The sequence below is a fragment of the Danio rerio genome, chromosome 17, assembly GCF_049306965.1.
Source record: "Danio rerio strain Tuebingen ecotype United States chromosome 17, GRCz12tu, whole genome shotgun sequence".
Classification (NCBI taxonomy): domain Eukaryota; kingdom Metazoa; phylum Chordata; class Actinopteri; order Cypriniformes; family Danionidae; genus Danio; species Danio rerio.
The window spans coordinates 16826555-16898643 of record NC_133192.1 but is presented as its reverse complement, the minus strand read 5'-3'; the positions used below and the strand labels follow the sequence as shown (position 1 = coordinate 16898643).

Below are 72089 nucleotides of genomic sequence, written 5' to 3'. Positions count from 1 at the left end.
AATAATTGATTGATTTTTATCACTGCTATGATGGCAGTACATACTATTTTACTTGATATTTTTCAAGATACTAGTATTCAGTTTAAAGTAACAATTAAAGGCGTTTAATTAGGTTAACAGTGCAAGTTAGGGTAATTAGGAAAGTCATTGTATAACAGTTTTTTTGTTCTGTAGACAGTTTGACAAAAAAGGGGGCTAATAATATTGACCTTAAAATGTTTTTAAAAAAAAAATAAAAACTGCTTTTATTCTAGCATATATAAATCAAATAGGACTTTCTCCAGAAGAAGAGAATTATAGGAAATACTGTGAAAAATGTCTTGCTCTGTTAAACATCATTTGGGAAATATTTAAAGAAAAAACTGCTTCACTCTGATTGAATGTTTTAAATTTTAAAGAATAGATTGCCATTTCATACAATAACTCAAACTGACTTGTAGTTCACCTTCCTGACTTTGTCTGCTTCCCACCCAAAGGCCAGAGTATGCCATCTCCACCAACTTACAGGATTCTACGACCCCTCCTGCTCGGTATCTTTCTGCTGGGATGCTTCGTGACTCTGTTTTTAATGTACATTAAACCATCAACAAGCTGGTTGTCCGGCCCCGTCGAGTCCGAAACCTCCACAGCCCGAGCGAAGAGCCTACTCTCCAATAGGAGCGACCAGAACCAGACCACCATCCTGGTATGGCTTTGGCCTTTTGGCGAAACCTACGACCTGAACGTCTGTAGCTCGCTATTCAGCATCGATGGCTGCTTCGTCACCGCCGACCGAAACCTTTACAACAAATCGGATGCTGTGGTCATCCATCACAGGGACATCACCAGCGACCTATCTAACATGCCGCCGGCGTATCGGCCCACGCTGCAAAGGTGGATCTGGATGAACTTTGAGTCGCCGTCACATTCGTCACAATTACCCGGAATTGAAAATTTGTTCAATTTGACTCTAAACTATCGGCAGGATGCTGATATAGAAGTGCCTTATGGATCGATCGTCGCAGCCCAAGGCGAGGAGGATTTTGTGCCACCAAGCAAAACCAAGCTCATCTGTTGGATCGTCAGCAACTGGAATCCGGATCACGTCCGAGTCAAATACTACAACGAATTGTACAAGCACATTGAGGTCCATGCATACGGACAGGCTTTTGGCGAGTACATCTCTGACCAGGACTACTTCCCGACAATCGCGAGCTGTAAGTTCTACCTGGCGTTTGAAAACTCCATTCACAAGGATTATATCACTGAAAAACTGTACAACCCACTTTCAGTCGGAACCGTGCCAGTGGTTCTCGGGCCACCAAGGGAGAACTATCAAAACTTTGTTCAGGGTAATGCGTTCATTCATGTGGATGATTTCCCGTCTCCAAAAGAGCTGGCTGATTACCTGCTGTTCCTGGACAAAAACGAGGAGCTCTACCTGAAGTACTTTGAGTGGCGCAAACACTTTAAGGTGAAAAAGGCATACTTTTGGGCCGAGCACACGTGTTTGGCCTGCGATTACGTCCGAAGGCACAATGAGTACAAGGCTATTAACAATCTTGATAAGTGGTACTGGGGTTAATCTGCACCTGATCCATTGGACCAGCTCATAATGAAAGTTGCTTGAAGAGGGTCTGTTGCAAGCACTTACAGACTTTTATTTTTGTAAAACAGCCCAAAGTAGATGTACAAATACTTTGTTGTTCGGTTTCATGCATTTAGGAATATGGATGTGAATCATGCATTTTTAAGGTTTACTAAGTACATTTTTATTTATTACAAAGAAAAAAAAGAATTGACCAAAATGCATTTAAAGGGGCAGTGCGCTTAAAAAACTAATTTATTCACCTTTCTGACTTCTGTGGAGCACAAAAGAAGATATTCATGTAAGCAAATCCTGCATTTTATTGTTGAAGAAGTGATAAATGTACTAAAATGCCGGGTTGTTGCAACCCAATGTTGGGTAAAATATGGATAAACCTAATCGTTGGGTTAAAATTGTAATTTAAATGTAATTCAATTTTTTTTTGACTTTGTCCATATTTCACCCAATTTTGGGTAATGGCAACTTTTATTTTTAGAGTGTGTTTATTTGAAAGGCTGAATCTAAAAAAAACTTCTTGCTTTAAATGCTTTTAAATGAGATAATTCACCCAAAAATCATGAACGAGGTGTTCCATTTTGGTATCTGCATCAAATAAAATTTACAAAAGACTTTTTATATACATAGAAAACATATTAAAAGCAAATAAAGAGGTTACTTTATAGTCTCAAATAACTTTTCTAAAAATAAAATGTAAAATATGGGTAAAGTAACTTTATTATTTAGTAGTTATACAACAACCGTATTCTGACCGACACTTATTGTTTTATAAAAGAACAAGTGATCACTGAATTTTTTGATATTTTAAATGATTTAAATCTTACAAATGGGTAAAACATGACCGTTAATAATGTATTTTGCCCTGAAGGTATATATTTAAAAAAATGCTGGGTTGTTTTAACCCATAGTTGTGTCAAATATAAACAAACCAACCCAGACTCATTCTAAAAACGTACCCCTAAATATATTTCTGGAGAGCAGCAAATACGTCCCAGGAGGTACTTTTTTTTGCAGGTTTTGTTCTTCATGAATCCCCAAGAGACTGCTGTGTATGCTTTTTGAGATCTCAAATTTCTCTCGCGAGTGCCATTCGTGCCTGCTGTTCTCACATAAATTCACCAGAGGCTGCTGTTGACTGACTCCCCCAACACCCACCCTCCCTTCTTAAACCCAACCGATAGTGTTTTCTAGTGATAGGTCGTTTTATGTGATTTAAGAAGTAGTATATCGTTCATTCGCACATGCGCAAATTTTTGCATGTGGAGTAGAAGAGTAGTTCAAGTCTTCTATCGTGTTTGATACATTCATTCATCACGTGAAAGACAGAAGCCAATCATATGCATTTAGAGCCGGAAAAAGATTTGATCCGTTCATTTCTTGAGTCTCGAGGTTTGATTAATCTCTTTACATGCTGTCACATGATGAACGAATGACTCAAAAACCAGAAGACTCGAATCATGGCTCCTTTCTGCTCAGACTGCGTGCATTGGTTAAGCTTACAACTCGTAACATTAATAATTGTTATTAATATATTTTGGCAAATGGGATGAAGAGAAGTTTCATAAACTAATTTCAAGAGGAGCACAAAATATGATTGAACACAACTTGCTGCTCATCTGTAATCAGTAATAATCCAATCAGATTGATCCAAGCTTACAACGAATGGACCAATTTTTCCCTACTGCCTTATCTTCATTTTGGAAGAATCCCCTCTTTCAGCCCATCTTTTTTTCCTCCCTTTTTTAAGGGGAGCTCTTGAGACTAAACTGATCTCAGATCTCCTATATGCTTATTAACCAGGTGGGAGCCTTGGGCTCAATTATTTCCGAGCTCAGGGTTCTTTCCCGGGACAGCATGACAAACCTGCTATTAATGCCAAGCACATCTAATTGGGAACTCTTGAAATGACAAAATGACTTGAAAAAAGATTTGTTGATCTTAATGAACGAGACTCAAACTCAAAACAGTCTGAGTCAGTAAAATGATTAAAACTTCCCATCACTAGCACCGGTTGACCAGAGCCCACCCACTTCCCTAAACCCAACCGGCTGTTTTTGCAAAAAAAAAAAAAAAAAGCCAGAAAAAGCCATTTTACCACATTCTCACCGTTATTTACTTGTTTATTTTGTTTTTTGGCTTTTGTCTTACCTGCTTTCTGGGTCTTTTCTTTGCCATACTTAAACCACGTTATTATAATCAACTCCACTCCACATTACAAGTCCATTGACGTATGCCAGGGGTGTCCAAACTCGGTCCTGGAGGGCCGGTGTCCTGAAGAGTTTTGCTCCAACCTTAATCAAACACACCTGAACCAGCTAATCAAGGTCTTACTAGATATACTAGAAAATTCTTGGCAGGTGTGTTGAAGCAAGATGGAGCTAAACTCAGTTTGGACACCCCTGACGTATGCGGTGAGCAACTGAACAAACTAGTAACAGAGGAAAAGCCGTCCATAAGGAGATTAGCGGTCAGCTGGTAAGTGTGAAAAGAAACGGCATTAAACTAACCTGTAACATTCATTTTAAAGATAAAATGCAGCCATACGTACCTCTGGCTACATAATCCACAATCTCCAGAAATGTCTTTAGGGCTACGTTTTCAGAATGTTGGGACAAACACAATCATTTGGTTGTTTAATTGACAAAAATCACCCAGCATTTGTAAGTAAGCTAACTTTTATGCGTGCAAAATTCAAAGTTCAACAAAAGGTGAAATTTCTGCCATCATTTGACATTCCAAAGTTTCTTTTCCAGGAATATACTTAAAAAACAAGTTGGTTCAACTGTATTTGCCTATACAATTACAGTCAATGGTATCCAAAATGGCACACTCAAAAAGAAATGTTTTTAAAGTATTTTTAATCGTGTTCAGCAGAAGAAAGCTCTACTTTTTGCATCAATTTGACTAAACAAAAAAATAATGATTTGCTTCTGGGTGAACTAGCCCTTTAAAATTTCATACTCATCATACAAAAAAAACAATCCTGTCCATTTAATGTGAAAACCGAGCACTTTCTAAAACAGATTTTTAAGCTTTATTTATATATCATTGGTTATTGTGTAAATGTTAGTGCTAGAGTCATCTATGCAGTGTTTACAGAACTCATGTTGTGCAAAATGTCTATGTACTGTAAATGTAATGTGTATAGTATGTATTTTGAGACGACCTGCCTTTCATTTCCATAGTTTTTGGATGTTTTTTTATGCACTCTCATCATTTACTATGCCATATAAATGGACACCGCAGTGACCAACGTGCATTCGCTACTGGAATACAAACACACCAGGAGTCCACCGTTGCTGATAATGTTTTTATCGTACTGAATAACTGCTTATAATAAGTACAGTAGCTTCCATGGCTTGGATATGCGATACTGTTAAAGTATCAATGTGTGCTGTGAAATATTTAAATGTTACTTTAGTTTAACAGTGAAGTGTTGAGTCAAGAGCAGGAGGCTAATATACATAGTCATGTGTGGGTGGTGCCATATTCACAAGAATGCAGACAACTTTTTCCCAAATGTTGCCAAATGATTAGACGTGCTCGGATGTACCAGACAAATGAAATCATTATGTGAGAAATATAACGACTCTCCTTCCTAATCCTGAAGTTGCTTAGAACATTTGTTCGCTGCCAAAGTTTTCATTTGTTTTCATACTGATCTTTTATCTCTGGGATTCACAGCATCGCATTTCTCAGCACAGCTTTCATTTCGTGGTGAAGGACTGTTTTCGAACATGTACGTCAGGCTAATATTAGATGAGGGCGAAGAACTCTGTTATTGATCAGTGAGGATGTTTTTTCAGCTGAGCAGATGATACTGTCGTGTTCTTATTTGCAGTAAAAGCTCTAAACATCCTTAAAACAAGATTTTATTTTTTTTTTTTACCTCAGATGTAATTAGACCATTTTTATTATTGGTGTATTGTATAAATCATACTTAATTTGACAAGTTATCTTACCTAAATATGTAAATTCATCCTAATTAATTAAATACATTTATTTGGCAGAACAAAACAAACAAAATGTGCATTTTTTCTCTCGTTTTAAATGTAAAATAATCTAAAAATCTTTTTTGAATTTGGCAATTTTACTTGTTTTCTATGTAATTGTAATTACTCAGTACTCATTTACACTGCATTTTTGGTCTCTAAACATGCAAAATTTGTTAAAAAATGATACCATTATGATACCATGAAAATGGTGACATCAGGTGCATGCATATTATGTTTGACTTATTAATAATCAGCAGCCGATTTGAATGTTATCACTCGATTAAATGGGTGTTATCAGTGGTTATCAGCTGATAGATATGGGCCAGTAGGGGCCTTCTGTGCCTACTAGTACTAGTTGTCATCCATCCAAATGGATAATTATCTATAGATTACATACGGCTGCATCCAAAAGTTAACAAGAATTATTTATATTATTTATTAAATTTCCCATTTTATTGTATTTTATTAATGTCTACCCCTACCCCAACCCAACCGTCACATTAATGTAAAAACACATCTGGATCTGGAGACTTCTCTATTAGTATAGCTGATTAACCACGAGAATTATTTATATTATCTATTACATTTGCCATAATTTGTATTTTATTAACGTCTACCCCTACCCCAAACCTAAACCCCAATCATCACAGTAATGTAAAAACAAATGTGTACATAGAGTTTTCTCTATTAGTATACCTGATAGAGCGGATGGCCCCTACTGGCTTATATCTATCAGCTGATAACCACTTATAACGCCCACTCAATGGAGTGATAACATTCGAAGCGGGTGCAGCCACAACAATGATACAGGACCGTGCTTACATTATGTGCATATGCACATAGAGATTCATTACAAAGTAACGCCACCTACTTGCCTGCTATATGTCTAATAACAGCATTTTAATTGTTTTTCCAGATGCATAAGAATGGGAATTATTTTATCTGCTGATTTTATTGAATTTAAAAAAACACAAAGTAAACTCTTGTGCAGTTTTAAATACATTGTTGTTGTGTAAACATACAGCAAGATATACAGGGTGTGTTAACAGTAAGTAGGCATTAAAATAGGTAATAAAGTCAATTTTTTTAATACTGCATTTCATATTAATATTTTAATCATGACTCCAGTGATACTACAAGTCAAAATCATAACTTTTGGCATAGTTACTTTTCACCCATTCTGCATATTTTACGAATCGAACTATTGCTATCGCAAACATCTGGAATGCATGTCAATTTGTACATCGGTGCTGTAAATGATGTATTCTGTCTTAATTGAGTCTTAATTTATTATACACAATTTTGATTTTCAAGCAAATGTATTTCCTTTTAAAGATATCTCTATTTATTTATTTATTTGTTTGTTTGGAAAGTAAGACGTTAATTTATAAGCATCTTATTTTTTGAATGCTTTTTCGAAAATGCATACTTTAAGTAAGAAAAAATGTACATGCAGCCGGTTGTTCAGCTGGATATACATTATCCTGCTTATTACATGACTAATTGCTAAAAAAACTAATTAGAGACACTATCCATTGATTTGAGTCATAATATTTTACTAGCTCTTCTATTATACATCAAGCTTGCAAAAAGCTCAGATACATACTAGGGTTGTCACAATACTGGAATTCAGTACCAATCAATACTGAAGTTTTAAAAACGTCCAATTTCTGCAAGCATTTAAGCTCTACTGATCACGTTCTTAAACAGCACTAATTTGTCATTGTGCTTAACGGTAATGACTGTGATTGGCCGTGAAGGTCATCGGTTTACCAAACTTATCACTGTTTACTGAGTGTTACCACAGATACAGGGACACTGGAGCGTTTTAAAATCACGTCGATCAGCTGGTTTGTCTACAAGCTAACTTAAGAGCAACCCGCTAATGAATCACGGCTTTAAAACGCTCCAGTGTCCCTGTTACACTCAGTAAACAGTGGTGAATTCAGTGAACTGATGACCTATACTGCCAATCACAGTCATTTCTGTTGAGCATGTGAACACAACAGAAAAATCAGCAGCATTTAAGAATGTGCTTAATAGCACTCAAATGTTAGAAAGAAATGGCCGTTTTTAAAATTCCAGTATCGATCAATAGTATCTGGATGCAGCCTTTATGATGCAAGCGGAGATTGTATCATTCAGCATTGCAATGTCAAACACAATGCACTCAAATGGAGCTAGTGGTGTCACTGTGATGGGTAGGGTTAGGGGTGGGGTTAGGTGAGCCCATTAAAAAGCATTGGATGCAGCTCAGATTGCACTGCACCAGGTCTGCATCCAGACCCCTCTCTTATCGATTGGTATCGAATTCAAGTATTGTGCAACCCTTCACACACATATACATATATATATGTGTGTGTGTGTGTGTGTGTGTGTGTGTGTGTGAGAGAGAGAGCCTGTTATTAGATTCAGCGGCTGTTATCTGAGAATAACATGCTATAAATGACCAATCAGAATCAAGTTTTCCAGTATGCCTTGTAATAATTGGTGATAATATTTTGCACATCATGTAAAATCATCTTTCCTTGGTTTTAACACTTGTTTTGACATCAGAAGCACACACGGTTGTGGCTTGTTGCTGTTGTTGTGCTTTAATGTCAGTCCAATATAAACACTGACACCAATGCTTCAATATTTCACGTCTGGGGGTTTTTAACTTTTCTACTCATGAGGGACCATCAGTTTTGTTTAGTTTTTTGACTATTTTACAAATGTCCATCTGTATATTACTGAAACGTGCACTCTTCAATGAGCCAGACTTTTTCTTAAATATGAACTCTGAAAAAAAACAGAGATGATGTGTGGTAATGCAAGCTGCGCTCCACACCACAAATCAGTGTTTGTCCAAGATGATCAGTTGGCCGTGAATGCTCTTTATGCATTGTAAATAGCCGTATTGTTGGATGATCTCAAATCTGTAGTGAATGCCATGAGGATGAAGCGCTGAAATGAGACAGACAAAGTAAGCCCTTTGCACCGAGGAAGAAAAGTCTCCCGCCGAAGACAAAGATGACAGTGTTATGGAGAAGCCACTTTCTGTTCTCACAATGAACATTCGTATCGTTTTTTTATATTTTGGGGGGCGGGATTAGAAACTAGCAAACACTGCTGATGAAAGTCTGTGATTTATTGACGCTACGAAGATGCATTGTGACTAATGTGAAATAAGAAAGAGCTGTTTATGTACAAAGTGAATCAGAGATCGCTTATTTACTGACTTGTATTGATTTGTGGTCTCTCTCCACCTCTGTATCTTTATCTCTTGTACACAAATGTTGGCTGTGCGCTCTTGTACCCTTTAAAACAGCCTTTGCATTATGAGAGTGACTCAGAGCCCGTGTTGACTCACATATGTAGGCTGGTCGCATTGATGCTGGTGTTTCCGTTGCCGAAATGTGCACCCCTGTCAATTTATGCACTCAATTCGCTACCCGATTGCCACAATTACCACCACCCTATCCCGTATACTCGATGCTTAATCTGGCAGGGGTGCATTTTCTCCACCAGTACAACAACAGCATGGAGTTTGATATCTCCTCTATGCATTATAGGTACTTGAATGCGAAATGGACCCACATTCCTGTCGTGCTGAGGAAGTCGAGGGTGTATAGAACTGTTCATTTCAACGTTAATTGCCAAAACATTGTTATTTGCCAAATGATTTACTTGTAGGTGTCTGTTAGTAAAATAAAGAGATGAAAATAAAATTACGTTCACAGAAGTTTCTGCTTCACGTCTTGATTTAAAATAAAAATCTATCTAAGCAAAAGTTGTTGTTATTTTACACTACTCTCTAATGCAGGGATGTCAAACTCAATTCCTGGAGGGCCGCAGCTCTGCACAGTTTAGTTCCAACCCTAATTAAACACACCTGATCAAAATAATTGAGTGCTTCAGGCTTGTTTGAAACCTGCAGGTAAGTGTGTTGAAGCAGGGTTGGAACTAAACTGTGCAGGGCTGCGACTCTCCATGAATTGAGTTTGACATCCCTGCTCTAATGGAACAAGTCCAAATGTAAAGTACTCTAAAGAAGTGAAATGTCCAGGGAGTGGCGCTAAAAGCGTGTTCAGTTTTATTTAAAATATGATGAACATCAATCTAAAAATGTATTTTTTATCCTTGCTGTCATAATGTTTTATGGTCGTTCGGAAATAAAATGTTGTATTTTAGAGTCACAGTTGCACTCTGTTAAAATAATAATATTTTCAAATAATATATATTGTGATTTTTATTTATTTAAAGATTTTACTTAATATTTGTGAATTTTATCATTTTGGGAACATATTTTGCAGTTATTTTTATTCATTTTCTGGGGCAATAATAAACCTGCACATCTGACCCCTATACAGTTGAAGCCAGAATTATTAAACCCCCTGAATTTTTACCCCCGGTTTGTTTATTTTTTACCCTAATTTCTGTTTAACGGAGAGCAGATTTTTTTAAAGACATTTCTAAACATAATAGTTTTAATAACTCATCTCTAATAACTGATTTATCCTATTTTTCGCCATGATGACAGCAAATGATATTTGACTAGATATTTTTCAAGACACTTCTATACAGCTTAAAGTGAAATTTAAAGGCTTAACTAGGTTAATTTGGTTAATTAGGCAGGTTAGGGTAATTAGACAAGTTATTGTATAACAATGGTTTGTTCTGTAGATTATTGAAAAAAATTATAGCTTAAAGGGGCTAATAATTTTGACCTTAAAATGTTTTTTAAAAAATTAAAAACGGCTTTTTTCTAGCGAAATAAAACAAATAAGTCTTTCTCCAGAAGGAAAAATATTATCAGACATACGGTGAAAATTTCCTTGCTCTGTTAAACATTTCGAAAATTTTTACAGTAGTAAAAAAAATTCAAAGGGGGGCTAATAATTCTGTCTTCAACTGTATATACAAAAATAACAGTTTTTACACTGAGAAATAAAGTAACATGAAAACAAAATGGTGATTTGCCAATGTGCATTTAGCACTTGTGTTAAACACCAAAAAACTGCCACATACTTAATTTAACAATAAAAACCAAACAAAAATAACTTAATAATGTAATATAGATTTCATGAAATGACAAGGAGAAAAATGAAATACTCTCAGCAGCATGTCTCAAGGGAAGCGCGGGGCACAAAGTGGGGAAAATGTAACAAGAAGTGTGAAGGTGTTAGCTCAGGGTTAACCATGGCTTGCTTCCATGGTTTTCACCACAGTATCGGCAGACGTCTTCCTGCCAATTATTGAAAAAGTTTAGCGAAATTTGGATGAGAAACACAAGAGAAACCATTTTTGCAGCATAACAGTATTTTTTTTATAGTCAATATTTATTTATTTATTTTTTTAAAAAGCATGTACGTAAAAACTTATATTGTTGTGAGTGCCGTCTTCTAGGCTAAAATATGGAACCATTTTGAAAAATGTAAAACACATAGTGACTGCTAATTAATTTTCAGAAAAACCCGACACAGCAAGGTTAGTTGTAACAGGGTGTTACAATTAAGCCACACACTGTTGGACACCACTAACAAAATAACTGTAAAGTGTAATGTTAAGAACTTTTTAAATAAAACATTTTTTTTTTAGAAAATATTTTTTTAATAGAAAAAAAATAATTGTATTGCTAAAAACGCAAATAAATGCATTGCATAAAAATGTTTAATAATGCAAATAAATCCAAATGTGTTTATCCAATAGATAAATAAATTAACAGATTGTGCTATGAAGAATAAAAAAGAAATTGAGCTACCTATTGAGGAAGCATATCTACTATTTAAAGTATACTGGATTTTAATTAATTGTGTAAAATCTATACCTTTTAAAGCATGTGTTGCAACTAATTCTCTGACTGTTACAACTTGCTCCGCAGGTGGGGTACATAGTAACAATTTCACTCCTGACATTTTTGGCAATACTGCACAGAAAGGTTCGCATATCATACTTTCAGTGCTCATTTGTAGGAGAGGCTTGTGTGTTGTTGATAAAAAAATATGGTTTGTCTAACCCCATTACTTTCTTCATTATTTGACCAAAACCAAAAAGTGTGTGCCCCACTCTCCCCTACACAACTTACTCTCATCAATACTCAGCAGCAACTATGGAAACCCAAAAGGTACAAAAAGGGGCAATATGCAGGTTATATTGCCACAGAAAATGAATAAAAATGACTTCAAAATATGTTCTCAAAACGATATAATACACAAACATTAAATAAAATCTTTAAACAAATAAAAACCACAATATAATTTGAAAATATTATTTTAACAAAGAGCAACTGCTACATAGACAAGCAGTAGAGTTACTGTGCCATGGGCTATTTTAAAGTTTTCTGGTTTTGCTTTGGAAGTCTCATACTGTAGATTTACAGGTCAAAGGGTCACACTTTAGTTTTTCAGGTATTACTAGAACTTATATTAGCCAAAATAAAAATACCAGAAATATTGTCTAAATCAAGGGTTCCCAAACTTTTCAGCTCGTGACTCCCAAAAAAACAACCCGCACACAATGGTGCACACACACTAGTAAGAACTATATAAACAAGCTTACTGACAACACAAAAAAGTGCAACAGTCTAACACCATATCATTTTTTATAGTCATTCTTCATTTGTTTAATTTAATGTTAACCTTACTTAATTAGAATGGTGGGAACAAAGTTTACAGCACAAAACTATTCTTGGTTTAATTTTGGAGACCGCCACTTGGAGATCGTCTTCTATGTTCAGTCGTTTACTGTTAATGTATGTGTGAGTGCCGTAAAGGTGTCAAAGTTTAACATTGTGCCATAAAATCAATATGCTGCAACTAATGCTATTGCTGTGTTGTTAATCTAGCGTAATAACCCCAGGGGTCACAATCCAATGAAAAATAATTGAAAGGCTAATGACTTTTTATTTGAATGTTGTTTTTATGCAAGTATGAAATACTATTTTTATCTAGGTTATGGATAAAATATGGTAATTCTAATTGTTTAAAAACATACATGATATTTTTGGAAATCACCAAGCCAAAGAATAAATATTGTGTATGACTCCTGTTAGCTTGGAGGACTGCATCCATACATCTCTGCAATGACTCAAATAACTGGAATGGCGACTTGCAGGACTTCTAGAGTTCATTAACATTCTTTGGATTCATCTTCAGTGCCTCCTCCTTCATTTTACCCCAGACATGCTCAATAATATTCATGTCTGGTGACTGGGCTGGCCAATCCTGGAGCACCTAGACCTTCTTTGCTTTCAGGAACTTTGATGAGGAGGCTGAAGTATGAGAAGCTGAAGAATTATCCCTCTCTTGTGATTTGTAATGTAATGGGCAGCACAAATGTCTTGATACCTCAGGCTGTCGATGTTGCTGTCCACTCTGCAGATCTCTCACACATCCCCATACTGAATGTAACCCCAAAACCATGATTTTTCCATCACCAAACTTGACTGACTTCTGTGAGAATCTTGGCTGATTGCAGGTTCCAATAGGTCTTCTGCAGTATTTGTGATGATTGGGATGCAATTCAACAGATCATTCATCTGAAAAATCCACCTTCTGCCTCTTTTCCAAATGATCAACTAGAAGTCAAGTTATTATTTGTTGTTCTTACAACTGAGATCAACAACAAAACTATTGTCAGGTAGTGTATATAATTTACCAGATGAATTAGGGAATACTTCAATTTGGAAAGAATTCAATTACAAATTGATTAGGATGATTTCATTATGATTTGGTTTACTGGAGAGTCTAAATTGAATAATCAGATCTACAGTAAATAAATAACACTTAAATCACTGTATAAAAGTAAATACAGTAAAAAAAAATTTTAAATAAATGTTAGTAATTTAAGTAAGCAAAAAAGCAAATAAAACACCTTCACTCTACCAAGGGCAAACTTCACAATGACTCTTCAACATGGTTCCTGGTCAGCTATAATCCCACTCAAATTTCCTAAGGGATGAATAAGCTAGAATGGAACTTAAACTGAACTGACATTGCAGATCCTGCGGTGACTATTGTGGATTTAAATATTGCAATTTCAATGCTGAAATAATCTTTTGTGCAGCTCTAGGAACAGTTATACAAGTTAAGGTTTACTGCAAAGTAAATGTATTGTAGTAAAAAAATATAAAATTAAAAACAAACGTGATATAAAATCAAAGCCATTTGTCTAACCAAGTTTGTCATGTGTCACGAGACTTAATGAGCTATCAGGCTAGTTTACTGTGCAGGAAAAGTCACATATTCAAAGCTGATTATGTGATGCAAACATCCAATTGCATGGAAAAACCTGTCTGCATACTGTATGAAAATTAGTACGAAAAACTAGTTCTTTAAGTGAGTGCAACTGCAAGCCGGAGTTTCGCCAGCTGCATTAGTCAAGCAGCAACATGCTTTTTCAGCAACATATCTCAGGCTGGTAAAAATAGCCCACCAAATCCACTGTATGCTGAATGATGACACCAAAGGGGCATTTTGGTGTGCTGGCCATCAAATCCCTCGCTGTTGTTATGACCTCTCTCTGCTAATACTTTGGCATTTAGAGTTATCCTTCTGAACCCACTAAGGTGACGCAGTCTTATCCTGCTCCTCAAAACAAAAAGACTGACAGTTGTTCAGAGTAAATGCCAAAAAGTTCCAGTTACTCTATAATCTGATAAGGAATTATGCATGTTTTTTTTTCATCTTGTATGTGTCTGTCTATATATAGAGTACTAGAATATAATCAGTGTCTAAACCCATATAAGACAAAGCTTAAGCTAGGGATATTTAAAGATCTAATCAACAAAATCCACAACACTGAAAAAATAATGTATACCATTGAGCAGATTTTACACAATGGCTTCTCGTGGCTGCCACAATGTAATGAAAACTACCCCTTCATATCTTGAGAAGGCATGTTTATTTGTAATTCAGAAACAAATCCAGTGTTTGCTATATCTATAAATAATTACCAGGCTTCTCCAAGATTACAAATGAGTAAAACAAATGCATATTGAAGACATTTTAGGATGGTTTTAATCAACCTGCTTCTTTAGTCAACAATAAAGTCAACACCGTTTGTCTTGTTTGTGCAACAGTTGGCACTTTTCGTTAAATGATATGGTGTTGCCAGGTTGTCAACATTTTTCTCATGTTATTTGAGAACTGTTTGTTTAGTCACCTTCAATTTGATGATCTGAGACCATTTTAGAGGAATTAGAAAAACAAAATGTCTGTATATCACATGTATCATGACTCATGAAATCTAAAACAGGCAAAATTAGGGGGAGATGGTTATCGTGTGTTTCTGATCGTGCAAACTGAAGAGGGTTGGGGTGCTTATGATCGCGCGAAGGTGAGTGACTTATTTGGAGGCGTGTTAAGGATGAGGTGAGTTATGATCACGGGGGGTTATTCCTTGGAACACCACTGGCTCCACAGCAAGAAGGTCTCTGGTTTGTGTCCCAGCTGGATCAGTTGGCATTTCTGCATGGAGTTTGCATGTTCTCCCTGTGTTCGCATGGGTTTCCTTCTGGGTGTTCTGGTTTCCCTCACAGTACAAAGACATGTGCTATAGATAAATTGAATAAACTAAATTGGCCGTAGTGTATGTGTGTAAATGAGTGTGTACTGAGTGTTTCCCAGTACTGGGTTGTGGCTGGAAGGGCATCCACTGCGTAAAACATGCTGAAATAGTTGGCGGTTCATTCTGCTGTGGCGACTTCTGAAATAGACACTAAGCCGAAAGAAAATAAATGAATGAATGAATGAACCAGGATTGTACCAAACGATAGATGAATTAGGATGATTTTGCCACACCTTTTAGAATACACAATTTTAATACCATTTCCATGTCTCCCTACCAGCTCGTGGTGCCTTACAAAAATTCAGCAGGTATCCTTAGTTTGTAATGCCACATCCCAAGGCTTGTCTGAACATTCTAAGATATTACAACATATAGCTTCTTTTTATATACTTTTTTTTAATTATGTTTAACAAATTAGTTCACACGTTGTTCAAGATCTGTTTTTATTTCTATTATTTCCTATACAATAAACAACTAAAAGGTCTATAACAGTTACTTTGTTAAATTTTTAACATCTAAAAATGTCAGAGTATAGAACAAGGCCCCTTGATGCATAAAAAAAAATGTGAATAAATAAATAATCTAAAAACTGTGGTTGTTTTTATTTTCATTCTAATAACGGAAATTCCACTGATCCCCAAGAGGAATCCTAGCATTGGTATATCAGTAAGAAGTTGAACACATAAACTGATTTGTTACTATTTATTTACATTTTTTTTTATTTAAACATCATTGTTTTACAAAGGCTAGCTCAAAATAGCTAGATTCTTTGGGGCCTATTATGTGCAAGACGCGGCGCAATAGTCTTTTGGTAGTTTCAGCTTGGCGCAAGAGTCGTTTTAAGGCGCTGCGCTACGCTGTTTAAATAGCAAATGCATTAGCGCTCATTTGTGCCCCCATAGGCGTTCTGGTCTAAAAAGGAAGGCGTTCTGAGGCGAACCGCTGGCTCGTCACTATTTTGAGAAACTATAATAGATTTTTCATTAGACCAAAACTAACCCGGTCTAAACTCCGGCGCACAGTTGCGCCTCGCTTACGCACTGCTTAATACGCACAAGAGGAGCAATAGGCAAATATCTTTACATATGAAAAAATTTAAATATTAAGGATATATAGGATATAATAAGAATAGATATAGGATATAAATATAAAGGATTCAAATATTACAAAACATATTATTTTCTAGCCTACATAAATATGAAAAATCACTGCTTTTATATCTTCTTCATCTCTGGAGGCTTTTTCAGTTCATTCATAACAATTTGCTTTTGTATAATGTTATTATTATTAGCAGTATTATTTAATATATCCATATTTATATTTGTTTTATTAAAAACAAGCTTAGATTTGCCCACCTGTCAGGTTTAAGACCATATGGGGCATGGCAGGTGTATTTGGAAATAACTCAGTATTTTGACCCCACTTGGTCATTATTGTTCATTTATTCGTTTGCTAGAAATTAGAACTGAATTTAGAAATAGTTTTGAAACAAATCTTTACGCTTAACAAACAAAATTAATTATTTATAGGCTAATTGATGTCTGTGCGTAAAGGTTTCTCTATCCAAGAGCGAAAGTGAAATTGATCCACTATCTCTCGTTCTCACGCAGTAGATGCTCTGTTTAACAGTTTTCTAACAGTTTTCTAACAGTGTTTCAACAGTTTTTCAAATTAAACTGTTAACTGTTTGCTTGTGAAATGCTCATTTTTTCCACTTAGACTTACTTTGCGTCCTGTAAATAGCGAATGTGCTCTTGGCGCGACGCAGCTGGGTCTTGAAGGGAATGGGAGATGAGACTCTAATTGGTTTATTTTCAAAACACATCTATAACTCATTAAGAAAATAAACTCAACCCTTTTAGACCATGCGCCTTGGCGCAAGGCAGATTTCCCGTCCTTAAATTAGCAAAAACGCGTCCTGACACGCCCTGAATGTGTTTGCGCCCTGCGTTTGGCGCTCTGCGCATGGACCGTCAAAATAGAGCCCTTTGTGTCCAATGAGGCTTTAGAGAAACTTTTTCATGCTTTTATCAGCAGCAGGCCGGATTACTGTAAGGGCCTCATCACTGGCCTTCCCAAATAGACAGTCAGAGAGTTGGAGCTCATGCAAAACACTGCTGCCAGGATTCTGACCAGAAACTAGAAAATTAGAGCACATTACAGCTGTTCTCAGGTTTTTACACTGGCTCCCGGTTACATTCAGAAAATATTTTAAAGTATTACTCAACATCCATAAAGCACTAAATGGCATTTCAATACATCACAAATATGCCCACTGAATGCAAACCTAACAGATCACTCAGATCTTTAGGATCATATAAATTGAAAATTCCAAGAGTTCAGTCAAAGCAGGGTAAATCGCCCTCAGCTACTATGCTCTCCACTGCTGGAGCATCAATCAGCTTTCAGAAATGATCAGATGTGTTCCGATATTAGGCAAATTTAAATCAAGAATGAAAACACATCAGTTTTGCTGTGCCTTTACTGAATGAGCACTGTGCTACGTCCGACAGATCGCACTAGTGTGTCTATCTTTTCTTTTTTATTCTTTTTAAACCTGTTTACCACATTTTAATCTGTTTTTAATCATTTTTAATTTTAATAAAGCACTTTGAATTCCAATTGTGTATGAAATGTGCTATATAAATAAACTTGCCTTGCAATACATGGCAGAATAAACAAAGTTTGGAAGTTTCATTTAATAAAAGAGAAAGGTTTTCAATGATAGTCAAAAAAAAAAAAAAAAAAAGTAAATTATCAAGGTTGTTTTGACCAGTTGCGCTTTTGTAAAACTGAAATGTATTTTATTTAACAAAATTGAGTTTGAGTTTGGACTATTTTCTTATATTATTCTTAGGGTTTTATTAGTTGATTTATTTTTTGTTGAACTGTGTTTATACAGTTATAATGCAAAACTAAAATACACTTTTCAGCTTCACACCATAAAACACTTCTATAAATTCATACAGTGCTAGTTGTATACACGCCCAGGTATCGGATCAGAACGCAGTATTGGCCGATATCCCAATACTATCTGGATCAGAGATGCAATGTCAGACACAATGCACCCAATGAAGCTAGTGACATCACTTTAAGGGCTAGGGTGAGCCCATTAAAAAGCATTGTATGCAGCGCAGACAGCACCTGTACCAGGTCTGCATCCAGACCCCTCTCTGATATCCTGTACCCAAGAATCTGAATCAGTATCGAGAATGGAAAAAGAGTATCATAAGATCCCTACTAAAAGACCCATAAATCATACACTAAAATAGTTTATTAAAAGAGATGTTTTACAATGTACTGTACTTCCAGAGCGCCCAGGCAAAATTCAGGTGAGTTCATTTATACATTCATTTTCTTGTCAGCTTAGTCCCTTTATTAATCTGGGGTTGCCACAGCGAAATGAACCGCCAACTTATATGCAGCAGATGCCCTTCCAGCCGTAACCTATCTCTGGGAAACATCCTAAACACTCATTCACTACGGAAAATTTAGCCTACCTAATTCACCAGTACCACATGTCTTTGGACTTGTGGGGGAAACCGGAGCACCCGGAGGAAACCCACACAAATGCAGGGAGAATATGCAAACTCCACACAGAAACGCCAACTGAACCAAGGATCGAACCAGCGACCCAGCGACCTTCTTGCTGTGAGGCAACAGCACTACCTACTGCGCCAATGCTTCGCCCATCAGGTGAGTTTCACACACCAAATGTGAAAATCAAGTTTAGAACCAGTAAATGTCACAGTAAGCACTTATGAAGTTTTTGTGTCCTACAGTAACAAGTTAAATCAGCTTTTTCAGCATATCCTGTCAGCTTGTCTCGCCAATCCTGCCGGGGCAAAGCTGAGAGAGCGTCTCAGGATCCCTAAAGGGGTGTACAGTTCTGCAAGATCATAGGCTTTGCCATTTTTGCCTCTTTGTCTCCTTGTCCAGCAAGCCTATCTTATTTCCGACTGAGAGCCCTGCCGAGACTGGCTTGTTGAGCAGCTGGGAAAGCCAATCGTCAACTCAGAGACTGAATGCTGTGAGATCACTTATTGCTCTGAAGGCCACCTGATCTAAACCCAATGGCTCCACTTATGCTGTCAACACTTTGTTAAGCATCTTAGTCCTGAGTAGAATGTGTGAGAATAAAGTGGTCGAGGAGATTCATGCTCATAATCGGTGTCAAATCAGCAGATTTTACAGTAGATATGTCACAATATACGATGAATAGGCTGTTGGTAATTGCTGTTGTAAAGTGGGTTACTGTTTAAGATGTTTGTTGCAGTATAAGGATCAAATGTTTGTGGAAAAAAATGCTTATTAATTAAAAATTGATTCATTACAAAGTTTTACAATAAGGATATTACGTTACCGTAAAATAACTGAATATATAATGGTAGCAAATTATTTGTGTTTTATACCAAGGACGTAAACATCTGCTTTTTTCAGGGATGCATTTTTCCCCATACAGCCAAACTTTAAAGTGGACAAAATAACGAACATTTGCAGGAGCAAAACAGGTGGAAACATTGGCGCTAGGTAAAATTAAATAAATAAGTGTTTGATATGGGTAGCAACTGACATCTCTAGGAAGGTGGCTCTCCAGGAACAGGGTTGGCCACCCCTGCCGTAGTGTATGAGTGTAAATAAGTGTGTATGGATGTTTCCCAGAGATGGGTTGCAGCTGGAAGGGCATCCGTTGCATGAAACATATGGATAAGTTGGCTGTTCATTCCGCTGTGGCGACCCCAGATTAATAAAGGGAAAAGAAAAGCTGAAAACAAAATGAATGAATGAATGAAGGAATGAATGAATGAATGAATGAATGAATGAATGAATGAATGAATGAATTAATGAATGAATGAATGAATGAATGAATGAACCACTTTAAGAAGATAACCTTCCTAAAGTATGCAGATGATATGGCATTGGTGGGATGTGTAAAGGATACTCGGTTATTGCAATATAGTGGAAGACTCTTCCCATTCTTTACATGGTCCCTTTAAAATAATTCCATCTGGTAGACAGTTTAGCAAAAAAAAAAAAGGCTAAGTACAAGAAGACATTTATTCCCACTGCCATTAGTTTTTAAATAGGATATTTCAAATAATTGTGTAAGTGTATTTATGTTTTGCCTATGTCTAAAGACAAATTTTCTAACCCCTGTGGCATAGACAATAAAGTTTATTGAATTGAAAAGTGTTCCATTAACAGATTTTATTTAAATTATTGTTTTAAATTTAAAAATTGGTTTAAATACTTGTTGACCATTTGTCAGTGTTAATATTGTTAATAAACCAAATCCACCTGTTTTTGATAATTGAAATAATGCCTACATTAAATAAAAAATATTTATTAAATGAAAGACCAAAACTTTAAATAAAAGAAAAAAAAATAGAGTAATAAAAACACTAAAGTTTAATAATTAATAACTAAAGTAAGGTGTGGAGGAGGTTACCCTGCTCATAATTCACTTAAATATAATAGTTAAAATTCTTCAAAGTGAATGATACCATTTCAGTGTAAGTATGGTAAATATTTCTGGATTGATGTTGAATGTCTGTTTAATATACTGAGAGGTCATAGAATTAATATTAAGAAAAGAGATGCCATATTTTACATAGATAAAAAAGGTAAAAATAAGAATCTCCTGTTTATGTTAAATCTATTGATATTATTAGGCAAGTTTTATATACAGGAGTGCAAATGGTCGGAGATGAAGCCTAACATCTCCCTTTTTAAGGCTGATTTAAAAATTTACTTTGAAACTCTTAAGGAATTTTAAGTCATAAAGCTACCAGAAGTGTGAATATACACCAAAAAATAAACTCCTCTTCTCTATGATAATTGTTACATACAGTTGAAGTCAGAATTATTAGCCCCCTTTTGATTTTGATTTTCTTTTTTAATTATTTCCCAAATGAACTTTGACAGAGCAATAAAATTTTCACAGTATGTCTGATAATATTTTTTCTTCTGGAGAAAGTCTTGTTTGTTTTATTTCGGCTAGAATAAAAGCAGTTATTCATTTTTTTAAACCATTTTTGGGACAAAATCATTAGCTCCTTTAAGCAAATTTTTTTTTCGATAATCTACAGAACAAACCATCATTATACAATTTCGACTAATTACCCTAACCTGCCTAGTTCACCTTATTAACCTAGTTAAGCCTTTTGATGTCACTTTAGGCTGTATAGAAGTGTCTTGATAAATATCTAGTCAAATATTATTTACTGTCATCATGGAAAAGATAAAATAAATCAGTTACTAAAAATAAGTTTTTAAAACTATTATGCTTAGAAATGTGCTGAAACAATCTTCCCAGATCAGAACAGAAATTGGGGAAAAAATAAACAGGGGTGCTAATAATTCAGGAGAGCTAATAATTCTGACTTCAACTGTATATACGCTCTTTGTTCCTTTTTGTTATTTTGTTTACATATTCTACCCTAAAATGTGAATATCCTATTGTTATGCATTTTATTGAAAAAGTTCAGCAAATACAATAAACAAAAGTGAAGGATATAAAAGATTTCAGGACATTCCAGTTTTAAAGTCCTCTCACTTTAATCTTTCTCTAATCACAAAAACACACATATCAACACACACACACTTGTCTTGTATCAGACAAGCCTACAGTGTGCTCTGGGATGCTTAGCAACGGAAAGTCTGTGCATGTTTGTTTGTTCAGAGATGAGCTGCTAGCTGTGCAGTTGGAGGTTAATCTAGTTGTCGTAACAGCCGCGCTCAGAGCTAAAAAACCCCTAGTGATGGATGTTCATCAGTTCAAACATCTCGCGGGTCATGTTGACACCTGGTAAAGAGGACGGAAAGACAGATATGAATGCTTGGGAAAGATAATTAGCCTCCAAATACTGCTGTCGAGAGTTACGTAATTGTGGCATGCGGTTCTCCAAACTGTCGCATTTGGCATCCAGGACTCTCTACCACTTTTGTGTGGTAAACTGAATGTCATCACACTGAATAAATTACTGAGCGAGGGATGCAACTTTTTCTGTTCATTCATCAGCACTATTAGTGGCATTTTTCTGGCTCAAATCATCCAATTGATCCCCGTTTCTCTAATAGACTGACCTCCCTTTGCGCATACATGATGGATTAAGTTCTTTAACTGCTGATCTTCAGAGCTATTTTTGCTCTGAGATCATTTCTCTCATCCTCCTGATAAATGATATGACTACAAACTCAGAGACTCATTTCTAATTAGTTGGACGCAGCTCAAGTGTCAAGCACAAAATACTGCAAACCAAACAGGTCTGTTCATTATCGCACTGCACATATATACATTGGATTAATGCAAACTGTACACAAGCATCACTGAAACAGAAACAGTAAACTTAAGATAGAACAGCATAGGGGGATGACATAAAATGTTAATATTGGCTGCATGGGAAACAGTCTAAGGCCTGGTTTCACAAACTGGATTAAGCCAGAACTAAGGCTTACTTAAATTAGGCTATTTAAGCCACATTTATAAAAATAGCCTTAGAAAAATATATTACTGGTGTGCACCTGGAGACAAAAAAAAATGACACTGCTCTTCAGTGTTTGAACTCTCAGTAATGATGTTAAATCACAATGAACTGAGCTAAACTGAACTGAACTTAAACACTAAAAACTGAACTACACTGTTCTGCTTACTATGACCATTGATGTGAAGCTGCTTTGACACAATCTACATTGTAAAAGCGCTATACAAACAAAAGCTGAATATTTTAAGACATCTCACTTCAAATTATTTTATTATTATTAAATTATTTATTATTATTAAGTTGAGACAGCTCCTACATGCAATTTAATCATGACTAGACTTATACCTTGTTTGTGAAAGCGGGGTTAAGGGTGTTTTCACACCTAACTTATTTAGTTTAGTTGAATCGAACTAGAGTTCGTTTTCCCTCTTGTTGCGGTTCATTTGGGCAGGTGTAAATATAGAAATCGCATTCGAGTGCGCAACAAAAGTGGAACAAAAAAGTCTACCGAGACCTCCTTTAAGAGGTTGTATCAGTATGCTTTCAAACGAAGCCTGGAGCGGTTCATTTGTGGTGAGACATGATCCAAACTAAAACAGACCCAACCGCAAAAAGTACTGTGCCTTTTTGAACTAATCCAGCTGCCATAGTCCCATGTGCTGTCCCATCTTGTGGGTTTTGCTTTACCAACAATTTTAAACAGAGAAAGATGGAAAAATATTACCTGATCATTGGTAATATTTCCGGAAGATGATCAAGTCGCAGTTTAGCTAAACTAATTTACGCATCCTCCTGAATTGGTTTGCGATACACCTTCATTGTTTGCAATGCATTTTCCAGTCACAGCCTCGATTTATTCTGGAAATGTATAGTTTGATTAAAGTGATATATACAAACTATATAGTATACTATGACTAGAGTTACAATCAGCCAAGGCAGATGTCCCTCCATAAAAAGCGACATTTCGTGCCTGCCGGTTTGTTTATTTGTGGGAGTTCCGTTGGCAATTTCCTGCACATAAATTCTGACCAATCGAAAAGCAGTTTAGGGAATAAGTTCAATAACATCTGGCCAGTGAGAGATGTGGATTTTGTCAAATGACAGCATTTTGGTTCTTTTGAACTGTTCGGACCAAAGTAATCAGTGTGGTGTGATAAGGACCCAAAAACGGCAGAAAAATGCTTCAATGTATCACTTCTTGCCCTTGGTCAGGACCAAATGAACTGAACCACAGATGTGAAAACACCCTAAAAGAAGTTTAAAATAATAAAGCTCGACTTGACTAAGTTTACATTTTGAAGGATATATCAAGAGCAACAGTCAAGTTCCACATGTAAACACACTTTTTTTCATAGGCAAACAGATTTTTATCACACCTTTAAACACCGAACAATGCTGGGTTTCATAGAATGGAGAAGAAATTATGTTTACTTATTAGTTGTTACAAATTTAAGTGGATTGAGACACCCAAACACACTCATTCACACACATAGTTTAGCTTATTCAACTCACCCATACCGCATGTCTTTGGACTGTGTGGGAAACTGGAGCACCTGGAGGAAACCCACAAGGACACTGGAAGAACATGCAAACTCCACACAAAAATGCCAACTGACCCAAACTTGACTCAAACCAGCAACCTTCTTGCTGTTAGGCGACAGTGCTAACCACTGAGCCACCATGCCACCCAGAATTGTGTTGTTTCAGCTCATTCACTAACTTGTTTTCTTTTCTGGGTTTAAGTTACAAAAATATGTACAGTATACCTGCATATCGCTCGTATGTTTCCAAATTTAAAAGCCAACTCTAGATGGAATTTACATTTAAGGCATTTAACAGAAATCCCTTGTGCGAAACCTGTTAAGCTGTGGAAATTGCTGCACAGTTCTTGTAAACAGAGGTCAAATTAAAGACAATTTTAGTTGTCGAGGAAAAGCTTGGCAAGCGCTACAGCATTTGCTTTCAACGCTGTCTAAACCTTCAGCAGTTGCTTGAGGGCTCAGATGGGGATACAGTAAGAGATCAGGTATCTGTGGACAGAGCAATCGCTAATTTCACCGATACGTGAGACATCAAGTATTGTAGCAATGACTATTAAGTGTGAAGGATTCATTTTAAATGCTCTTTGACTTACCCAGCTAACAATTCTATGTTATGAAACGTTCCCATTATGTTCCTGAAACTGAAAATACATTTACTCACCCTTCACTTGTCACAAACCTAAAAAGGTTGGAAACGGTTCATTCAATTCATCTTTATTTGTGCTTTTACAATGTAGATTGTGTCAAAGCAGCTTCACATAAAAGATTTTAGTGAATTGAAAGAGTGTAGTTCTGTTTTCAGAGTTTAAGTTCAGTTCAGTTTAGATTAGTTCAGTTCAATGTGTTTTAATATTCACTGCTGAGAGTCTAAACACTGAAGAGTAATCCATCGATGCACAGCTCTATAAGTCCCGAACTATGCAAGCCAGTGGCAACAGCGGCAAAGAAAAAAAAAACTTAACCAATGAGCGAAAGTGAAAAAAAAAAAAAAAAAAGGTGCTCGGTTGGGCACAACCATTTCTCATATGGCCAAACGTCTTGTGGAGAGTTGTAGTCTAGCCACTGGAGGCTGAAGAACGCTCGACATTAACCATTAGTTATGTTTCCATCCATAGACACAAATTAAATTTATGTGCAAAACTGGAATACTGCATTAAAGACGAGTGAATAAAGCAGCGTTTCATCCAACGAGTCAAAGAGAACAAAATCGTCACTTCCTGATTAACTGGTGTCAAATGTCAAAATTAAAAACTTAATTTGCTGAGGTAAGAGAAGCTGCGTCAATCTTGTCTTTATTTAATAGATGACTTGGCGTATGTAGGCATGGGATGTGAAGCACAGACACTCTGGAGGTAATTAATAATATAATAACACTAATATTGAAATGGCATTTTAGAATGACCAAAACTACATTTCAGATGTTTTACAGTGTGCTCAGCCTGCTGGTTTCTCCATTCACACACATTTTTATCATCACATGATCTATTATAACAAAATCACATGATTTTTTTAAATGCGCATACTGAAATTTGTTCAGTAAAAAAGTGTTCCTAATGTCCATTTTTTCTTATCAAATTTTATCCTACCCAGTTATGCGCATACATTTTTTATGCACATTATCAAAACTTACGTGTATCTTGGTCATTTCCATCAACCATTTTTTTAATGCGCACATCCAGAATGCACATAAAAATAGGTGGATGGAAACATAGCTACTGACTTCCATAGTATTTGTATTTCTTACCAAATAAATGGTTATAGGTTTCTAACATTCTTCAAAATATCTTCTTTTGTGATCAACAGAAAAAAAGGAAACTCATAAAGGTTTGCAACCACTTTAGGGTGAGAAATTCTCACATCAACTTTTAGCTTTAGTAGAATATTTGTGGCTAATTTGTACAATTAAAACATAGTGGGCAAATTGCTGGCTCAATCGTACAGTGAAAGAATATCATCACACACAGTGGTAGAATTAACATAAAATATTCATGTTCATGACACTACTTTTGTTAGAATATCACATGACTGCAGTTGCAAAAAGATGATGATGGTATTGTTTTGAAAAACTCTGAAACCCAATCTCAAGAGATTGCATTTGCAGGTCCCAATGGTAAAAAAAAAGTCACCAGTGAGTAAATCAAAAAAGATTGAATAAATTAATTCTTTGAGTTATAAAATGTTACTCAAAAAGTGAAGTTTCACAAACAAATTTTGAGAGAAGCGCGTGATATGATCGACTACAGCTCCTCCTTAATACTAATCATTCGCTAGCCTATCAGATCTTTCCAAAACTACTATAAATAACCTGCCTAAACCACTCCATATCTTCAATTTTTTTTTTCCTCCTTATTCTATGATCGGGCGACACAGTGGCTGCCTACTTCGGTTTCCTCTCACAGTCTAAAAACATGTACATAAATGAATTGTAATAACAGTCACAAGCACTTAACACATACATACATACTGAATCAATCAGAACCACCATATTAGCCAAAGTATAAATGGGAGTCTCGAGAAATACCTGATCTCGTATCCCTTCTAATGCTCATTGCCCAGGCGAGAACCTTCAGCTCATCCATCTCCGAGCTCAGGGTTTTCTCCCAGGACAGCATGGCAAACCTGCTATTACAGTGGAGCATTATCTAAGTGTGAACTCTTGAATATATATTTTTATTAACTATTTTGGCAAACTGATGGCTAATTCATACAAAATATGGAAGTTGTACCTATAGTAGCATATATGTAATTAGTTTGTATAATGACAGAATTTTTATTGCAATTTTCATGTCAATTCAGAACTACTTTAAACATTTTGGGCAAATTACTATTTAAATCATGCAGTGAAAGAATTTTATTACAACTTTTATGTCAGCTTATATCTACTTTACACTGTTTTGTGAATGACGGTTGAGGCAAAGTCACAATACACACTTGCACACATATAGTCCAATACGTTTTGTCATATTGGTTGCCAAACATTCACACATACCTGTAGAATTAACACAATATTCATGTGCATGACACTACTTTTGTCAGAATATCACATGACTGCAGTTGCAAAAAGATGATGATGGTATTGTTTTGAAAAACTCTGAAACCCAATCTCAAAAGCTTGCATTTGCATGCCCTAATATTGACTAGTGAGTAAATCAATAAAGATTGGATGAATTAATTCTTTGAGTTATAAAACGTTACTGAAAAATTGATATTTTATGCACTATTTGGCAAACTGATGGCTAGTTCATACAAATATAACAGTTTTAGTAGCATATATGTGGTTAATTTGTACAATGACAGAATTTCATTGCAATTTTCATGTCAATTCAGAACTACTTTAAACATTTTAAATCGTACAATGAAAGAATTTAATTTAAAAAAAAATTGTCAGCTTTTATCTACTTTACACTGTTCTATGAATGCCGGTTGAGGCAAAGTCACATTACACACTTGGACACATGCAGTCTTATACGTTTTGTCATATTGGTTGCCAAATATTCACACATACCTGTAGAATTAACACAATATTCATGTGCAAAAAAAATATGATGGTTTTGTTTTGGAAAACTTTGAAACCTGATCTCAAAAGCTTGCATTTGCATGCCCCAATAGTAAATAGTCACTAGTGAGTAAATCAAAAAAGATTGGATGAATTAAAAGTTATAAAACGTTACTGAAAAATATATATTTTATGCACTATAAGCAAACCGATGGCTAAAAAGAAAATCTGTAAAATTTATGGTAAAAAAACGGCAGCTGTGGTTGCCAGTACTTTACCGCTAAAACACAGTACAAACCGTAAAAGTAATTTTTAATTTTTACGGTAAATTACCATATTTTATTCATTTATAGACGTAATATGTCTGTATTTGGAATGATCAACATCTACACGTCTTTTGTTACACAGTTTGTTAATGTTACACATTAGCACACCCACATGGAGGTGGTGATGAGGAAGTTACATAATGTGCCAATGCTCATCACAATCAACTTTTCCCACAAGCAAAAAAGAGTAACAGCCTATAGAAGGTGCTCAGTGTCATTCACACAGCTATTAAACACCAGTATGGTAACACGCATGAAATTAAAGTCATGAAATAAATGTTGTTTATCAACATTAGATGTAACATAAATCTCTAATGCACATAACTGATGAGGAAACAACTAAAAATATCTATATTAATGTCAACCAAATGCATAAAAAGTTATGTGCCATGCAGGGAATTCTGGGAAATTTACGGTTATTTGCTGTATATATTAAGGAAACATACCGTTAAACAGGTTACGGTACTGTAGCATTTTTACTGTTTTTTTACCGTTGAAATCATGGCCATTTTTTACAGGTGATACAAATATAAAAGTTCTACCTATAGTAGTATATATGTGGGTAATTTGTGCAATGACAGAATTTCATTGCAATTTTCATGTCAATTCAGAACTATAAACATTTTGGGCAAATTGCTGACTAAGTCATGTTGAGAAACATTTATGTCAGCTTTTATCCACTTTACACTGTTTTATGAATGTCGGTAAAGGCAGTCACATTAAACACTTGCACATATACAGTCCTATATATACACTTTGTCATATCGGTTGCCAAATATTCACACATAGTTGTAGAATTAACAGAATATTAATGTGCATGACAGAATTTGTCAGAATATCACATGACTGCAGTTGCAAGAAGATGATGATGGTATTGTTTTGAAAAACTCTGAAACCTGATCTCAAAAGTTTGCATTTGCAAGTCCCAAAATGCCAAATGAATAGCTCAAATGCATAAATGGTCAATAATCGTGCAGCCACAAAAAGTTACGAGTTCTGTAACTCTTCAGGTGCAGAAGCAATGTAAAAAGAAAGTATCTGTCCAAATGCCTCACAGTCCACTCACTGATTTAAGAGCACACAAAAGGAATAACATTTCAGTGGCAGCACTCACAAATCATCTTGACCACAAGGCATGCGCTCTGATTAGACTCCCATAAAAGGTGCAGAGATAAGCAACTGGCTCATTCTCCCCAGGGATTTCAGCTAATAAGAGCAATCGTATTTATAGAGGGTGTTTTAATGCATCCCCTCAATCACTGACCATCTCACCCTGAAGCCCTTCAGAAGCCCATTCAACCACCGAAGGTGAGTTTTACTAACTAATATAGATGATACGTACCCTCAAGCACCATGTAAGCGACCAAATGTGCAGAAACCATCAGTTTTGCATGTTGTGCTCGACGACACTTCTCTGATTGCTTTAGCCTGATACGTTGTAACATTGCTTTATGGTTCTGTTTACTGCTTTTAAGATGTCTACTGAAAGATTCGACTGCCATTACTGCAAGGACACTTTACTTGGAAAGAAATACATCCTAAAAGAGGACACACAGTATTGCACAAAATGCTACGAGAATCTGTTTGCCAACTGCTGCGAGGTGTGTTCGCTGCCCATTGGATGCAACTGTAAGGTAGGCATCCGAAAACCACTGGCGCCATCATAATTATTAAAAGCTTGAAATGAGTGATGGAAAGTCAGAAGAGATTTTCAAGCTCTTAACTATAATTTCTCTCCCTGCATAATGAAGGACCTCTCCTACAAGGACCGGCACTGGCATGAAAATTGCTTCAAGTGTGCTAAGTGCAGCAGATCATTGGTGGACAAACCGTTTGCTGCTAAAGATGAGCTTATGCTTTGCACCGAGTGTTACTCTCATGAGTATTCCTCTAAGTGTAGCACTTGCAAGAAGACCGTCATGCCAGGTACAGTTGAAGTCAGAATTATTAGTCCCTCCTGTATATTTTTTCCCCTAATTTCTGTTTATTGCAATAATTTATTTCAACACATTTTTAAACATAATAGTTTTAATAACTCATTTCTAATACCTAGAAATGCTCAGATCAGGATTTTTGCAGCCGATACAGAGTACTAATTCCTTGTTATGGTGGTCAGCCAATACCAAGAAATTCTGGTGCTTAAAGCATTATAATGCATAAAGCACATTTTAACTCTAAGTATGATACTTAAGAGAAGATCTTGTCTTACCTAAGAGATTAAATGAAAGATGTTGCATATAATTTTTTTAACATGTCTTATATAACCATTTAGTGTGGACATGTAATGAGCAGAAGCAGTTTATAGAAAATAATACATAAAACTTGTTGAAAATTATTAAGAAAAATCACTAGCAATTTGGAAATGTCTTATGTCTCAATGAAATTTGGGGCGCATATTTGATGCATAAGAAGTTAAAAAATCCATTTATCCTCTAAATCCATTACTTCTTTAATAAAAGGAAATAGGCCTCTGAACTACTTTTAGTTTAACGTTTATTACAATAAGTGTATTACTATGAGTTATATCATTAAATACTCAAATATATATGTTCATTTCCTTAATACTAAAAACTAATGTTGAAAACACAAAACTTTCAATTCTTACATGTTAAAACATTTCAGTTGTTATATATCTTCTGCTCATAAACGTGTAAACAAGCACTTGTTATCGGTTCAAGAGATCGGCCAGATTAGTGAGAACCGTTCGAGTTATGAAATGTGATTATTGGCCTGTGTAATAACTGTTTCCTTTTATCTTTGATATTATAATACTAGATATTTTTCAAGATGTTAGTATTCAACTTAAAGTGCAATGTAAAAGCTTAACTAGGTTAATTAGGCTAGTTAGGGAAATTAGGCAAGTCATTGTATAACAGTGGTTTGTTCTGTTGACAATTGAAAACAAAGAAGATGAATAATAATATTTAAATAGCTTTAAAATATTTTTTAAAAACTGATTTCAATTCAGCCAAAATAAATCAAATAAGACATTTTCTCCAGAAGAAAAAATAGTGTAGGAAATACTGTGAAAAGTTCCTTACTCTGTTAAACTTCATTTGGGAAATATTTGACAGAATCATTTTGGCTTCTACTGCATGCACAAGAATCAAAACAAGAATCTTGTTTTAAAACTAAAGTTTTTACAAAATTCAAGACTACAGTGTATAAAGGTGATTTTTTCCTCATTAGGATCACGGAAAATGGAGTACAAAGGGAACAGCTGGCATGAGACATGCTTTCTGTGTCAACGCTGTCAGCAGCCAATAGGAACCAAGTCTTTCATCCCAAAAGATAACAATTACTTCTGTGTTCCTTGTTTCGAGAAGCAGTTTGCCTACCAGTGCTGTGCTTGTAAAAAGGTAAGTGTCGAAAGAAGTCAAACATTTGGAAAACAATATTGCTGTTAATTAAAGTTGTGGGGCGCAGTGGGTAGCACGATCGCCTCATAGCAAGAAGGTTGCTGGTTCGAGCCTCTGCTGGGTCAGTTTGCATTTCTGTGTGGAGTTTGCATGTTTTCCCCGTGTTCATGTGGGTTTCCGCCAGGTGCTCCGGTTTCCCCCACAAGTCCAAAGACATGAATGAGAGTGTGTGGGTGTTTCCCAGTGAGTTGTTGCAGCTGGAAGGGCATCCGCTGCGTAAAAACATATGCTGGATAAGTTGGCGGTTCATTTTGCTGTGGCGACCCCTGATTAATAAAGGGACTAAGCTGAAAAGAAAATGAATGAATGACGATGAGTGTAAATGAGAGTGTGTGGGTGTTTCGCAGTGATGGGTTGCAGTCGGAAGAGCATCCACTATGTAAAACATTTGCTGGATAACTTGGCGTTCATTTTGCTGTGACAACCTCTGATTAACAAAGGGACTAAGCCGCCACTACTGGCCCATATCTATCAGCTGAAAACCACTGATAACTCTTATTCAATCCAGTGATAACATTCGAATCGGTTGGATGAGTAAACAACTGAATTTCATTGAAATGCCTTGTCAACTATTTTTACGTTTTTTGGCAAATTGATGGCTAATTTGTACAATGACAGATTTTTTATTGTAACTCTCACATCAATTGAGAATAATTTAAAATGTTGGCAAATGTGTTGCTAATTTGTACAATGACAGAAATTTATTTCAACCTTGTCAACTATGTAAAATGTTAACCATTTTACATTTTGGTGAATTAGTGATTAATTGAAAAAATTCAATTTAATTCATCTTTATTTCTATAGCTCATTTACAGGGTAAATTGTGTCAAAGCAGCTTAATATAGAAGTTCTAGTAAATTGAACAGTCAGTCGAGTTTTCAGAGTTGAAGTTTAATTTTCAGTGTGGTTTAATTTTCACTGCTGAAAGTACAAACACTGAAGAGCAAATCCATTGATGCACAGCTCCCCTAGTATACTGATAGTATTTCATTACAACTCTAACATCAGTTAAGATCTATTTTAAAAAATGTATTAACCTGTGACTAATTTCTACAATGATAGTATTTCATTGCAACTTTTATGTCACCTTGTAACTATTAAAAGTTTTGGCTAATTGGTGGTTATTTCATACAAGGATATTACTTCATTGAATGTCATTGCATTACATATCAAATGGTAACTCAACCTTTAACTTTAACTGAATTAGTTGCTAATTTGTAAAATAAAAGAATCTCTCACATAAACTTTGTTATACTCAATGAATAAGTGGCTAATTTGAACAGTGACAGAGTTTCACTGCAACTTTCAAGTGAATTCCTAACCATTTTTAACAGATTTGTGTGTGTTGAGCATCAGTTAAGACAACGTTAGCACCTGTCAGCTTTAATAGTGGGAAAAACTGGATAATTTGGAGCTTTTGTCAGCTAATTTCAGCTTCTGGGTTTAAAATTATTTTTCGGGCAGGATCAAAATCGGCGACGTAGCGCAAAACTGCAAGTGCAAAGATGACGCAGCAGAGTTACTTATCCTATGAGAATAGGCTGCTGCTTAATTATTCATGAGAGCACATGCTTTCTGAAGGCTAGACAGACCTGTGAGACACGGACCCACAGCACACAATATTTAGCGGTTCATGAAGGGTCGTATGTGTTTGTTTCCATGATCCACGGGGTTTGTTGCATGTTCTTCCTCATGATCCTGTTAGGGCCGATACAGCAAAGCTGTTTGTGTGCATTTTTGTCGGGAGAGCAGTACGAGAATTGCAGAATGGCGGACATTGTCTTTTATCAGGAGATTGTTCACATTTAGACACATCGCCGTGCTGCTGTGTTTGCCTAAATCCTCTAGATTACCAACAGGGCTAATGGTTAAAATAAACAGGACAAGAGACCTGCTGCACTGAGTCTGCATTCAGACCCGGGGATTGAGGGAAAAGTCCTCATTTATAGTGTTTATATGAACACGATTATCTTTATAATTATATAAATTATGGTTGTGTGCATATGAAATTACGAATAACAAATGTTACCCTGTTCCTGGGGACTTACCTTCCTGCAGATTTCAGTTGCAACACATATCAAACACACCTGCCTGTAATTATCACGTGGTGTTCAGGTCCTAATTAATTGGTTCAGGTGTGTTTGATGTGGGTAGCAACTGAAATCTGCAGGAAGGGTGCTCTCCAGGAACAGGGTTGGCCACCCCTGTAGTAACAGTGTAGTAAATTACTGTTTATTTCTTTGCATTTTAACTTTGTAGACTATAAAATCATGTGTCTCCTCACGGTTTGTGTCTCATTTTGTGAGCTTACTGACAACAGTTGCTCGCTCCCCTCCTTCTCCCCTGCTGGCCACGCCCACTCCTGCCCTTTGCTCGTGAAGCTCCACACCCATTATGATGCATCTTTTGAAAAAAATCTGAGGTAGACCTGAACCAGAGTGGGGGGTATCATGACCCTTTAAGTCACAACTAGGCTATACGTTTTAACTTACACACTACTGGTGCAACCAACCCCTGATCTTTATCCATTCATTCATTCATTTACCTTCGGCTTAGCCTCTATTTCAGATGTCTTCACAGCTGAAACGAAGCACCAACTATTCCATCATATGTTTTACACAGTGGATGCCCTTCCAGCCAGAATTTGAACCAGCAACCTTCTTGCTGTGAGGCGACAGTGCTAACCACTGAGCCACCGTGCCGCCCCCTGATAATTATCCAAATGTTGAATATTACATATTGGAAAGTTGATGAGTCAATTATGCACTTTCGCAGAATCTGCTCACTACTTTTTTTTAGAAAATGTTCTGTGCAAATCAAATTGTATTTATGTATGAGATCATTACCTTATCATAATTAAAATTATTGTTTCTTATAAAATTGGGTTGGAATTTTCCTTTTTGTGTGAACTATTTCTTTAAAGGGATTGTTCACTCAAAAATAAAATAGTGACCATTTACTCCCCCTTAAGTGGTTATAAACCTTTATGAGTTTCTTTTTTCTGCTGAACACTATGGAAGTTACAGGTTTCCAACATTCTTCAAAATATCTTCTTTTGTGTTCAACAGAAGAAATCAAATCAAACAAGTTTGGAAAAACTGAAGGATGAGTAAATGGTGACAGAATTTTCATTTTGAACTATCCCTTTAAGTCTATATTTACGGTACTGAGATCCACACTTTCACCTCTCCAGGCCATAACAACTGGCGGTGTCACATATCACGATAAGCCCTGGCACCGAGAGTGTTTCACTTGCATTGGATGCAAGAGACAACTAGCAGGCCAGCGCTTTACCTCCAGAGAAAACTACCCATACTGCCTGGACTGTTTCAGCAATCTCTACGCCAAGAAATGCGTGGGCTGCACCAAGGCGATTACTAGTATGTTCTAATTTCTGACATCTGGTGGCTATTTTTACATGCCTCTAGATTAAAATTGAAAAATCTACCAGAATTCTACATGACTGTAAAACAACTATGTGTGTATGTTTGTGTCCAGGCTTGGCAGGTGCTAAATACATCTCGTTTGAGGAGCGCCAGTGGCACAGCGAGTGTTTCACGTGTATGCAGTGCTCAGTGTCTCTGGTGGGTCGTGGCTTCCTTACACAGCGGGACGACATACTGTGCACCGACTGTGGCAGAGAGAAATGAGCTCAGACGACCACAAGAGCCTCTACCAATATTGCAGGAGAGATACTGTAGGCGAAATATATGTAGATTTAGATTTGGGTGCATAATGTTTAAACATGAACAATGAAAAGATTCATTATCTGTGTCACCAGCTAATTAGGATGCTTAATGTTTTGTTGAAATAGTTTAAATCAAAGGCAATTTTTTGAGTAATTGTCTTCAAGAAGCATGGAATAATATTGAAATTGTTTGAACTTTGTGTGTTTTTAATCAATAAACTTGTGTCTTCTTCCTGTCTGCCGCCTGTTTCTGTCTATAGGTGTGTAAACATAAATAAATATTTAATATAAATTTATAGTAAACTACATGTTAAAGTAACACTACATTTTTTTAAAATAAATAAATAAATTGGCTCAGTTTACAATTTTTTGTTAATTTGTAGTAAATTTATACAATGATAGTATTTCATTGCAACTTTAAAGGACCATGAAACCCCCCTCTTTTGGTTCAGTATACTTCAAAAGATTTTGGAAAAATGCTCTGAGATGGCAGTGGAGCTCTGCGGGCAGAGGGAGAAGTGGGCGTGGCCGGAAGAGGAAATGCAAAGAAATAAACAGTAATTTAATGTCCTGCTACATTTGTTATTCTTAATTTCACATAACCACAATTTGTGTTATCCCTACAAAGATAAGACACAGACACAGTGGCGCAGTTCAGCAGGTCTCTTGCCCTGTCTATTCCAACCATTAACTCTGCTGGAAATCGGGAGGATTTAAAACATATGGCAAACACAGCAGCACGGAGAGGCGATGTGTTTGAATGGTAACAAACTCTGTTGATAAAAGACAAAGTCTGCCATTCTCCAATGCTCATACAGCTCTTCTGTCAAAAATGCTTGCTGCAAACCAACAGCTTTGCTGTATTGGCCTTGACAATAGAGGGAAAAACATGCAATAAAGCCTGTGGATCATGGAAACAAACACATACGACCCGTGCCGTGTGCAGATGCGATATCATTAGGTCATTGGGTCTCACAGCTTGGTAGGTTTGCCTTGCCTTTGGAAAGCACATGCTCTTATGAATAATTAAAAAGCAGGGTCTTCTCATAGGATGAGAAAACTCCGCTATCAATAATAATGAGAAACCAACATGTCATCACTCCACTAGCAGATTCACGCTACGTCACTGATTTTGATCCCACCCCAATAATTTTCTTTTTTTTTGACAAATTTTGACAAAAGCTCAAAATTATCCAGTTTTCCCCACAATTAAAGCAAACAGGTGCAAAAAATGTACTCCAGGGTGTCTTGAACCTTTAATGTCACCTTGTATCTCTTTTAGGTTTTGGCTAATGGGTTTTTCGTACAGAGTACTTCATCACAACTTACATGACAAATAGTGACTCAAATCAATTTTTGTTGGTGTCTTCTCCCTGTTTGCTGTTTCTAAAGTCTAAGGACATTTAATATCCTCTATCTTTATATACAAATAATGATATAGCTTACAACTACATGTAAACTTAAATGAACACTTCTTTTGAAATTAGGCTCATTTTAAGTTTGCTTGAGTTAAACTGATGAAGTTGACCATTTTTAAATCTATTCCGCCGATCTTCAGGTCTGGCTGCAGCACTTTTAGTGGAGCTTAGCATAGATCATTGAATCGGATTAGACCATTAGCATCTCGCTCAAAAATGAGTTTAGATAAGTTTTCTATTTAAAGCTTGACTCTTCTGCATTTACATTGAATATTAAAAAGGACAATGAAAAGTTGCTATTTTCAAGGCCAATATGGCTAGTATCTATACTCTTTTTTGAAGTAATACGCAAGGAATTTTGCTGCTGTATGATGGCTGCAGAAGGAACAGTAAAATTAAGCAGATGCTAACTGGTGGTGCAGATGTAGGTCTTGGTTCTTGGGGTTTTTCTCAGGCACTTTTTTAAAGCATTGGGGTCAAAAAATCCTAGAGGGACTTGCTAGCATTCATAGTAAATTTTCTGTCATGTCAGTATGATTTCAGTAGCCATAAGCATTGATCTGTAAGTCGCAGAGACTGTTTTTAAGAAATGCATCATTGCTTTTAAAATGTTTTAACACATCTGTATTACATTTTTATTTAAGGGTTAGTCCCTTATTTATCAGGGGTCGCCACAGCAGAATGAACCACCAACTATTTCGACATATGTTTATAGCGCATGTCTTTGGACTGTGGGGGAAACCAGAGCACCCTGAGGAAACCCACACAAACACAGGGAGAACATAACAGCTGCACACAGAAATGGCCCAGCTGGGACTCGAACCAGTGGTCTTCTTGCTGTGAGGCGACTGTGCTAAACACTGTGCCACAGTGCCACCTTTACATGTTTATTCATTTACTTTTCGGCTTAGTCTCTTTATTACCCAGGGGTCGCCACTGTGGAATAAACTGCAAACTTATCCAGCATATGTTTTACGCAACAGATGCCATTCCAACTGCAACCCAGTACTGGGAAACATCCATACACACTCATTAACACAAATTCACTACGGACAATTTAGCTTACCTAATTCACCTATAGCGTATGTCTTTGGACCTGGGGGGGAAACTGTAGCACCCAGAGGAAACCCACGCCAACATGAGGAGAACATGCAAACTCCACACAGAAATGCCAACTGACTCAGCCGAGTCTCGAACCAGCGTCCTTCTTGCTGTGAGGTGACAGCGCTACTCACTGCGCCTTGTGTCTATGCAGGTAAATGTGCATTTGGTAGAGCCACACTTTATTTAAAATACATGTGAAAACTGTCATAAGATGAACTTGTGTATTCATGCATACTGAGTCAGTTTGCCACTAATATTGTTCTGTAAACAGAAAAAATTTCCAAGTCACTTTAAAAAACATCTCGAGAGCATGTAAGAAATATTTAACCAAGGGTTTTATGTCTCTGAGATATTTGGCATTGTGAAACCAATGATCCATTCAGAGCTGGAGTAAAAGCAGCAAAACTGCTGACACAAACTTCCTCAGGATGAGAGTCACATGGCAAGGTCAAAATACAATTCAGTGAAAGAGAAACGTCTACAACACTGACAGCGTCTACATTAACGAGGTGAGACTGCTATTTATTATTTTTTATGCTGAACAAACACTGTATATACTGGTTAAATATAATTTCAACTGATTATGGTGCTAATTACTTTGCTTTACTAAAGCGAGACACTGCAGGTAAAAAAAAGTTTTTTTTTCTCTGTAATGTAAAGAAAACATCTAAAATACGCAGAATAGGCTCAATCTAAAAACGTAGATATATTTACATTTCTGAAGATCGCAAATTATGTAGCCAGAGCTACGTATAGCTGCATTTCATCTTTAAAATGAATGCTACAGGGGCGGTATGATGGCGTTCCTTTACACGCTTGGCAGCTAACCTCCATGTGGACAGCTTTTACACTGTTACCAGTTTGTCCAGTGGCTCGACACGTACATCGGCCGACTTGAGACACAGAGAGGAGTTAACCGTGACTACCAAGTTCTAGTCTGGTGAAGAAAGGTTCCAGAAAGCAGGTAAGAGAAAAACAGAAGCCAAAAAATAAAATAACAGGTGGAGAATGTGGTAAAATCGTGGTAAAAAACGTGGTAAAAACCAGGCGAGGGCTTTTCTTTTTCTGGATTGCTTTTGAAAATTAATGGTTGGGTTTAGGGAAGTGGGTGGGTAAGTCAATCTGTGCTTTTTAAAACACTATTGGTTGGGATTAGGGAAGGAGGAGGGTGGGTGAGTTGATCGGTCAGTCAGTCAGTAATATAGTCAGTCAGTCGACAGCAGCATCTGGTGGATTTACGCAAGAACAGCAGGTGCGCGAGAGAAATTTAAGATATGAATAACCATACACAGCGACCTCTGGTGGATTTGCAAAAACAAAAACTGCAACAAAAAAAAACTTAGCTCCAGGGATGTGTTTGGCTCTCTCCAGAAATATGTAAAAAGGTAAATAATCAAAATGAGCCTGGGTTGAAAATATATATTAAAGTGCTACTTTATCGTCTTGTGTTGTTGAAATTCAATTACTTTACACATTTTTAAAAGAAATTAAAACAGCAAATTAAAGCACATTTAATTAAATAATCCTTACTTGCATATTCAGACATAATTTAGAAAACTAGTAACGCCAAAAAAATTAGCAATTCTTATGACATTCAGCTCTGTTAATATAACTGATTGGTTTTCAATTTCAAGGTTTCCATAAAATATTTTACCCAAAAATGAAAATTCTCAAGTGTTTAAGCCTACATATGTTTCTTTATTTTGAATATTATAAAGAATGTTGGGTTGGCACAGTGGCTCAATGGTTAGCACTGTCACTTCACCGCAAGAAGGTCGCTGGTTCGAGTCCCAGCTGGGCCAGGGGACATTTCTGTTAGGAGTTTGCATTTTCTCCCAGTGTTCACATGGGTTTCCCCCGGGTGCTCCCTACAGTCTACAGACATGGGCTTTAAGTTGATAAACTAAATTGGCCATAGTGTATGAGTGTGTATGTATATGGGTGTTTTCCACTACTGGGTTACAGCTGAAAGGGCATCTGCTGCCTAAAACATATGCCGAAATAGTTGGCAGTTCATTCAGCTGTAGCAACCTCTGAAACAGACTGAGCCGAAGGAAAATAAATGAATAAATGAAGAATGTTTGAAACTGGTGCATTCACCTCCATGGTAGAAAAAAAAACAAATACTATTAAAGGATATCTTCTTTTATGTTCAACAAAAAAATAAAACACTTTTACCTCTCACTTGTTTCTTAAAAGTGAATTTAGAAAACTTTCATTCATTTTCTTTTCAGCATAGTCACTTTATTAATCAGGGATTGCCAGAGAAGAATGAACCACCAACTTCATTCATTAATTTTCTTTTCGGCTTAGTCCCTTTCCTAATCAGGGAACGCCGCAGCAGAATTAACCAACAACTTATCCAGCATATGTTTTATACAGCTGATGTTCTTCTAGCTGCAACCAATCACTGGGAAACACCTATACACTCTTATTCAAACACATACACTATGGCCATTTTAGCTCATTTAATTCACCTATAGCAAATGTCTTTGGACTGTGGTGGACACCGGAGCACCCTGAGGAAACCAACACGGGGAGAACATGCAAACTCCACACAGAAATGCCAACTAATCCAGCCGAGGCTCGAACCTTCTTGTTGTGAGGTGACACCATCACACCGCCTTAGTTTAGAAAACTTGTAATACAAAAAATGAGTTACTCTTAATCCAATGAAGGGAACTAGTGATAACTACTTTTGCCCTTTTCATTTGGAGTGTACCTGTTTTTATTTATTTTTTTGCTTCCAGCACACAGAGAGCTGAACTAATGAAGGCTGTTTCCTATCTCCACCCAATTTTTCCTCTATTTTTAGGTGTACTTCTGCATCTGAGAACTACAGTAAATGAACAGTAAATAACCATGCAGGTCTTTACTCCAGCGCTAGTCTTTCAAAGAACGCCCTCAGGCAAAGGCAGAGACAAATTCAGCATTCAGTGTCTGGAGTGTTTCGGTAAAAACCTCTACATCGGGACCAAAGAGGGAGCCGTTGAGTACCTCACTGTAAACAACCCAAGCTCTCAACAAAGCCTTACAGTTCGGGAGGTGGGAAAGAGGCAGATGGGTCGAAGCGGAGCAATCATCAAATTAACAGCCATCCCGGTTCTCAATCACCTCTTGGTTCTTTGGGACGGTTCGATTACAGTGCTAAACATGTTCTCCCTTGAAGCCCTCCCAGCTCTGAAGAAAATCCCCAACGTTTTACTCTTTGCTGTCAGTGAGTCAGGGATTCAGAGAGATTCAGCGGAGCTCATCGTGGCCTCGAGCAGGAGGAAAACAGTAAGCGTTTATAAGGTGCATGTGGACAGATGGGAGTGTGTGAAACAGGTGGTTCTGCCGCAGGAACCTGTGCTTCTGGCTGCGCTCGGCACGTGTCTGTGTGTGGCCACTTGTGACAGATATTTTCTCCATGATCATCAGAGCCAAAACACCACTGATCTTTTCCTACATAACCTGGGGAAACAAAATATCATCGCTAACAAATGTGGAAAAGGAGAGTTCGTTCTGAATGGGCCTGGATGTTTGGGTGAGATTTTGCTTTTAGATATATAATAAAATGTAAAAAAAATGGGAAGTACATACACAGGTCCTCAGAAGGGCATTTAAAAAATATTAAAAAGGTTTATATTAGACTATATTGTAGTTATTATAGTTAATTAACACCATGGGCTCTATTTTAACAATCTAGCCGCAAAGTCTAAAACACATGGTGCAAAAGCATTAAGGGCATGTCCCAATCCACTATTGCTATTTTAAAGATGGAAAAATACGGTCTGCACCTTGGCGCATGGTCTAACAGGGTTGTGCTTATTCTCTTAATGAGTAATGGGTGTGTTTTGAGCATAATGTGCATTAAACCAATCAGAGTGTCTTCACAGAATGGTTCACTAGCAAGAAAACGGTTAAACAGACCATCTGCAGCACAAGGATAAAGAAAGAGCCTCCTCCAGTTGGCCTCTTTGCTTTCTCTTTAATATACTTCTACTCTTTACTCATTTACTTTGGTGGAAAAGGAAACAGTGTTGCATGCACTCCACTGAAGACATCCATTAGCCTACATATTTAATTTTGTTTGTTAAGCGCAAAGATTTGTTTTTAAACTATTTCTAAATTCAGTTCTTATTTTCAGCAAATGAATAAATGAACAATAATAACAAAGTCAAAAAATTGAGCGATATCCAAACACACGTCCTATTCTTATGCATTCCTATAATCCTCATGGTGATACATACATCTTTAAAACTCAACAGGTTGACAAATCTAAACTTGTTTTTATTAAAACAAATATAATTATGCATATAACAAATAAACCTCCTAATAATTATAATAATAATATTATACAAATGCAAAGTGTCATGAATAAAGCCCCCCCCCAAGGTGAAGAAGGCATGAAGGTTGTAGTTTTTATTTTTATGTAGAAAATAATAATTTTGTAATATTTTAATCCTTTAATTTTTTTCATATGTAAAGATATTTGTGTATTGCTGTACATGCTGTGTGTATTAAGCAATGTGTAATCGTCTGGACCTGCATAGGCACATAACAAACGCGCTCTGCGCTGGACTTTACACCAGCTTTTAGATGGTAAATTGTGCAGTCTATTTCAGTTTATCAAAATAGCAACACACAACAAAGCGCCTTAACCTCAAGTGGCGCAAATGGATTTGCCATTTAAACAACGTGGCACAAAACATAAAAATAACATTTGCGCGGGTCTAAAAATAGCAACAAATTGCACCATATAGGTATTTCGCCTGTATGATAGGGCCCTACAAATCTAATGAAAAATATTTTTTAAAACAAAGTTAACATTACCTCAAAAGGAAAATGTTTGCTTGCATTTGACATTATTTTCTTTCATGTTACGAAAAAACTAATTAAATTTTAGTTTGATCTAATGTTTTGCTTTAATGTTAGCTAATATAATTAATTATTAATATATATTCCAAAAATATATACATTTTTCCAAAAATGTGAGAAAAATAAAATCACAATAAATCTAAAGTTACATTTAAAATTAAAACTGAATAAGATAAATGTTTTGAAAAAAATTAGATATTAAAATAAACAAACTTTCAGTAGTAGAGGTGAAGAAATCTTAAATTTTTATTTAAATATGTTTGTGCAGAAGATGAAAAAAAAATCTTATTTTTTGTAAGGGCAAAAAATTAGATTTTTTTTAATTTGGAATTTACTCATTTATTTTTGCTTCAATTTAAATACTTGCCATACCCAAATGCTAATTATTGTACTATTTAAGTATTTGCATAAAGTAGCCTCTATGTTGCTTTCTAGGCATGTTTGTGATGAAGAATGGCACCTCCCAGCATCCTCCAGTGCAGTTGCCTGATGGAGTGATGGACGCGGCTGTTCATTTCCCATATGTGCTCGCACTACAAAATCAATCCGTTCACATCTACAGCATTCTGGACCAGCAGCTGAAGCAAACTGTGCCTGTTCACAATGCCAGATCTCTCGTCCCGACAGAAGGTTCCCTTTACAATCCAACATCGATCTTTTCAGAAACCATCCATCAGTCCATCATTTATCTTTCAAAATCCATCCTTTAGTACATCAATAGGAGCCATACTTGTTCTTGATTGCTTATGTTTTGTGATTTTTTTCAAGACTTCTCTATAAATTTAAGGTGTAAAAGAGAAGATTTTAAATAATTATGTATTTGTAGCACTTTAAAAGGTTATGTTTATGACATTCAGCTGTATTAATATAACTTTGACTGGTTTTCAATTTCATGGTTTCTACAAATATTAAAAAAAAAAAAATCACCTAAAATGTAAATTCTCAAGAGGGTTCAAGCCTTTATGCGTTTCTTTCTTCAGTTGAATGCAAAAGTAGATCATTTGAATAATCTAGAAACTGGTAACCATTGACATCAATAGCATGTAAAATACTATGATATTCAATGGTTACTGGTTTTCAACATTCTTCAAAATATCTTATTTTGTGTTCAACAGAAGAAAGAACCACTTGTTTGTTAAAAGTGTAGGTTGAGTAAATGGTTTTGAGTGAACAATCTCTTAATATGGCTGTTTTACACATTGATAATAATACGCAACATTTCATGAGCCAAACAGAAGCATATTTAAATGATTTCTAGGTGATAATTTTACTAAATATTGGAGTGACGTAGCTGAATTTTTTTTAAATCCATTTTTTTATTTGACTAAATTTTACAATATAATTTACATAATAGTTAGAATATATTTAATATTGATTATAATAAAAATTCATAATTTGCAAACATTTGACCAGTGTAGTTTTACATTTATTTTACATTTATTCATTTAGCAGATACTTTTATCCAAAGTGACATTCAAACCAAGATGAAACAACTGATGACTGACGTTATAGATTGCAAACACTAATAATTCATTAATTTCATCACTATTGAGTAGCATACTTCTACCCATTATCCATGTCTTTCATCTTTATAGAAAGTGTTTTTATTGTCACTGACAAAGAGATTCAGCGGCTGTCACCAGTTCCTCTTGAAGATCAGATTCATGAGCTGGTTAACAGACAGAGAGTTGAAGAAGCTCTGACGCTGCTGGAAAGACTTCAACATCTTCTGCCAAGGGACTCCTACAAGGTTAGACTGAAAATACTAAATAATGTAAATGCATGTCTTATCCTACTTTAATAATTCCAAAATAGTTCCCAACGCCACAAGTCAAACAGTTTCCATGAGTTGATTTCCATTCAGACTCCATAACTCACATGTCATGATTTTTCCAAGTACGATGTGATCCATCATTTTTTTGAAAGTGTAAAACTATAACTGTATATTATTCCCAAATTCAGAGGGGAATAATAGTTGAAAAGGTACAAAGTCCCTTTATGCATCATTTCAAGACAAATGCTCTAATGGTTACAGAGGCCCTGTTTACACTGCCAGTTAAGGCAAGGCAAGTTTATTTATATAGCACAGTGTTATAGTTTATTCATACACAGTGGCAATACAAAGTGCTTTACATAAACTGGAATAAAAGAGACAAGTATTTAAAAAAATATATATATAATAATATAAAAACAGATAAAAACAATAATATGTGTTAAAAAAGGTTATAAAAGAATGAAAGAAAAGACTCTTATTTTTGCTCTTATGTAACACAGATTGGATCTGTTCTATGAGTGTGTAAACACAAAAAACATGCATGCATTCGGAAATTCAGAGATTGGTTTCAGGCCTCCTTCATATGTGGAAGTAAATCAGGTATAAATAAATCGGATTTGTGACAATGTGACTATCATGTAAACAGGCAGATCGGATTTATTGGGGCTTTCTGTTTTGTACATCATTAAACTTGCGACAATGTGGTACTTCTCCGCGGTTTAATGATATAGAAGGAAGAGTGTGTGTGTACTCATCCTAAAATTTTGGACCCACTGCTCCTCAGTAAAGGCCGCCACAAATTCTTCCCACCAGACCTGAGATCTCTCTCGTACCCACAAATTCCTCTGAATGGTGGAGGACACCATATATAAAACATAGGCGCAAGCTGCGATGAAGGCCCTCCTCCTCCACCTCCGCCTCAAAACCATTTTAAAGTTGGGTAAACTTAGCATATTTCGCAGAGCTAAAAGCAAGATAATTTCTTCCATCGTGGCTAGTGTGGTGCAGATGCTAGAACTCGCCTTTACGCATACGCAACGTCGTAATTTGTGTGGCAAGTGTAAATACATGAATCATATATGGGTCACAATTAAAACAACGTGTAAGGCAAAACAATCAGATATAGGCAACAAATCGGATTTGGGCATCAAGACCTGACAGTGTAAACGTGGCCATGTTATAATTGGTTTGAATTTTTTTTGTTACAGCACCACCATGTGGTCAAGCTATGCTACTTTTTTTTTACAGTTAGCTCAATTTGAGCTCAAACCGACCTTGGAGCCTCCCATACAGCCAGCGCAATAAGGCGCAAGACCTGTTTGCCCCGACGTGTTGCTATTTTCAAACCAACGCAACCTCAATTTTCCCGTTTTCTGCCACATTGTTTAAATAGCAAATCCATTTGCACCACTTTGTGGACTCATGGGTGTTTCAATCTAGAAAAAAGGTGTACTAAAATAGACTGAGCAATAGACCAGCTGAGAGCAGGTCAAAAGTCTAGCACAGAGTGCGTTAGCTGTGCGGCTTACTTACAAATTGCTTAAAACATGCAAGATGTATAGCAATACACAAATATCTTCACAAACAAAAAAACAATTAAATGATTAAAATATCAAAAAAATTATTACTTTCTACATAAATATAAAAACCAGTACCTACATGCCTTCTTCATCTCTGGGGGGTTTTCAGTTTATTCACGACAATTTGCTTTTGTATAATGTTATTATTAACAGTATTATTTATTATATGCATATTTATATTTGTTTTATTAAAAACAAGCTAAGATTTGTCCATCTGTCAGGTTTTAGACCGTATGGGGCATAGCACGTGTGTTTGGATATTATTCAGTTTTTTAAGCACACTACGTTATTACTGTTCATTTATTAGTTTGCAGAAAATTGGAACTGAATTAAGAAAAACTTTGGAAACAAATCTTTAAGCGAATTAATCTTCAGTGGAGCGTACATACACATTTCCGTATCTATGAAAGAGAGAAAGAGTGAAAGCAAAGGCAGAATAGAGGAGGCTCCTTCTCTATTCTCATGCTGCAGATGGTCTGTTTAACTGTTTTCTCGCTAGTGAAGCGTTCAGTTTTTCCACTTACAAAGTCCGCCATGTACATAACAAATGCGCCATGGCAATGCAACTAACTCTTAATGATACTCTGATTTATTCTCGAAACACACCCAGAACTCATTAAGAGAATAAGCACAACCCTGTTAGACCATGCACCGTGGCACCAAAGTTTGGTGATGAAATCTCATTCTGTTCAACATTTATGGATATTTAAGTAAAATAGGGATCGTCCACTGTAAACTTTTAGGCATCCTGACACAAATTTCAGAATTTAAACTTTTTCTTTGATAACTTTTTATGTTCAGAATCCACTAAATCTTTTTCCACTGATCTGCTTACAACCGACAAAAAACCAGGGCTAGTTTGCAAAAGTGAGTTTTGCATAAAATCCAAAATAATGAAACGATAGAAGATCTGCAGTGAACCGTTTAGACTAGAGGTTTTGTGCTCTTGATCTTTGAAGAACCTGACAATGATATGTAGATTTCAGAATTAGATGCTTGAATAATAAATAAATAAATAAATAAATAAATAAATAAATAAATATTCTGTCATCTTTTATTCATTCTAGTTACAAACGTGATTTAGTTTCTTTCTTCTGTTGAATATGGAAGATTGTGGGGAAAAACAGCCATTGACTTTCATTCTATTTTTGTTCTTTCTATGGATTATTACTGACAGCGACCTTCTTGCAGTAATGCGACAGTGCTAAGCAAACATTTGAGTAAATGATGACAAAACTGTTGTTTTTGGCTGAACTATCACTTTAAGAGGAACAGCTAGTACACTTCATTTTGTTATTCATCAACGTTAATCAATTAACAAACAGAATGTATATTTAGCAGAATAATACAAGCATAATGTTGTAATTAAAGCTTCTCCCGACAGGCGAGACTTTACTAACTAATCTTTGACCCCTTTATGTAAACATTAGCTCATTAATTCATCAATTTACATACTAGCGCATGCATTATGTTTAATGAGTAGGTATATCTTGCTGAAACACTAATATTCATTAGAGAACAAATGCTTAAAGCATAGAAATAATGTCTGTAATGGTGTCATGGGGTCAGAGAAAATAAGTAGGTCTGTGGCTGAGCGTCTTAGACACAGTGAGAAAGGTAATTCATTTGAGCTCAGCACCAGATGCACAGATCTCATTCAGGAAAATAATCTTATAGCAGCATTAAGACCCCAGATGCACCAGCTCATGAAAATCAACTCAAAGATCCTGCAATACAATAGCATCATCTGTGCTAACTTTAGTATTTAGTCAGTTTTAATATTAGTCAATAATGAAATAAGTAGATGGTAAAATATTATGATTATTATGGTATATTGGTCAAAAATTAAGTAAATTTAACTACATAGAAACCATACTGCATACAGTGCATACTACTTCATAGTTAACTTTAAATAAGGAGGAAACAAATGCTTCACTGTAAGAATATTATAGTAATATATAGTAAATACTATATTGTTTTGAACCAACTATAGTAAAGTGTAATATTCTGTATATATTATAGTATTATTCACAAAACTTTGTGAACGAAGGCCATAGCATACTGTAGTATTGACTATTGTGAATTAATAAACTGTAATAAAAACTGTAGTATACTTTTGTTTTTACTACAGTAAACCGTGGTGAGTTAGTTGTAGAATACTTTAGGATATAGGGTAGTTTGTTTATATTACTACTTGTTGAATTACCATGGCAACTATAGAAACACCACAACAGATTAAATAAAGTGCTTTACTATAGCATGGTTCAAAAACATAGTATTTACTATAAATTACTGTAGTATTTTAAAATGTGGATATGATTTTTGTTCAAAACTAATTTTGTTTTGTTTGCTACACTGAATACCATTTTTGTGTATGATTTCTGCAAATATCTTGTATTTATCCTTATTATTATTTTTTTTGTCATGCCACATTTTTAGGATCTACACAAAAATCTAATTTGCACATCGGGAATGATAAAGTTCTACAGAGAGGCTTTTGTGGAAGCAAAAGAGCTTTTTATGTAAGTAATGCTTGAACATTTGATTGTATTTGGGAAACCAATTACTAAAATATTGATTATTATTATATATTTTCACAATATGTCTGATAATATTTTTTTCTTCTGAAGAAAGTCTTATTTGTTTAATTTCGGCTATAATAAAAGCAGTTTTTAATAATAAAAAATAAAAAAAAACACTTTAAGGTCAAAATTAGTAGCCCCTTTAAGCTATATATTTTTTCGATATTGTAAAACAATGGTTTGTTCTGTAAAATAACTTGCCTAATAACCCTAACCTGCCTAGTTAACCTAATTAACCTAGTTAAGCCTTTAAATGTCACTTTAAGCTGTATAGAAGTGTCTCGAAAAATATCTAGTAAAATATTATGTACTGTCATGTTGGCAAAGATCAAATAAATCAGTTATTAGAAATGAGCTATTAAAACTATTATGTTTAGAAATGTGTTAAAAAATATCTTCTCACCGTTAAACAAAAATTGGGGGGCTAATAAGTCAGGGGGTTTAATAATTCTGGCTTCAACTTTATATATATATATATATATATATATATATATATATATATATATATATATATATATATATATATATATATATATATATATATATATATATATATATATACATATATATACATATATATATATATTGTGTGATTTGACTGAATATTGAGTCTAAAAAATCCTTTTGTATGAAAAACCTTTTTCCGCCATTCATTCATATCCGCAGCTGCCAACAGAACAGCAAGAACCGTTGCTAATTCACAAACGTATCTGGACGATTCTCTAGCTTAATGTCCAAAGTCATGACGAAACAGGTGATTTTGCTGACATTTTAAGATAAAAAGGTTGATGAAATGCCATCAGTCTACAAAGATTTCCCAGTATTTACATTTACGTTTACATTTAGTCATTTAGCAGACGCTTTTATCCAAAGCGACTTACAAATGAGGACAAATTTCCCAGGCAATCGGGAAATCACAATAATTAACTCCAAAATAGGCTACCAGATTACTACGGTATAAATACATACAACACTACAATTAAAAAAAAAAGATATATAAATGTAAACACAATGATAAAGCATAATCTAGAAACCCCTAACTACATACAGTATATGAATTATTGTTTACATCTTGTTTTTCTTCCTAAAAATCCCATTTTTAATTTAATGTGATACGATTTCTTTGCAATTATTTGTGAAATTTCCCAGCAATCCTTAAATGCATTTTTTAAATGCATTAAATGCAAATCAATGTTAATGCAGTAATCTTATTTTCCAGTAAAGGTGATTTGGACCCTAGGGAAATCATTAGCCTTTATCCAGCAATGCCTGTTTTGAGTGAAGATTTCACACCACAAACAACAGCGGTCAGCAACGCCAAAGACCTGTGGACGTTAAGCCGAAATGACTGGCCAACATTTCAACAATACCTCAGCTTTTTGGACGACTTCTTGAGAGAAGTGAAGCCAACAGCGCAGGGCCAAACGTGTCTTCAGGACATCGACTCAGCACTTTTCAAGCTGTATCTGGAACAAGGAGAAAATGAAAAATTGGACCAGCTTGTGTCGACACAGAATAACTGCAATCTCCAAATGTGTGTGGCTGATTTGGAGCAGCACAAAAGGTTTGCGCTCATCAAGTTTACAACTTATTCTTAAAGTTTATTTAAGAAAAGGCAAACTAATTTGCTGCCATTTTAGGTTTTTCACACTTGGATTGCTCTATCAAAGCCAAGGCCAGCATTTCAATGCAATTCAGGTAATGAAAAATGCATGGAGCAATAACTAAAGATGAATTAGTAAGTAAAGTAAGCTTCTTTTTTTTCAGACCTGGATTAAAATTGTGGAGGACGAAAGTGAAGACCCTTCAAACACCAGTGTATTCCAGCATATAGTCAAAACTCTGTCAAATCTGGAGCATAAACAGATCATCTGGAAATTTGTGGACTGGGTTCTTCGGAGAGACCAAGAGGCAAGTGTTTAGTGTTAATCAACAGCAGAGGGCAGAGTTATACAGATTTCATTGAGCTCAGTTAACTTTTTTGCCTTGATGAGAGAAAGAAGCAACATTATTTCACTAGAATTCAGGGCCGGAGTGGCACTCCTTTTCAGCCCTGGAGTTTTAAGCCTCAGACCGGCCCACCTCAGTTCACGACTGACTATATTAAAATAAGGTCATTCCAATTCAGTTTCTAATTACACTATCACGTCTTTTTTTGAGAAAACAGCTGCTTTAGAACTTCAAATGTTCAACAACTCTAACAGTATTATATGTCTTAACAATAAAAATGAAAAAAAAAAAAATCATACACAGACGAGGATCAAACCCGGGTCAGCAGCGTCATAATCTAACGTGCTAACCACTGGACCACAAGTTGAATATTGCTGGAATATTGCAGGCTGGTTATATATAAAAAGAGCAGAGCTGCGGTAAAATAATGAATAAGAAGACTGTGGTCAAGTAAATAAATAAATAAATTTAAAAAGTGTGACTGCTGAGAGCAACAGATTCTGGAGCTAGGGACACCGGCCCTCGCGGCCAAAAAATGGACCGGCCCACCAGGAATTCTCCCAGTCCTCCCGATTAGCCAATCCAGGCCTGCTAGAATTAAGAGATAGCTAACTCAAAACAGAAAATTCTGCCATTTACTGATCCTCCACTTGTTTTAAACCTTCATTCTTTTGAAGATAAACTGAAGAAAAACTGCCATAATGACAACCAAAGTGTTTTTGTTCCTACTAGTACACTATGAATGGCAACAGCTGTTTTTTCCCAACATTTTTCATAAAATCGTCTTTTGTTTTCAACAGAAGAAAGAAATTCATAACATTTTAGAACTAGAGCTAGAGAGAGGAAGTTTTAATTTCTTTGGGTGAACTACAACATAAGAATAGCTTTGATGTTCAAATCACAGTCTTTGGTTCAAATTAAATGTTTGCGGTAAGATTTATAAATGTTCTTGAAGTCTTGTTTGCACCCAAATTTCTAAAATGCTGTAATGATTCATTATGATTATATGCTTTCTATGTTAAAGGTGCTGCATGTAAGTTCTTGACTCTTTTAAAGCATAAAAATACCATAATACGTTTGCAGATATTTAAGAAACACGCTAAGTGATCAATGCTAAAGTGAGTTATTCTCCTTTTAAAAATGTGCTTTCTGTGTCGTAATCTTGAAATTGAATACTTCCCTACTATATATTGTTGAAAAAATGTATGTGAGTATGGCTGCACAATATATCATTTGAGCATTGATATCGCAATGTGTCTGTCCGCAATAGTCACATCGCAATGACCAGGAACCACAGGTCAAAACACATGAGATTTGTGGAGACTCTACAGAATTTCAGCATAGTAGAGTGAAAGTTAATCAGTGCGTGTGTTTTAAGGCCTGTGACTGTATAAGAATTTTAAGAGAGAAAGAGAGTTAATCTCTTAAGAGTTTAAAACATTTTAATAGAGCAAAAAGAAGTTTAATAAAGACTTGTTTTATTGAACAGTTTATATGATGAAGACCATGCATTGTTCATCTACATTTGATTATTCAATTTCTGTAATTGAATATTGTAAGACTCTCCCCAGAAAACCATAAATCATTTTATTTCGCTTTATTATTTGCTCCATTGTGTTTATGACTGTATTCTGTTTATTATATGTATATAATAAATTACAAAAAACTAATTTCTCGCTTTCCTATAAAATCATCCCAATCAATCTAAAGTCTTTGCAAAAAGAGTTACCTGTAAGTCATCTGATGAACTGATGAAATTATATAGAAATATAATTATATATCTGGGCCCAATCGAGTAGTATGTCTAAATCCATACTGGAAAAACAACAGTGGGCATGATCGAGTACCTGGATGACCTACTACTGTACTTCCAGCGAGATCCTATATACTGCACCTTTAATATTCAATACATTTTTTTTTTTTTATGATTGCAAAGCTTATTTTTCAGCAGTCATTATATCCTTTTATCACTTCAGAAATTATTCTGATTTGCTGCTTCTCTCCATCAACAGGCTGGTATACTTATCTTCACAAAGACAAATGCAGGCAACCACAATACTTTTGTACCAGAAGAAGTTTTTACCATTCTCAACAGCTACCCAGTCGCTCTGACCCTGTACTTGGAATATTTAGTCAATGAATCACACAGCAAGGTGACTATAAAAGATAGAAATTACATTTACATTGATCTTTGGTCACACTTTATTTTGATAGTCCGTTGGTTAAATTTAAGTTACATTGCATCTACATGATAACTAATTTTCATTAGATTATAAGTAGACTGTTAGGTTGGGCTTAGGGTTAGTGTAAATTGACGTGTTTGCAAAGTTTCTTATAGTCAGTTAAATGTCTGTTAAAGGAGCATATCAACAGATATATAAGCAGACAGTCTACTAATACGTTCAAATGAACCATCAAAACAAAGTGTTACCTAATCTTTTGATATAAAAAAAAAAGTTTTATTCCATAATGTTCTATAGTTTTAATTCTTATAATACTGATTTTTATTTTAGTTTGTATTAGTTTATATTGTATTGTTATATATATATATATTTTTTTTCCTTTTTTTAGTAAATATTTACACTTTATATTTAGGTTTATTAACATTTTGTGTTAGTTTTAATCAATAATGACACTGACAAAAAAAGCATTCATAACCAATCAATTTATAGTACAAAATTAGCTTTTATTTAAAGTAACCTTTGTAGTTTATATTTCTAAAATTTTATTTGAGTTTACCACAACTTCATTACATTTAGTAGCCATATCAACATTTCCAGTTCTTAATTTTCATCTAAAGTCTGTTTTATTTTGAGCCTTTTTCAATTAACATGAACTACCAAGTTTAAATTAACAGTGACCACTGACCACTGAACAGATTTGATCAACTGAGACTCATTAGAAATTCGTGCTTCAGCCTACATTTTTGCAAAATGTTAAATATGTTGCTCCAGGTACGTCTCGCTGCACATTTTAGATGAAAAATCCACTAGAGGGCGCTGTTTACATTTGTTTTGCAAATCTGAAATGTGTTTCTTAGGGTATTGTTATGTTTCAGATACATGTCAAGTTGTTTTTCATTCATTCATTTTCTTTTTAGCTTTATTCATCAGCGGGATTGAACGGCCAACTTAATCAGCATATGTTTTACACAGCGGATACCCTTCCAGCCATAACCCAACACTGGGAAACACACATACACTCTTACATTCACACACATACACTGCAATTAAATTAGTTTTTATTCAATTCACCTATAGCGCATGTATTTGGACTGTGGGGGAAACCGGAGCACCCGGAGGAAACCCCCGCCAACATGGGGAGAACATGCAAACTCCACACAGAAATGCCAACTGACCCAGCCAGGGTTGAAACCAGCAATCTTTTTGTGTGAGGCGATCGTGCTACCCAATGAACCACCATGACGCCTGTTAAGTTGTTTTGTAATATTTAATTAGTTTTCTGCAAAGAACTGCATGAAAATACTACTTTAATCATTGATAATACGTCCCTGTAAATATCATTTGTGTAAAAAAGAACAAAAGATGTTGGCATACTGTTGTTAATTTTATCCAAGAAACTTTTACAAAATGCCTTTACAAAAATGTAGTCTGAAGCAAATATTTCCAATGACCCTGTGTTGGATTTGATACAATCATAACCAAAGGCTTTGTCCTCAGTCCAAAAAGAAGTTGATTGAAACTTTTGTGGTAATTCCATGGCATCTCACCACCACACGACTGTCCACATTTGCACATCACTACCATCAAAAACTTCACCCGGTCATTCACAGTGACTTAATAAGGGGAAACAGGATAAATGCTATTATTTCTAAGCCTCAGGGGACACATTACAGAATCTTAAGTCTTTAATTAAACCTAATTTAGCTTAAATTAAGTTTCAAACAGAAATCACCATAGTTGCCAAACAAATAAAACAAATGAAATGGGATGTTTCAGTCCCAGATAAGATTACGTAAGATTACATTATTACCCAGATAAAAACGTGGACAGTGTAAAGTTTTTCATTAAAAACTAAAACTGTATTACGTGACTTTTCTTGTTCAAAATAAAATAAATATAAGCAAGTATCTTATCTCGAATCACTATGGTAAACTAATGTAACAATTAATGAATCAATTTTTACACAGATATGACACAATAGCGACGACTACTGCCTCTTCATTTAAATCCAAATGTAAAAGAAAAACTACATTTCAATGCAAAAACAATATAAGTTAAAATGTACGCAATAAAAATATAATGTCAGCTTTAAGCCAGTTCACCATCACTTGTCATGGCATTGAATAACCACATGTGTTTTCACAGGAGGAAAAGCACCATACTATGCTTATCACATCATATGTCAAACGAATACTGCGGTCGCTTGCGGATGACCACAACAATGAATCAAGCACAGAGGAGATGAGACATAAACTACAGCAGTTACTGTGGCAGTCCTCCTTCTACAATGCTGATCAAATATATGGTGAGCAAACAAAAAAGATGCAGATAAAGCAGATAAAGACTTTTTAACAGGTTAATACATTTACATTGCTACAAGGAACATGCTAACAAGAGTGTTTCTACAGGTGGTTTGTCAAGCCCACTCACCTGTGTGAAGCACACTTCATAAATGCACAATGTTGTTGCTGTTGTTTTTTTAAATAAGGATTGCTTGTAAGAAAGTGTCTGGTGCAAATCTACAAAACTGGTGCAAGTGTGGGTTAGTGTCAGAGTGATGAAAGAGTGTGTTTTCGACAGGTGGTTTGTCAAGCCCACTCACCTGTATGAGGTACACTCAGAATAGCATGTTTTGAGGTTTTTGTGTGGTGTAAAGTAATATATAATTGTAATATAATAATAATAATAATAATAATAATAATAATAATAACAGTAATATATACCTGTAACTAAAAAATGTTTGATGATGGGGCATGTGATATGATTTTTGTCTAGAATTATAATTTTTAAGAAATGTATGAATTGTTGACACTATCAATTATGTCTCTTATTGAAATAATCTATAAACACACAGAAAAAGAAGTTAACAAAAGCATTATTCGCGTGATTACAGTTATTAGAATGCATACACATTATAAATATGAATAGTATGGATTTTTTATATTAATGAGATTTGTAGTTAAGTATATCACACAAGCAAAAGTGTTTGCAAAGTTTCAAAAATATCACCTCAATAGTAAAACTGATTTTATGCCATGGTTTACATTAAGTTTACATTAAATACATTTAGTCAGTACATTTCAGACAATGTTGTCTGTTTTGCAAATAAAAATTGCTTTAAACAAAGCCAGAGATGAATATTTGTCAAACTTTGCAGTGTTTTTTTTTTTTTTTTTGCTGAATGAACAGTTTTTTTTAACTAATCAGGTGAACATAAAGACCCCAAAAGTAAGGAAGTTTTGGCCATTCAGATTATATATATATACAGTTAAAGTCAGAATTATTAGCCCCCTTGAATTATTAGATCGCTTGTTTATTTTTTCCTCAATTTGTGTTTAACGGAAAGAAGATTTTTTTCAGCACATTTTTAGACATAATAGTTTTATTAAGTCATTTCTAATAATGGATTCATTTTATCTTTGCCATGATGACAGTAAATAATATTTTACTTTATTTTTCAAGACACTTCTATACAGCTTAAAGCGACATTTTAAGTCTTAACTAGGTTAATTAGGTTAACTAGGCAGGTTAGCGTAATTAGGCAAGTTATTGTATATTGATAGTTTGTTCTGTGGACTACCGAGAAAAAAATTAGCTTAAAGGGGCTAATAATTCTGTCCCTAAAATAGTGTTTAAAAAATTAAAAACTGCCCTTATTCTAGCTGAAATACAACAAATCAGAATTTATCCAGAAGAAAAAATATTATCAGACATAATGTGAAAATTTGCTTGCTCTGTTAAACATCACTTGGGAAATATTTATAAAAGAAGAAAAAAATTCAAAGGGGGCTAATAATTCTGACCTCAACTGTATATATATATATATATATATATATATATATATATATATATATATATATATATTTTTTTTTTTTTTTTTTTTTTTTTTTTTAAGTTACTAACACCTTTTATCTCAGAATTCTGACTTTAAAATCACATTCGCGAGTTTACATATCACAATTCTCAGGAAAAAAAGACAATTTAAAAAAATCTAAACTGAGAAAAAATATATAAAAGCAATAACCTTTTTTTGTGACAGACTTACATAAAAATTCTTAATTTCTAAATGAATCAGGTGATTTTACAGAACCAATTATTAAGACAGAGATCTGCCTCCAACTACTGGTGTTTTAAGTGCCATGACAGATCTAAGCCACCCAAAATACCAGGAAAAAAACACTCAGATTAGTGCTTTAATCTTAACTTTATATAAAAAAGGCAACAAATAAAAAGATACGAGATGTTTTTTCAGTCAATATTACACACCCCTAGTTTGATATTTCAGGTCCATGAAATAAACCAACTTCTACACCTTTTACAGACCAAATAGCATCCTCATCTCTTCATGTGGAGCAAGCAATTTCGCTTGGAAAGAATGGAAAACACAAAAAGGCCCTGCAGGTTTTAGTCAATGAGGAGAAAGACCAGCAGGCTGCTGAATGCTACTGTTGGAGGACCTCTGCTGGACGAGACAAGAAGTTCACGCAGACCATATTTCTCACTCTACTACAAATCTACCTGGAGTCCAGCCATCACGTCATCGCAGCAGTGGACCTGCTGAACAAAAACCCAGAGTCTTTTGATTTATCCAGCGTGTTGATGGTGCTTCCGGAGTCCTGGTCTCTAAAAGTGGTCCTGCGGTTCCTGTGTGAATCACTGAGAGGAACGGTGCATGACAAAAGAATGAGAGGTCTGGAGATGAGCCTAGCCAAAGTGGAAACTCTACGGCACAGACATGCATTGGTGAGACATGCTATGAATTAAGTCAATTGACATGCAAAAACACTCACTGACCCAAATCGCAATGACTAATGTTTTTCTTTATGCTCTGAAAGTTTAACTTTGCAGTGACATTAATGGACATTTTTGGTAGTTTTAAACAATATATAATGTTGGAATAAATCAAGTACTGGCAGTTCATAGACTGCTTTTTGGACTGTAATTTGCATGACAATATATGGTTTTAAACTAAACAAATTTGAAGTCATTTTGTTTCAGTTCAAGATGTTAAAGTTAAGATTAATGCCCCACAATGCAATAAAGTATAAATATAAGGAATACACAGATGAATCATAAGCTAAGGGCAAATGTGATTTAATGTTCATATATATAACTCTATGACAGACATTTCTGGTGAAGACGTGCTATAAATAAAGTCATTTTAATATGTAAAAATACTCACTAACTAAAACACCAATGCTTTATATTTTTATTTAGGCTCCCAGATGCAAACAACTGAAAAAAAAAATTATCAGTAAAAAACTTACATTAATTGGTATTTGAATTGCATAAAAGAATATATTATATAAAAGATAATGTATATAGGAATAAATGCTTCAAATGAAAAAAATGTTAATCCTAATTTTCCTGACCAACCATGACAATGTATTGCTTTAAACTACCAAAGTCATCTAAAGTCAAGTTGTCAGAAACAGAGATTAGCATATCATAATGCAAAGGTATAAATATAAGGTAATAATGAGCTAAGGAATAATGTGATTTACTGTATATTTTGACACTATATGTATACTGTATATAGCCTGGTTGAGATGTACAATAAATAAAGCCATTTTAACATGTGAAAATACCTACTGAGTCAAACAGCAATGCTTAATATTATTCGTTAAGCTGCCAGATGGAAGAAACTAAAATTTTTACTTTGCTGTTTTAAAAAGGTGACTTTAATTCATCATCATCATCATCATCATCATCAGTTTAAACCAATATTTATTAAAAATACATATTTGAATAAATCCCTAAACTAAAAAAAAGTACTGGCAGCGAACAACCTACTTTTTCAGTCTATTATTTACATGACAATAAATAGTTTCAAACAACATTTAGCCTTTCGGTTCAAGTTGTCAGCAGAGATTACGATTACCATAATGCAACAATGCAAAAGTACTCACTGGCCACTTTATTAGGTACACCTTACTTGTACTGGGTTGAACCTCACTTTGCCTTCAGAACTGCCTTAATCCTTTGTGGCATAGATTCAACAAGCTACTGGAAATATTCCTCAGAGACTTTGGTCCATATTGACGTGATAGCATCACACAGTTGCTGCAGATTTGTTGGCTGCACGTCCATGATGGCAATCTCCCGTTCCACCACATCCCAAAGGTGCTCTATTGGATTGAGCTCTGGTGACTGTGAAAGCCATTTGAGTGCAGTGAACTCATTGTAATGTTTAAGAAACCAGTCTGGGATGAACCGCTGAGATGAATCATAAAGAGATGGACATTGTCAGCAACAATACTAGGCCATAGTAAGTAGTAGTAGACAATAGTAGGCCGTGTCATTGACACGATGCTCAATTGGTACTAATGGGCCCAAAGTGTGCCAAGAAAATAACCCCTACGTCTTTACAGAACTACCACCAGCCTGAATCATTGATCCCAGGCAGGATGAATCCACGATTTCATGTTGTTGATCTAAAATTCTGACCCTACCATCTGAATGATGCAGCAGAAATCTAAACTCAGAGCAGGCAATGTTTTTCCAATCTTCTATTGTCTAATTTTGGTGAGCCTGAGCCAATTGTAGTCTCAGTTTTCTATTCGTAGCTGACAAAAGTGGCACCTGGTGTGGTCTTCTGCTGCTGTAGCCCATCTGCCTCAAGGTTGGATGTGTTGTGCATTCAGAGATGCTCTTCTGCATACCTCGGTTGTAATGAGTAGTTAATGAGTTAATGAGTTACTGTTGCCTTTCTATTAGTTCGAACCAGTCTGGCTATTCTCGTCTGACATCAACAAGGCATTTGCGCCCATAGAACTGTCGCTCACCGGATATTTTCTCTTTATCAGACCATTCTCCGTTAGCCCTAGAGATGGTTGTGCGTGAAAATCCCTATAGATCAGTTGTTTCTGAAATACTCCGACCAGCCCATCTGGCACCAACAACCATGCCACATTCAAAGTCACCTAAACACATTTCTTACCCGTTCTGATGCTCGGTTTAAACTGCAGCAGATCGTCTTGACCATGTCTACATGCCTAAATGCATTGAGTTGCTGCCATGTGATTGGCCGATTAGAAATTTGCACTGACAAGAAGTTGGACAGATGTACCTAATAAAGTGGCCGGTGACTATATAAATATCTAAGGAAATTATGTGCAAAGGAATAATGTGATTTATTGTATATTTTAACACTATATGAATATATATCCTGGTTGAGACAGGCTATAAATAAAGCCATTTTAACATCCAAAAATACCCACTAAGCCAAACAGCAATGCTTAATATTATTCTTTATGCACCCAGATGGCAGCAACGCATGAAAAAATCCAAGTTGACAGAGGATGTGTTTGCCATTCATGCCAGAAACGTCTTACTGGAGCCGAGTTCCTGCGCAGGCCGACAGGAGAGCTGACACACATAACCTGTCATAATGGTGAAAGCAGCCACTGAACACCAGAGACACTATTATTCACACCTGTTCACATTTACTCCGCCGCTGTTTACAATAAAGACAGTAATTACAAGGACAGTTAGGGCAATTACTATGACAAATTGCTAAGAGTATGTGACACATGCTAAGCTGAGCCACAAACACCAGAAGGAAACCCACAACAACTGCACACAGCACAGGCTGACAGTACACTTATCCACAATATAGCTGCGATGATACTCTACATGTTACTCTGTATGTTAGAGAGGCATTTTAGAGAGGCACAAGGCATTTTTAGTGCAGAAATACTTTTTTTTTTTTAAATATGAACTAGTTTAATGGCTAAAGTAAAGTAAAAAATTGTGAAATATTTATCTTTTTCAAATATTTCTCAAGTAATATTTAATGGATCAAAAAAAAATTATAACAGTATTTCCGACAATATTTTTTTTTCTTCTGGAGAAAATCTTATTTCATTTATTTTGTGTAGAATAAAAGCATCTTTTTTATTTTTTGACCCATTTAAAGGTCAATATTATTAGCCACTTTAAGCTTTTTTTTTTCGATTATCTACAGAAAAAAAACACTTAATCTAATTAACTTAAACTTAATTAATCTAAATAATCTAGTTAAGCCTTTTTTAATTGCACTTTAAGCTGAATTCTATAATTTGAAAAATATCTAGTCTAATATTATTTACTCATCATGGCAAAGATAAAATAAACCAGTTATTAGAAATTAGTTATTAAAATGATTATGTTTAGTAATGTGTTGAAAAAATCTTTCTGTTAAACAGAAATTGGGAAAACAAATAAACAGGGGGTTGATAATTTAGAAAGGCTAATAATTCTGACTTCAACTGTGTGGCTTTGAGCTGTAATTTACATGACCAACATTGACGATCTTTCAAACTACTGAAACTGTCAATAAACGTCACTTTGTTAAACTTTTCAATTGCAGTGAGAATAAATGTCTTCTTGTACTTAGACATTTTTTAAGGGACTTTACTGCCAAACAGAAGTAACTTCCACATTAGTCAAGGTTTTTCTTTTCGAGTTAAACCAGGCTACAACATCAAAAGTAAGGACAGATTCAAAAAGTGATTTATTATTTATTAAGTGACAGTCGAAATGTCCTCCTCAATATCAAAACCTCTCAGTTCTCTCAACAAACCCAATCACTGCTGAGCCTTTTCAAAAACACTCAAAAGAAAATTGAAAGTGTTTTAAAGAAAAACTCACCTGTTCAACTTCCTCCCTATTAATTAGCAAAGGGTCACAGTTTGTATTTTGTTTCTTATATGCTTATATGTTATTGTGACCATAAATAATCTCTAAATTAAAACATTTTATATGAAATAAAACAAAACATTATAAAATCAAATAAATACTAATATTTACTCAAACCACAACTATTAAATATAATAATAAAAAAAATGTCAATAGCTTTTTTTAGTCATTCATTTAGATTCGCACTAGATTATGCTCATCGTGACTGCATTTATTTTTAAAAATTATAAAGAAAAAGAAAAAAAATCTGTTTATGTAATTAAAGTAATAATACTACTAATAATAATAACAACAATTTCCTGTAATGCTAAGCTGAATTTTTGCAATCGCTATTAGAAAAAAAATCATTCCGTAATGTTATAATTTGGACATTTTTATCTAACAATCGTGTGTGTTGTTAATGGAAAGGGCTATATTTTTTCAGGAGACGTTGAGTAGATCAAAATGAAAACTGAACAATCATTTGTCCTTTTCAGTTTGCATTTCAATAAACAGGTTGTCCTTCCAACTGCTTCCAAATAACAGACAAAAATAAGTTCAAGCATCAAAAGTTGTCAAGTTGCAATGCAATTTGAAGGCATTAATATGAAAGCATAAAACATCTATAAATCACAAACATATTGGTTATTCTATTATATACCATAAATAATCTCTAATTGACAAAAACAGAACATTATAGAATCAAATAAATATTAACATTTTACTCAAACCCACAACTAACAAATAAAATGATTTTCAATAGTTTTTTTTTCTTCTCATTCATGTAGATCCTCACTAGATTTTTTTAAATCTTCAGTCACCTGTGCTCATAGTGGCTGCATTTATAAAGTAAATACATAAATAAATAAATAAATAAATAGAAAGATAATTTGTTTCAGTAATTTCTAAAAAATATATAATAAATAAAATCCTGTGATGAAAAGTTGTATTTTTGCAGCCATTAATAGAAAAGAAATCATTCCATAATGTTTCAATTTGGAGCTAAAAACATATTTCTATCTAATCATTAACCGTTTTTAAAAACATTGTGTGTGTTCTTAATGGAAACAGATATATATTTTCAGGATTCTTTGAGTATATATCAAAAAAAGCCATTTGAAACGAACAATCATTTGTCCTTTTCAGTTTGCATTTCAATAAACATGATGTCCTTCCAACTGCTTGCAAATAACAGACAAAAATAAGTTCAAGTACAAGTCAAAGCCTAGGCATGCCAATACAAATTACAATAAACTATTCCTTTCAACCATGCTCATTCATGCTTCATATAGATTCATTGAGGCCGTACGTCTTCTGACTTGGCTGAAATGTCCTTTGCATACTATAGGCCTCGACACGGGTGCCAAAGGACAAACTATACTATAAACAAGCCGACATGTCTTTTACACCCACTGGACTGTTTTGGCTGAGCTCTGTCTGCTTCTAACCCAGGCATGGTGCTCTACTGGCAGCCTGACAAACCCAGGCTGTACAACCACTTCAGGACGTGCTGCTCTCCAGACAAGCCACCTTATGTGGACAAATTCTCAGACCAGACTGTTTAGTTTGTGGACATGAAAAAATAAATCGGAAAAAAACACCTCAAATATGTGAAGCGTTATATTTATCAAACTGAGTGTGATATGTCAACGTGAATAACTGTCTTCTGCTTCTGTTTCTTTTGAGAAAAACATTTTTGTCATTTTGAGAGTCGAAATAACATATACATGCTAATTACAATTAACGTTTTTGGCTATACTGAAGATGTACTGATGTCTGATAAAGTGAAACGATTGATCTGTGCAAAAAATTTAAAATTATTAAGGCATTTCTTTAATCCATTATTACATTCAGCAAATAAACAACGATTGTTGTAAATTTTCATAGTAAGGGTGTGTTTGCGAATAACATTCATTCATTTTCCTTTCGGCTTAGATCCTTTATTTTTTATCAGGGGTCGCCACAATGAACCGCCAACTTATCCAGCATATGTTTTAAGCAGCAGATGCCCTTCCAGCTGCAACCCGTCACTGGGAAACACTGGGAAACACCCACATACTCTCGTTTGCACACATACACTACGGACAATTTAGCTTATTCAATTCCCTATAGCGTCTTTGGACTTGTGGGGGAAACCAGAGCACCTAAAGGAAAACCGCACGAGCATGGGGAAAACATGCAAACTCCACACAGAAATGCCAACTGACCCAGCTGAGACTCGAGCCAGCGACCATCTTGCTGTGAGGCGATCGTGCTACCCACTGTGCCACAATTTACAAAGAAAACTGCACCTTGAAACCTTGTTTTTGGCAGCTTTTTTGTCTGTTTTGTGTAAACATAGCCAAACAAAGCATTGATTGGTAATCTATCTAAATCTAAATACACTGTAAAAAATGCTGGGTTCCATGCAATTCCTTCATGTTGTTCCAACACAAATGGATTAAGTAAGCCTTCTTTACCCCTTTTTCAAGATCTAAGATAAGTATTTTGTGTCTCCAGAATGTGTCAGTAAAGTTTCAGCTCAAAACACCCATCAGATTATTTATTATACCTTTCAGAATATTGGAATTGTCTGCTTTAAACACATTGTAGCTGTTTCTGTTGCCTGTGCTTTTAATGCTAGTTCTCCCTGCCCATCGCTCACATGTGTCTGTCAGTGTGCCTCAATCTCCGGCTGCATCAGATAAACAACACAATGACAGGAAGGTAGCAGATCTCACGTACTGTTTGTGAGAAATACTACAGGAAGAACTTTCCCGATGATTATTTGATGTATTTGTTGTGAAGTTAATTGAAGCCTTTTGATGAGTAACGCACACACACTACAAGTTTTTTTTTCAGCAAATGTGACAGAATCCACGTTATATCCACTGCTGTATGGACATATGCTATGTTAATGTACAAAATAAACCTGATTTAACGTCCACAAACTGTAATCAAAGCATCTTCTTTTATAATTGTACTGACATGTGGCTGTGTTGATAAAGTAAAGACAATAAAATCGCTGTAATTCATTACAAACATGCACTGTTTTAAAACCGTTTTAAACTTGTGAAACTCATTCTTGATCACATTTGATAATGATTGATGATCACAGAGAGCTGAACAGATCTTTTAATACCGGTTGCTTTGCGCTCGTCCTGTCTTGTTGATATGATTATATGTGTTACTACAGAGATATGTTAATACATGGCTGTCAATCACTCCCAAACTTTAGAAAATTTGTTTTTGTTAAATTAATATACCTATAAAAATGCATAAATTAGTTATCAAATAAATAAATATACTATATGGATAAATAAATGCCTCAAATATATGCCTCAAAAGCAGAAAGCACAGCGGCAGAAGTCACAGCGCCACCAACACTATTGCTCAGACTTAACAGACTGTGTTCTGAACCTGAGGGTAGCTAGGTTGTTGCTTATGGGTTGGCTAGGCAGTTGCTAGGTGGCTGCTAGGGTGTTCTGAGTGGTTGCTAGGCAGTTAGTAGGGTACTCTGGGATGTTACTACAGGCAAGTTTCATTTACATGTTTGATCGAATCTTAAAGGGGTGGTCCAGAGTGTATTTTACAGCTTGGTTATGTTTATAAGATGCAAAGCAATGCTTCACTTGTAGAAAATCACGTTATTTTTTTCATATATCTTATTTTGATTATATACAGCAACTCAGCTAACATGAAAACCATAGTCATATTTCCCAGTTCCTCTAAAAGAACTGCTCTAAAGAGGCTCTGAATGGTCAGCTAACATAATGTGCTGCGATTAGCAGATCGGCTTCATGTCACCAGGAAAAGCATCACGTCCCTACAAGCACACACTTTTGCGCTGTGTAAATATTGTCAGTCAGAATCAGACAGAAAATGACACAGAGGACACAGCTGAACCTCATGCCTTCTCTCTAAAATAAAATCTGAAAAGAGTCTTTTACATATATTCAGAATAAGCATGTGTCCGTAATATGAAACATATACATATCTTTTGTGGGTTTGTTATTTGAGTCTAATGTATGTATATTGCATGGCAAGCAGCTGCATAGAGACACTGCAGCAATGGTGAAGATTGTGGCCGTTTACAGGAGTTTGATGGATATATTTGAATTTGTAGCTAAATAGTTAGCAGTGCCAAACAGCATTTCCCGTTGTTTACATCCTTTCTACAACATACCATTAATGCTAGACACTGTGGATGTAATAGATCAATTTTAACAAATAAAAATACAGATTTGCAAATACAGGTTGTGGCTCACAATCCATAGCTTCGTCAGTTGGAGGAGTTTTTAGCTTTAGTGTATGTGCATGGTAAATGCGAGTAACATGAAGCGTTTGTGATCTCACTAACCTGGATGTATTTTTTTGTAGTCCCCAAACTTTGTTTGCTTTAGGCTTTGCTAAGCTAACTCTGTAAATGCCAATGACTCCCTTTGCATTGAACTTTGAGCATATTACATTCAGAGATGCTGTTGATGTTCACACAGCTACATTACACATTAAATAAAGTTTAAAATATGGTATCGTAGTGAAACAACCACTTTAATAATTAGTAAGCATTTCTAGCATGTTATAGCACTTAAAAATTATAAAAAGCAAAGAAAGATGTTGCTTTTACAAAACTATGATTGAGCAGAATACTTATGCTTTTTTGTGAATTGAAAGGTCAAATACTACTTTTTTGTGTTTATTATACAGTAGTGGTGACGAGTTGTTGGGGAATGTGCTTAATTGTGATTTAAAAAAAAAATCAATGTCACTATTCAAAAAATAAACTATTAAAACAAAAACAAACCCAGATTGTACATTATTCACTATACTTTGCTGGCTACAAAAGTGTGTGCAACTGTGCATTACAGCAAACAAAGTGATTACACATTAAATATGTGCATATGTTTGCATGTTCAAAATAAGAGTGCCTAATATTCCATATGCACTGTATTTATGTGTTGACCACAGCAACAGTGACTCATTCTGGCCCCATTTAAAGCGGTCCACTTGTGTACAAGGCCGGGCCAATGGTCATTTGGGTGGGACTGCGAGTTTACTTTGGGATCCCTCCCTCCTTTGATAGCTGCTTCTCTCGGGGCCTTCAATGTTTTGACATTTCAAGAGACTCCAAACCCACAAGCTTGCAGCAGTTTAAGTAGGTTTGATTTAAACAAGCTTCATCTGACATCTCAGGTGTTGTTTATGCTCAATAGCACCCAAATAATAAAGCAATCTGGTGTAGATACTTGCTTACATGGCCAGTCAGCACATCCTCTGGAGAGAAGCCCGGGATCTTTAAAGGCTTCTGCACAGATGGTCATTTTACACATGAGGAAACAGGATGGATGCAAAAAAAAAAATCAACAGTTAGAGAACAAACTGTGGTAGAGAACCAGGCATTTGTCCCTCTTTATAAATATGTACACCACAGACAGAGGAAAAAGAGTGCGAAACAAAACAAAAACACGTTCCTCTCGTGCTTCTAAATATAAAGTCAGACATCTAAAATGCTGGTGTTTACTTCACAACATTTTTGCTTCAACAGGCATTTCTAAATGATTTGGAAATGTAACCTGCATTTCACAATTAAAAATGGAACCAGTTTCACATTTCATGGTTGAGTTTTATTGGTGTTTAAATTAAGTGGTGACTTTTTGTGATTTTTTTTTTTTGCATGTGAAAGACTACAAAGAAAAAAAGGGTGTAACAGTACACATAAATGATGGTTCTGTTCATATCTCTGTGGTTTACTGAACACAATTTTCTATATATAACAAGTCCAAATGAAGTTCAGCACTAACAGTGGTTAAAACTATTTGTTTGGTACATGTACAGCAAATACCAAAAAAATTACAGTGCTAATATACGTAGACTCAGTTGCAATTCTATGTTCTAAAATGCAGCCCTAATCTTTTCATTAAACTATATAAAAAAGTTCTTTGATTGTTCAAAACATCATTTAAGGATGTATTTTTGCTTTTAGTAATTTTTTACAAAAACTTTTCATACATTTTATTCTTATCTTTCAGTCTCATCTTGTTTTGATATTCACAGAAAATTATTTAAAATGGTATTAGAACGTTCCACCGACATTATATTTATGTTCCTAAAATTGTTTCCTAATGTCTCAGTAAGTTATAAAAATGTTATTGCGGAAGGTGTTTAGTATGTTTAAAATGTCCAGTTTTCTAGACAATGTATTAACGTTATTGTAAAAAGTAGAGGTAAAATAGAGGTGAGGATCTTATGTGCAGCTTTGTTAATCATAATAATCAGGCAGGCATTGGTTAAAACGGGAGCAAACTGGAGCATATAGGTAATCCAAAGAATGGTCAAAATTATAGGCAGTTTAGGACAGGCAGCAAAATCAACATGATCAAAGAAACACTCAAAAGTCAAAACACAAAGGATGGCTGATGTGAAACTGGCATTTCGACACAGTGTCGAGATCCCTAAGTGCAAGTGAAACACTGCACCAAAGCATAATTCGAAACACCCAGGTCACGTGACTTATGTGATTCAAAACATTGGTCATTTCAGAAGAGTTTCAAACCTGGCGAATATGCATTTGATTAACAGGTTCGGAATACTAGCACAGAGTAAATGGCCCGGTTCAAATACAGACTTGTACAAATACTATGAAATTATGACAATGTTATTTTAATATACTTTTTATGACCAAAACAAGATATTTATTTACTAAGTGTTCATTCGAATGTCAGACCAATGTTGAAACAAAACACATCACAAGCAGTTGAGCATTTAAAAAATAACGTCTATATTGCTGCATCACCCTGGATTCGAACCCATTACCTCAGCATGCAGGTCTGGAACTCTCATCGCTTCTGTAAAATCACACAACTTCACAAGGTGGGGTTTAATACCTCAATTTGCTTAACTGTTTCTTTGCTGAAGCAGAACACATAAAACATGACCACTAGGTGTCACCGTAGAGACTGGTTTCGAAACGTTTCGAAGCTTTGACCCATTTGCATCAACTTCAGTGTTTCATGAAGCCTTGCTTTGCCCACTACTATGTGCAACTTTATTAATCAGAATATCAGGTGACTGGTCAGGACAGGCAGCAAAACAACATGAATAAAAAAAAAACAAACAAAGGTCAAAACACAGCTAAACAAGGCAAGGATAACCCTTAGAAGACTGAGCTATAATGTTTGTGCGTGCTATGTTTTTAATCCATCTGATTAGTCTTGAACAGCGTCAGATGTGTGTGTTTGCAATTAAAGAGAATCTGGGCCAGGTGTGTGAATGAAGTGCATGATGGGATCTTTAGTTGATTTAAGTGGCAGATTTGGAGTACTCCAGCTATCTGCAAATGCTAAATCGTTGGTGATCGTGACAGTTATTATGTTGGTTATATTTGCATTTTACTAAATGTTTTCATAATGTTTTGGTCTCATGTTATAACAATGTTCTCAGAGTGTATTATATTAATGTTCTAAAAATGTTTTCCTATCCCTATTGTGAGAACATCCGTGAAGTACAAATAACATCCTAAAGACATTCCCTTGTTTTAAGAATGTTTTTCAAGAATATTCCAAAAAATGTTATTTTAATAATGTTACGTGAACATTTTAAATAGTTTGAGTAAGTAAAATTATGATGATACTATATTTTCATAATTGTATACAGCAAATGTACAAACTTACCATCTACATTACAAATGAATTCATGTTTTGCCAAGTTTGTGTCTAAATAAATTCTAAATTAAACAAATTCTTTAAAAATGCATATAAATAATCAGGGACGTCACGGTGGTGCAGTGGGTAGCACGATCACCTCAAAGCAAAATGGTCGCTGGTTCGAGCCCCGGCTGGGTCAGTAGGCACTTCTGTGTGGAGTTTGCATGTTCTCCTCGTGTTGGCGTGAGTTTCCTCCGGGTGCTCCGGTTTTCCCCACAGTCCAAAAACATGTGCTATAGGTGAATTGGGTAAGCTAAATTGTCCTTTATTAATCAGGCGACCCATGATTAATGAAGGGCAAAAGCTAAAACAACTGAATAAAATATCAGCTGCTAAATCTTTATTAAATCCTGACACTAGTTTTTATTGCAAAAACAGTGTTTGGTACAAGCTGTTAGTAAATCTGGCCTTATTTTAGCATTTAACTTTAAAGGGATAGTACACCCAAAGCTTAAAATCATCATTTAATCACCCATCAAATCCTATTTGAGATTCTTTCTTCTGTTAAACACAAAAGACAACATTTTTTAAATGCTGGTAGCTGGTACCCATTGACCATAGTAATGATTTTTAATACTATAGAAGTCAATGGCATTCTTCTTTTTTTATGTTCAACAGAAGAAAGAAACTCATAAAGGTTGAAGACCACAGGAGGGAGAGTAAACGATGAGGTCATTTTAATTTTTAGGTGAGCTATGCCTTTAAGACGAACACAAAGATGCTCAGTCAGCTGTTGGTGCCAGCGATGCCAACATGCAGTAATCCTGTTGGGCATCTGAACAAAAAGACATCACACTGTGTGCGCTTAAGGCTTAAACACAACCATGAGAACCTGTGCTGTATATAAGAGGAAGTGCATCTCAGCCACTTTTAGCCAAAAAGCCACATACAATCGCAACATATTCTTTATGACGCATTTTTCTGGCCTCGGCGGTCGCTGAGACACAAGGGGAATCTTAATTTGCAACCTAATGGTAAGGTACTAAAAGCGACATAAAGATAGAACCATCCCTAATTTGCAGTTTCCTTGAAGAAGCTAATGCTACAGTGAGGAAATCCGAGAATAAAAAGCCTGAAGGATGATCAAAACAGATCTTTTTTCAACCCCTATATGCAACGCTGTCATTTCCATAGCTTTCTTTACCTTCGGTTTTGGAGCCAGGCCACCAGGGGAAAGTCACAGCGCAGACCACTGGAGACACCGGGGGAGAGGCGAAGACCACAGGCTCCTACCATGCATCCTGGCTCCCAGACACGGCCTGCAGAATAATCCCACAGCGGGGCATTTGGGATTTGTTTCGTTCCCAACACACATCGTTTCTCTGCTTTGTCTAGCCGTGGTGCCCTCACACAATGGACTCGAATGCTCATTGTTAGCATGTCTGATGACCATGCAATCGGTCTAATTAACATGTAACAATGGCGATGACAACTTTAACTGCCTTCCAATTTGTCATCAGCGTCCTATTTAGGGCTGAAAATGAAATTCTGTCTAGTTTGGAGAAAAGCTAGCGAGGTGAAAAGGTTTTGAAAACTGTAGTAAATGGAGCCTTTTGCATGCAGAAGTAAATATAGCTTCGTGAACACGCCATACTCCTGTACTCAACCTGTTTATCTTTTATTTACGAGTTATTAACTTAATGAGCGAGACTATAAGGACTAATGGTGCTGTGAGATCGGTCGACGTCCATAGAAAACTCTTGGCTTAAATGTGTTAGTAAAGGGAAAATTAGGGCCACGGCTTTAAATATGATATAATTGGCCATGAAATAAATAAGGAAATTTACAGATCTTGGAATCATAAAACAATATTGCCATGCTGGCATTTGCTCAAGGGTGGTTCCCTTGAACTTCAGGACCCGAGTGTAATATACATTTAGAGTAGTTTTCCTAAAGCGCCCTGCATCCCTGCTTCTGGGAAGGGAAGTAATTGCTTTTGCTGACTCAGGAAAGTCCACTTTGAGCTATTGTTATCCTTGTTTTTGGTGCGTTAACCCTCTGATGGTGGATACAGTAAAAGTCATTTTTAACCATTTTGAGAGGTTAAAATGACCATAATGCTATATAATTTTTCTCTTTATTCGTAACTGTACATGAATTGTACATGACATGATTCATAAAAACATGTGCTGATCAAAAATATGGAGCACAAACTTGTCTGAAAATCTGGTTCTACTGATAAATCTAGGACTTTCTACAATTTTATTTATTCATTTTCTTTTTCGGCTTAGTGCCTTTATTAACCAGGGTCAGAGGTAGGTAGTAATGAGTTTTTAACTAAAGAAACTGCTGTTTAAGAGAATAACTATATATATATATATATATATATATATTTTTTTTTTTTTTTTTTTTTTTTTTTTTCTTAAGATACTAGATATCTTTCAAGTGACATTTAAAGGCTTAACCAGGGTAATTCAAGTTAGGGTAATTAGGCAAATCATTACTAATGGTTTGTTCTGTAGACAATCAAAAGAAATAAGAAAAAATGCTTAATGAGGCAAAATTGTTAAATTAATGAGGCAAAATTGTTCTGTTAAAATCACAGAAGGGCAAATAATTTATATATATAGGCATAGGCCTGTATCAGATTCTGACGGTATGATAACCTTAGATAATTACAATATTGTGATTACTTCTATAAATATATTCTTTTTAAATTTCTTGGTAAAAAAAAACTAAAACGTTTTCCCCCTTTGAACACTATATTTTATTTTGAGAAACATTTTAAATATTTTGTAACAGTAAACATGTCAGGCTGAATATTTCAAGTGAATCATTGACTTCTGCTGTCTTCATTTGTTTAAAAAAACACAGATTTCTTTACCATTTAAAACAGCATCTTTGGATATCTTTTTTGCTGGAGATACTGTTGTCCTAAAAAAAATGTAAATAAAAAAAAAATCTTACACAAAAACATAGGAATGGTATAGCAGAAAATTTGGCGGTTTTAAAAACCTTGACTTTTCCAAACCATGGTATGCCTTGAAAACAGTTTTCATTCCTTACCTAATTATATATATATAAAATGAAAATTAACTAGTTTTTCATCAGATACTTTTTTTTTACTTTTACTCAAGTAACTTTTAAGATTGTTACTTTTACTTTTGCTTGAGTAAAAATTTCTGAAAGTACTTGTACTTTTACTTAAGTATAGATTTTGGATACTCTACCCACCTCTGGGGGTCACCACAGCAGAATGAACCGCCAATTTATCC

The 72089-nt window shown here is 35.3% G+C and overlaps 3 protein-coding genes across 14 annotated transcripts in view; all 3 read left to right on the top strand.

Annotated features, from left to right (window-relative positions):
• Positions 1–4566, top strand: part of fut9a (fucosyltransferase 9a) — a 20597-nt gene extending 16031 nt beyond the window's left edge. Inside the window, exon 3 of one of the 2 annotated variants that reach the window (XM_005169841.5) lies at positions 477–4566. In XM_005169841.5, the coding sequence (XP_005169898.1) occupies positions 485–1564 (1080 nt within the window). In that variant the 5' untranslated portion in view covers positions 477–484 and the 3' untranslated portion in view covers positions 1565–4566. 2 annotated transcript variants of the gene reach the window in all.
• Positions 4567–29247: 24681 nt separating this feature from the next.
• On the top strand, positions 29248–35321 carry fhl5 (four and a half LIM domains 5). Its single transcript, NM_001004112.1, has 6 exons — positions 29248–29284; positions 29452–29610; positions 29728–29902; positions 31166–31335; positions 34589–34775; positions 34894–35321. Exons 2-6 carry the CDS (start codon positions 29452–29454, stop codon positions 35043–35045), a joined length of 843 nt encoding a protein of 280 aa, NP_001004112.1. The 5' UTR covers positions 29248–29284; the 3' UTR covers positions 35046–35321.
• Positions 35322–38067: 2746 nt separating this feature from the next.
• On the top strand, positions 38068–64481 carry si:ch211-266g18.9. Of its 11 annotated transcripts, none has more exons than XM_073928322.1 (14): positions 38068–38114; positions 38393–38569; positions 40421–41131; positions 42901–43095; positions 44061–44215; positions 48259–48341; positions 49621–49965; positions 50042–50099; positions 50169–50312; positions 52364–52504; positions 54680–54839; positions 56856–57277; positions 59798–59927; positions 63128–64481. In XM_073928322.1, exons 3-14 carry the CDS (start codon positions 40468–40470, stop codon positions 63283–63285), a joined length of 2655 nt encoding a protein of 884 aa, XP_073784423.1. In that variant the 5' UTR covers positions 38068–38114; positions 38393–38569; positions 40421–40467; the 3' UTR covers positions 63286–64481. The 11 variants fall into 11 exon arrangements, with proteins under 11 accessions (XP_073784423.1, XP_021323057.2, XP_073784424.1 ...); XM_021467382.3 differs by having other exon boundaries at positions 63147–64220; XM_073928323.1 differs by having other exon boundaries at positions 62541–64118.
• Positions 64482–72089: the final 7608 nt, after the last annotated feature.

What these genes read in the sequence shown, in the direction of transcription:
- fhl5 (NM_001004112.1), top strand. Translation starts at nt 29,452, where the DNA reads ATGTCTACTGAAAGATTCGACTGCCATTACTGCAAGGACACTTTACTT. An exon ending in CCATTGGATGCAACTGTAAG is followed by an intron (nt 29,611 to 29,727) that starts GTAGGCATCCGA and finishes TGCATAATGAAG; the next exon opens with GACCTCTCCTACAAGGACCG. An exon ending in AGTGCTGTGCTTGTAAAAAG is followed by an intron (nt 31,336 to 34,588) that starts GTAAGTGTCGAA and finishes TCACCTCTCCAG; the next exon opens with GCCATAACAACTGGCGGTGT.
- si:ch211-266g18.9 (XM_073928322.1), top strand. Translation starts at nt 40,468, where the DNA reads ATGCAGGTCTTTACTCCAGCGCTAGTCTTTCAAAGAACGCCCTCAGGC. An exon ending in GAATGGGCCTGGATGTTTGG is followed by an intron (nt 41,132 to 42,900) that starts GTGAGATTTTGC and finishes GTTGCTTTCTAG; the next exon opens with GCATGTTTGTGATGAAGAAT. An exon ending in TACGGCACAGACATGCATTG is followed by an intron (nt 57,278 to 59,797) that starts GTGAGACATGCT and finishes TTATGCACCCAG; the next exon opens with ATGGCAGCAACGCATGAAAA.